General features: G+C 34.1%; 3 protein-coding genes, 1 long non-coding RNA gene and 1 pseudogene across 4 annotated transcripts; 3 read left to right on the top strand and 2 right to left on the bottom strand.

Annotated features, from left to right (window-relative positions):
- Positions 1–5,239: 5,239 nt before the first annotated feature.
- LOC132266581 (uncharacterized) lies at positions 5,240–13,375 on the top strand. The gene is made up of 25 exons (XM_059767492.1): positions 5,240–5,488; positions 5,625–5,704; positions 5,815–5,885; positions 6,012–6,065; positions 6,192–6,265; positions 8,114–8,194; positions 8,326–8,405; positions 8,532–8,602; positions 8,722–8,775; positions 9,253–9,326; positions 9,714–9,794; positions 9,906–9,985; positions 10,153–10,223; positions 10,338–10,391; positions 10,749–10,822; positions 11,047–11,127; positions 11,243–11,322; positions 11,457–11,527; positions 11,661–11,714; positions 11,851–11,924; positions 12,262–12,342; positions 12,473–12,552; positions 12,678–12,748; positions 12,856–12,909; positions 13,129–13,375. The coding sequence occupies exons 1-25, from the start codon at positions 5,337–5,339 to the stop codon at positions 13,204–13,206; spliced, it is 1,875 nt and encodes a 624-aa protein (XP_059623475.1). The 5' UTR covers positions 5,240–5,336; the 3' UTR covers positions 13,207–13,375.
- A 2,835-nt stretch (positions 13,376–16,210) lies between these two features.
- LOC132266580 (uncharacterized) lies at positions 16,211–20,348 on the bottom strand. Its single transcript, XR_009468645.1, has 3 exons — positions 16,666–20,348; positions 16,484–16,515; positions 16,211–16,403 (listed from the first exon to the last, which is right to left on the bottom strand). It is a non-coding gene; the product is annotated as an uncharacterized LOC132266580 (long non-coding RNA).
- Positions 20,349–32,803: 12,455 nt separating this feature from the next.
- Positions 32,804–41,220, top strand: LOC132266582 (uncharacterized). Its single transcript, XM_059767494.1, has 25 exons — positions 32,804–33,108; positions 33,225–33,304; positions 33,428–33,498; positions 33,618–33,671; positions 33,955–34,028; positions 35,864–35,944; positions 36,072–36,151; positions 36,277–36,347; positions 36,466–36,519; positions 36,773–36,846; positions 37,190–37,270; positions 37,382–37,461; positions 37,585–37,655; positions 37,770–37,823; positions 38,193–38,266; positions 38,489–38,569; positions 38,685–38,764; positions 38,895–38,965; positions 39,080–39,133; positions 39,585–39,658; positions 39,994–40,074; positions 40,184–40,263; positions 40,389–40,459; positions 40,701–40,754; positions 40,980–41,220. Exons 1-25 carry the CDS (start codon positions 32,957–32,959, stop codon positions 41,055–41,057), a joined length of 1,875 nt encoding a protein of 624 aa, XP_059623477.1. The 5' UTR covers positions 32,804–32,956; the 3' UTR covers positions 41,058–41,220.
- A 541-nt stretch (positions 41,221–41,761) lies between these two features.
- LOC132316323 (uncharacterized mitochondrial protein AtMg00810-like) lies at positions 41,762–42,262 on the bottom strand. The gene has a single exon (XM_059814817.1). It carries the CDS (start codon positions 42,260–42,262, stop codon positions 41,762–41,764), a length of 501 nt encoding a protein of 166 aa, XP_059670800.1.
- A 15,897-nt stretch (positions 42,263–58,159) lies between these two features.
- Positions 58,160–58,258, top strand: LOC132267966 (small nucleolar RNA R71; annotated as a pseudogene).
- Positions 58,259–72,089: the final 13,831 nt, after the last annotated feature.

Below are 72,089 nucleotides of genomic sequence, written 5' to 3'. Positions count from 1 at the left end.
TATTTTTCTATCCCCAAAATTGGGGGAAGAGGAGAAAGAAAAAAAAGTAATAACTAACATAAATATGTATTTTTCATCTCTAACCTTCTTAAAAATTTTATAGAAATTTTTGAATTTTAAATAATAAGGGTATATTAGTAAAAATAATATAAAACCCATCTTTCCTTACCCATTCCATCCAATCAAACAAAAAGTGAGGAAAATAAGTTCCCTTCCCTAAGATGCCTCATCCATCCTTTCCCTCTCCCCTCTATCTATTTCAACCAAACATGACATTAGTATTCGTCTTGAGCTTGAGCAATCCTAAGAGGAATCCCAACCTAAGGATTGAGGTGATCCATGCACAACTAATGTAAAACACTAACTAGTTTGTACAAATGTGGAACCATGCAAAAGTGTTGGTTGTATTTCGCCTTTGGGCTTATGGCGTTTGGTGGTCCAATTATTGTTGGGCCTCTGCCTGTTTAGTGGGCTTAGCTTGCTATAGAAATCAATAAAATAAAAATAAAAAATAAAAAATAAAAATTAATTACTTGACTCCTCAATCATACTTGTTATTGTTGAGTGCCATCCATAAACCTTTTACTGTCTCCTTTTAATCGATATGGTTCTTGGGGACACAACGGCATTGGTAAAAATCTGCAAAAATAAATTTTGAGCTCTTACTTTTGAATCATATTCCTAATTCGATTAATGTGTATATTATAGGGTCGATACACGTGTCTAAGAAAAAATAAAAAAAATTGTTATGTATCTTAAAAACACTTAGGACAATGTATTCAAAATATGTTAATATATATATATATATATATATATATATATATATATATATAATAATCATTCTCCTCACATTTCTCAATATAAATTCATCAGAATCGTGCAAGTGTGGATTTTGGAATAATTTTAATAATTTTCAAATCATCAAGAATTTTGGAAAAAGAATTTAAGTACTCAAAAATAAAAATATACGTGTACCACATTTAGTGTATTCCGATGCTGCTCAAGTCCATAGATGTACCCTTTTTAGTGCACATCAAAATATAAATATATATATATATATATATATATATATTGCCACATATTCATATTGCAATGCTGCAAATATGAGGTTAGAGACGGTTTGGTTTTGTGAAAACTATGACCGACAAGCATGGTTCGTCGAACTAACCAATCAAATCTATGTTTTTTTGTTCTGTCAATTTAACCAAAAAAAAAAAAGTCTTTTAGTTAGGAGCCTGAAAGATTCTAACAGTTGACCAACCTTTTTTTAAAAATAAAATAAAATAAATTCTTCAACAATAATATATAATATATTACATATTGGATTATTTAGAATTTCAACTAAATTTATATTTGTTTGTGTCAATATAAAACTTTTCATTTCAACATTACAGAAATATACAATATATTAATTAAAATAAAACAAAAAGGTGGAATATAAATAATTAATATATACGGTCATAGTATATTCATGTTATATAATATATATGTTGATTCAGAAATTTCTTTTACTTTTGATTTGTATATTTTTTCTAATTTTATTTTCTATTTTCATATGTTAAATATCGTATGAATTTTCATTTATTTTAATCTTAAATCTATTATTTTTCATTAATATACAAATAATAATAATAATAATGTAGTTACTAAACCCTCTTTTTTCATGACGACTTAGAATTTACAAATAAGTTATTTGTGTTAAATAGTCTTTAAAAATTTACTAAAAACTTATTGTATTAAATTATATTATAAAAAGTAACGTATTAGTCATGCTTGTAAAATTGATTTCATTACATTGCACTACATTTGCGACTGTGAAAAGTCAAATCACCATTCTTGAAAGAAAACTTAGCCGGGTTAATTTGACAGTTTGTGTGTCCTTGACGAGTCTGCATAACCATTTTTTTTTTTTTTTTTATTTCTTTTTTTTGACTGACTTGTGAAGTCTGTGATAAAAAAGAATTAATGTGCCTAAAAAAAATTTTGTGTGAATGCATAGGTTTTTTTTTTTTTTTTTTTATTTTTAATTTTTAGAGTACGTGTATGGCTCCATATAGATCCATAGTATACGTAACATTTAAGTCAGAAGTACGATTTGAAAGCGAGATTTTAAAGACTTATTTTCCAAATCTCTATCAATGCCGCTATGCCCTTACGGGCATAAATCATTTGCTTAAATATGTAAAAATATGCATTATATATATACACACATATATATATATTTGCCGTGTGTGTATATATATATACACACACAAGGGCGAATCCAAAAATTATTAATGGGGGGTTATTATTAAACCAAGGAGAATCGGAGATCGACATATTAAAGAGTTAGAAAATTTTAGAGGAAATAGGATTAGACTTTAGAGGAAGAGAATGAGTGAACTCCTTGATTTGTACAAGAATATGAATTTAGGAATTCTCTGTGCTTGGAATTAGTGATTAGAGGAAGAGAATGAGTGAACTCCTTGATTTGTACAAAAATATGAATTTAGGAATTCTCTGTGCTTGGACTTAGTGATTGTTTAAGGCTTATTTGGCTTGGGCTATTTGGTTAGGTCTTTGTTTTAAAATTGTGGCTTAGATATTGGATTTGTTTGGATGGGTTAAAATTGGAAGGTAGGCTAATATTGTTACTAATTTATTCTTTTTTAAAACATTAGGATAAATATACCAATATTAAAAATAAAAAAATAAAAAAAAATAAAACTAAATTTGGTAGGGGAAGTCAAGCCCACCCAAGCCCCCCCTCTTGGACCCGCCACTGTATATATATATATATATATATATATATATATGTTATATGCTAATGTTTCTTCTTGGATTCGCCACTGTATATATATATATATTATATGCTAATGTTTTTCAAAATAAAACATGTGAACTAGACTAAGCCTTCATTAAGAATACATCTCCCGGCATAAATGGTAAATTCCATTTGTTGACCTAGACTCATTAAGAAAAGGTCATTCTACACATATCCGTGTACATTGGTTGATTTATTTTAATTATACCTCATGACTAGATATATACATACACACATATATATATATTCAGTAATTATCTAATGACTAGGCTTGATCTACCAAGGTAGAGGTGTTGATTATGATGCACAATCTTCAACATACGTTTCTATTTTTTTAATAGTGAAACACGAGAAGATGTGACGGTTGAATTTTTTAGTCAATTAAAAATTTAAAATTTTATAGATTTAAAAGAATTATTTTGTATCCATTCACTAAATTTCCACATATAAGACACAAATAACAATTTCCGGCTCCTTCCTTATTCTAGAGTCAATAGCACACTATATCTTTTAGCACGCGGTACATATATATTGTGATTTTATTTTTTTTTTCTTTTTTTGAATTAATTACAACGACAATTTTTGAAATTTGTCCATCAATAGGCATATTCAATTTAGTTCTTTTTTAGACAATGACACCTCATTTTAAAAAAATAGAGCCAAAAGCACAACTTTAAGTTACATAAAATGTCTAATATGCCCTAAGAATATTTTAATCCTCACCTAAAATGACCAAACTATCCTCTCATCTCATCTCTCTCTCTCTCTCTCTCACACACACACACACACCCACCTCAATCGCCCTCATCTCCTTCCACACCCTTAAACCCCCAATCCATATCAAAACCAACTTTTCTCTATATCTCACACACACAGGCTTGTGATTTGTTGATCCTTTTTGTTGATGATGGTGTTTCCGTTGGAGTTATCAAATCAAGAACTACAGACGAACTGAGATGGGTCACCAGAAAACTTTGTTTAATTGTCGGTGGCAGATTAAAATTGCAGTGAGAGAGAAATCGGCGACGACAGAGAGGGACTTACAATTGGCAAAGAAGTTATCTATGTTGTTTAATCAACTCGGTAGAGAATATCAACGGCTGCAAGGAGTGAGATCGGCGGCGGCAGCGATGGGCGGCAGAAATCGGAGAAGGTTGAAGAGGATCTTGGATTTGTGAGCAGGGTTGGTGTGTTGGGTATCGGTCGAGGGTGAGGTGGCAGACGCCGGTGGTGTTGTCGATGCAGAGAGCAGTGGCTAAGAGGCGGAGGTAGGTGAGGCGAGTTAGGAGTTGGATTGACTGTGGATGGCTCAGCCGTGGAGGACTCGCGGCGGCCAGTGAGGGCTTATCCTTGCTCGACGCGAGATCCCCTTTTGAGGCGATATCTGTGTTTTTTTTTTTTTTTTGGATGGTGTGATCTGTGTGTGTTGGGTTTGTGTGATTTATATGTGTTGGGTTTGTGTGATTTATATGGGTTTGGGTGGCTCGACCATAGATATATGTGTATAATTTTGAGATGTTTGGTTTGTGTGAAGGTGGTGGAACGGGAAAGAAGATGGTGGTTGTGGAGGTTGCGGTGGTGGTGAGTACTGGTAGTGCGGGGTGAGTACTGGTTATGTACATTGGCCAAAATGAATGGAAATATCCAAAAATTGGAAGAAGAAAGAATTTTTTGGAAGAGGGTAATTTGGTTATTTTATGTGATTAAAGGGTAAATATATATTTTCATCATATTTGAAGTGTCATTGTTCAAATTTACAACTTTAAAGAGTTTTTTCGTCCAAAAAAAAAAAGCTAAATTATATATTAATGTTAATATAACAAATCTCAAAAAAATGTCGTTGTAATTATTAGTATTATTTTTTTCGGTGTGAAATATCTATTTGTTAAACAATAATTGTATTACCATTTCATAAAGGGTATGTTTGGAATTTTAAATTTTTTATTAAATCAACCATTTGTCTTTTCCTGTTCTTTTAAGAAGGGTTTTTTTTGGAGACGCTAGGGGTATCTTACACAGTAATATGTTAGAGTCAATTTTCGACAATTTCTTTGAACAGTATCTTACACAGTAACCAATAAGATTATCACACAAGTCTTTGACTCGATACAAAACGAATAAAGACTTTTATTATTTTTATACTAAAATTAAAGTACATAAAAATTATTTTCTTATTCTACCAGATAAGTAAATAATATAGAACTGTGTCATTGTCTAATGTCCAACCATAATGCACTTACGTTTAAATAACATGGTACATAGAACCTAACAAATCTACATCCTGCATGCCCACTGTAGCAGCAGCAATAGCGGTCAGAACACACTGCATACTTTTCCACGTTCATGCCGTGTTTTTTTTTTGTTTTTCCTGCAAGCCAAACGCGATTACGGACAAAGTCACCAATATGTGGCCTCTGAAAATTCAAATCCTCCACCTATATATATACACCCGCCATTTCATCTAAATGAAGCACTGCCAACAAAGAGATTCATACACATACACACACAGTTACACAGACAACATTATCGAAATATGGGTGCTTTTGTGATTCCTCGTGGCCTACTCATTGTTCCTGTTCTTGTTCTTCTGTTTGCGTCTTATAGCTCGGCAACAGAAGTGGTCACTATTGATGTTTACAAAGCTAAAGCTCTTCTCCAGTTAGGATACACTTATATTGATGTCAGGTGAGAAAATTGGTTTTTCTTACATTTCATGTACTTTATATATATATATATATATATATATATATATATATTTATAATATGTGGTGTTTTTAAATTCAAGGTTTTTCTGATTTTTGGAAAATGATTGAATTTATAGGACTGAAGGAGAGTACAATAATGGTCATGTAGATGCAAAGAAAATTCTGAACATTCCTTACATGTTCAATACCTCTGAAGGTGATTTTAGAATCAACTTTTATAATATAGACATTTTTTTTTTAATGCATATTTTTAAGATTTTGATTAAATAATGATTGATAAAATTCTTTTGGAATTTTGAGTTTCAGGTAGGGTGAAAAATCCTGATTTTGTGAAGGAGGTTTTATCAGCTTGCGGCAAATATGCTCGTCTTGTTGTGGTAATATATTTATACATATATTTATGTATGTATACTCACAATAAAGAAAAAAATAGAAAAAAAAGGTATAGACATTTACCTTGTATTTAATTAGTGATTTTTTCCTTTTCTTTTTTATGCGTGAAGGGTTGTCAAACTGGAGCGAGGTCCATTAATGCAACTAAGGATCTTGTTAATGCTGTAAGTTTCTCCATCCTTCTTTCTATTATTATGAAATTGTAAAATCATAATCCTTTTTGGAGCTTCATTTATGTGTTTATATGTGTGTGTGTGGGTAAATGAGTCATTCTTTTTATGAAACTGCAGGGTTTCAAGCATGTATTCAATATGGATGGGGGATACGCTGCATGGGTGGAGAAAGGGTTCCCTGTAAAAAAACCGTAAGTAGAAAAATACTTTAATATTTTTAAAATATCGATAATATAATAATATATATATAGACTTATTAAAAACTGACCCAACCCATAGTTAAAAAAATAAATAAATAAATAAAAATAAAAAATCAATCCTATTGTGAAAGTGTCTAAATCTTATCTTTATCATGTCCATATCGTGTCCAAATATAAAATACGGAGTAACATATTTAAATTTAAAGATACTTCAGTCGGTATCGGACACCCCAGTGGAGTATTCTGTTCCTAGGGGCAAAGACCCCTAGAGCAAAATTACAGCAATTTAAGCCAGCTGGAAAACCAGCTTTATACCCAAACCAAAAAGCCCATACCAGAAGCCCAAAGGAGCCTGACCAAGTCCCAAAAGAACGATCCTGATCCATAAAACGAAATAACCAAGGCGGGAAAACATCAACAGAGCAGTTCAACCTTCCCAAATTTGCAGAGCTAGGTCAAGAAGAGGTTTTTGGAACTGGGATCAAAGCAGTTTGGGAGATTCTAGGTTTCTGAAATTTCTCTTGCACGTTTGCGAGTAGGCTCACAGATTAGGGTTTTTGATTGATGGCTACAAGAATTGTAGAAAACCCTAGCATTTCTTTCCTTACAGATGTGATACACCAAACTGGCCAAGGTAAGTTTCCAAACCATAATTTCACTGGATTTTTTCTTTTGTTTACAATTGGATGAAACCCAGATTAGGAATCCATGCCAATTTCTAGGGTTTGTATGGAAAACACATTTATATTGAAGCACAGACCAAATTTCATGAGAATAGTCACATTGATGGAACAAATGATTGTGAGATTCAGGGGGTGAAAGACATAGGACACAAACATTTGGTTGCATGAGGTAATTTAGGCTAGGTCTATTAGCTCGCCATAGGCAAAAGGAGTGTTTTGGGATGTTTTTGTTGAACCAAACCATAGTATGCCTATGAATGCAAGGGATATTGTTTTGATGTTGAGGTGTTTACATGAGATGACATCCTCTAGGTTAGTATTCGAGTTAAGCGGGTTGGCAATGTGGACTAGGTTGGAGACAAGATTAGCTAAGCTTCTCGGCTGAGCCCATTGCTCCTTTGAGACGATGGTTGAAACCTTGTAATACCTGTTGATACCCCATCCTTGTCCACCACATGGTAGCCAGTGGTCGAAGAGAATATGAGTGTCGTTCCCATTGTTGACTTGGTGATGGAAAAATATTCTAGCAATATCTCTAGATTGGAGCTACACTGTGCACATTGATGTCCCAAAAGCTTCTACCTTTGATAAGATGTTTGTTTGTCCATTTTACCCAAATATTTGTAGGATCAGAAAATAGAAACCAGATGTGTCTAACCACTGCATCTCTGTTCCAGATGTTCATTTTAGCAAATTTACTAGAAGTATAAACAAATTAACCAGATTCTACCAATTAAGAAAATAAAAAAGAACTGTGAAAATTTCTACCATATTCTTAAGTGTTATCCCTTTGTAACTCTAAAGTCTTAACTTGTACAATCTTCAACCCATGGGTCTATTGATGAATTGAAAATCATATGTTGATCAAACAGTTGAAAATTTAATTCAATTAAAATAAATCAAATGTTCTAGGTCAAAAATATTTTTTCTTTGTCCTTTAACCAAATTCCACCGTTGAAATTTTCATTCAATGAAAGTTCAGATCCTCCACTTGTATATATACCCACCAATTCATCCTAATGTAGCACTGCCAACAAAGATACATATAAGATTTACACATACATTTATGTATACAATAATATTGGAATATGGGTGCTTTTCTGATTGCTCACAGGCTTCTTATTATACCTGTACTTCTTCTGTTTGTGTCTTATAGTTCTGGAACAGAAGTGGTCAGTATTGATATTTACAAAGCTAAAGCCCTTCTCCATTCAGGATATGGTTATCTTGATACCAGGTGAAAGATTGGCCTCTCTAACAATTCATGACTTTTTGAACCTTTTTATTTTTTATTTTTTTTATATATATAATTTTTGGGTCTTTTTAATTTAAGGTTTTTCTGATTTTGGAAAATGTTTGAATTGATAGGACTGACGACGAGTTCAAAAACGGCATTGTAGACGTAAAGAACATTCTAAATATCCCTTACTTGTTGAATACCCCTGAAGGTGATTTTAGAATCAACTTATATAATATATAGCCATTTTCTTTTCTGTTTTGTTTTATATATATATTTCTCAGTTTTTGATTAAATAATGATTGATCAAAATTTTTTTTGGAATTTCGACTTTCAGGTTTGGTGAAAAATCCTGACTTTGTGAAGCAAGTTTTATCAACTTACGGCAAATATGCTCACTTTGTTGTGGTAATATATTTATACATATATATACTCACGAATAAATAAAGAAAAAATAGAAAAAAAACGTATACACATTTATCTTGTATTTGATTGGTGATTTTTTCCCATTCTTTTTATACGTGAAGGGTTGTGAAATTGGATTGAGGTCTATTAATGCAACTACCGATCTTGTTAATGCTGTAAGTTTATCCTTCTTTTCTCTTTACCTCTTACATTCAAATAGAATTAGAAATTTATTTCTGCTTCTACATTTCCATTTATATATATATATATATATATATTTTTTTTTTTCATCAAAATTTTTATTTTAATACCATCTTGTAAGTCTATCAGTAATATGAAAATTTTGCTTGCCCAAATTAAAAGAAATTTACAGTTCGTAAAGTTACTTTTAAAACAATATTATATATATATATATATATATAAAATATAGGTTGGTTTTGTTTTTTTCTTTTTTTAGCTCTGATCAATGTAAAGAAAACTTTACTTTCTAAGATTTTTTGGAAGGTTTGTGTTTGGTTCTAGAACAAATTGATCTATTTCTAATTATGTTACAATGGTAGACTAATTTATTAGTATGAAATTGTAAAACCATATTCCTTTTGAGCTTCATTTATGTGTGGAGTAAATGAGTTGTTGCTTTTTTGAAACTGCAGGGTTTCAAGCATGTGTTCGATATGACTGGAGGTTATTCTGCATGGGTGGAGAATGGATTCCCTATGAAGAGGCCGTAAGTGGAAAAAACACTTTAATACTCTTGGAATATCAATGACATGGTGTCACCGATTGATTAAAAGCTAAGATGTAGTTATAGGACACCCTAAAGTAAATGCATTTTTATTTTAATTGAATTTTTCCATTCAATTAAAATAGATAAAAAAGAATTATTTTCTATGACCTTTCACCAAATTCCACTGTTGAATTTTTCATTCAATGAAAGCTCAGATTCTCCACTTGTATATATACACACCAATTCATCTAAATTGAGCACTACCAACAAAGATTCATATAAGATATACATACATTTAAATATACAACAATATTGGACTATGGGTGCTTTTGCGATTCCTTGTGGGCTTCTTATTGTTCTTGTTCATCTTTTGTTCGTGTCTTACAGCTCAGGAAAAGAAGTGGTCACTATTGAAACTTACAAAGCTAAAAATTTTCTCAATGGATTCTATGGTTATGTTGATGTTAGGTGAAGGATTGTTCTCTCTTACAATTCATGTATTTTTTAATTTTATTTTTATAATTTTTGGGATTTTTATTTTAAGTTTTTTCTTATTTTGGGAAATGTTTGAATTGATAGGACCGAAGAAGAGTTCAAGAAGGGCCATGTAGATGTCGAGAGCATTATAAATATCCCTTACATGTTCAATACCTCTGAAGGTGATTTTAGAATCAACTCATTTATGTAGCCATTTTCTATTCTGTATTTGGTTTATATATATATATATATATATATATATATATATATATATATATATATATATATATTCTCAGATTTGGATTAAATAATGATTGATCAAATTTTCTATTGGAATTTTGAATTTCAGGTATGGTGAAAAACCGTAACTTTGTGAAGCAGGTTTTATCAGCTAGAGGCAAATATGCTCTTCTTGTTGTGGTAATATATTTATACATATATATTTCTCAGAAATAAATAAAGAAAAATAGAAAGGCATACACATTTATCTTGTATTTAATTGGTGGTTGTTTCCTTTTCTTTTTATGTGCGAAGGGTTGTCAAACTGGATCCAGGTCTATTAATGCAAGTACTGATCTTGTAAAAGCTGTAAGTTTATCCTTCTTTTCTCTTTACCTCTTGCATTCAAATATTATAAGAAATCTAATTGTGCTTTTACATTTCTGTTTAGATTCTTTTTTTTTTTAATACTATTTGTAAGTCCATTGGTAATATGAAAATTTGCTTGACCAAAATTAAAAGAAAATTGCAGTTCACTGCAAAGTAACTGTTTTTTAAATTTTTATATATTTTTTATAAAGTGTAAAGTAAAATTTACTTGCTAAGATTTGTCGGAAAATTTGTCTTTGGATAAAGCACTAATTAATCCATTTCTAATTATTTTCCTTTGGAGCTTCATTTATGTGTTGGGTGACTAAATGAGTCATTGTTCTTGTGAAATTGCAGGGTTTCAAGCATGTGCTTAATATGGATGGAGGCTATGCTGCATGGGTGAAGAATGGGTTCCCTGTGAAGAAGACGTAAGTGGGAAAAATAATTCAACGTTTCTTGAATATTTCTCTCGAATATCAATCACGTGATATCATTGACCGATTAAAAGTAGACATGGATTAATAGGACCTACTGAAGTAAATGCATTTTTACTTATATGACAATATATAATTGATTGATAAAATGCATTTATAATTCAACACGTAATGTTTAATAATATTCTTGTTCTTCTTCTTCTGTTTGTGTCTTATAGCTCAGGAACACCGGTGGTCACTATTGATATTTATAGAGCTAAAGCTCTTCTCCATTCTGGATATGGTTATCTTGATATCAGGTGAAAGATTGGCCTCTCTTACAATTCATGTTATTTTTTTTTCAAAAAATTATTACAATTTTTGGGTTTCTTACTTGAAGGTTTTTCTAATTTTGGAAAATGATTGAATTGATAGGACTGAAGACGAGTTGAAGAACGGCCATGTAGATGTGAAGAACATTCTAAATATCCCTTACTTGTTAAATACCCCTGAAGGTGATTTTAGAATCAACTCATATAATATAGCCATTTTCTATTCTATTTTTGTATGTATATATATATATATATATTTATCATATATTGATTAAATAATGATTGATCAAATTTTCTATTTGAATTTTGAGTTGCAGGTTTTGTGAAAAATCCAGACTTTGTGAAGCAGGTTTTATCAGCTTACGACAAATATGCTCATTTCGTCGTGGTAAAATATTTATATTTATATATATATATATATACACACACACTCAACAATAAATAAAGAAAAATATAAAAAAGGTATACACATTTATCTTGTATTTAGTTGGTGATTTTTCCTATTCTTTTTATGCGTGAAGGGTTGTGAAATTGGAGTGAGGTCTCTTAATGCAACTACCGATCTCGTTAATGCTGTAAGTTTATCCTTCTTTTCTCTGTACCTCTTACTTTCAAATAGAATAAGAATTTTTTTTGTGCTTTTACATTTCCTTTGGAGCTTCATTTATGCGCTGAGTGATTAAATGATTCACTGTTCTTATGAAACTGCAGGGTTTCAAGCATGTGTTCGATATGGCTGGGGGTTATGCTGCATGGGTGGAGAATGGGTTCCCTGCAAAAAGGCCGTAAGTGGGAAAACTATTTTAGTGCTCTTGGAATAGTAACGACATGATATCAGTGCCTAATTAAAAACTGACATGTAGTAATGCACTTTTACTGTTGTGACAACATATAATGAGTTGATAAAATGCATTTAAAAGCTGACACGTAGATCAAAAGATGGCATGTTATCGGAAAAAAGTATTTATAAAACTTGCACGATCATTTTGTAGATTAGCACAAGCTCTGTTACCATGTTAAAAACCATTTATTTATATATACAACAATATCGGAATATGGGTGCTTTTGGGATTCAACATGGGCTTCTTATTGTTCCTGTTCTTCTTTTGTTGTGTCTTACAGCTCAGGAAAAGAAGTGGTCACTATTGAAACTTACAAAGCTAAAAATTTTCTCCATGCAATATATGGTTATCTTGATGTCAGGTGAAAGATTGGTCTCTCTTACAATTCATGTATTTTTGTTTATTTTTATAATTTTTGGGATTTAAAATTTAAGTTTTTTTTTTTTTTTTTTTTTTTTTTTTCTGATTTTGCGAAATGATTGAATTGATAGGACTGAAGAAGAGTTCAAGAAGGGCCATGTGGATGTAAAGAACATTACAAATATCCCTTACAGGTTCAATACCACCGCAGGTGATTTTATAATCAATTTGTATAATACAGCCATTTTCTTTTCTGTTTTTGGTTTTTATACACATTTCTCAGATTTTGATTAAATAATGACTCATCAATTCTTCTGTTGGAATTTTGAGTTACAGGTATGGTGAAAAATCCTGAATTTGTGAAGCAGGTTCTATCAGCTTGGGGCAAATTTGCTCATATCGTTGTGGTAATATATTTATACATGCATGTAAATAAAGAAAAATATAAAAAGGACATACACATTTATGTTGTATCTAATTGGTGGTTTTTTTCCTTTTCTTTCTACGTGTGAAGGGTTGTCAAACTGGATCGAGGTCCATTAATGCATCTTCTGAACTTGTTCATGCTGTAAGTTTAGCTTTCCTTTCCCTTGCCTTCTTACATTCAAAATAATACAAGAAACCTATTTGTACTTTTACATTTCTATTTCGATATTTCCCCATCAATATTTTTTATATTTAATACCATCTCGTAAATTCATCGTATGAAATTGTAAAACCATATTCCTTTGGAGCTTCTTATGTGTGTTGAGTGAGTAAATGACTCATTGTTCTTATGAAAATGCAGGGTTTCAAGCATGTGTTCAATATGGATGGGGGTTATGCTGCATGGGTGGAGGATGGTTTTCCTGTGAAGAAGCCATAAGTGGAGCTTTAGTCATTTGATTTTTGTTACCTCAATAAGAGGCATGAAAAAATAAATTTGGGTATTTCTATTTCAGAATAATTTTGCTTCACAATTCATGTGTATTTTGTATTGTATTATTGATTTTTTCAAGGATTATACAATAAATTCATACCAAATTTATCTCTAAGATGTGTGTTTGATTTTTTACATTTTCTTTCCTCCTTTTTTTTTACTAATCTTTCTTCAACTAATTATGTGGCAAATGACAATGCTATATAACAAGGTTGAGACTCGAGAAACAAGTTAGACATGCCAAAAGGTTAACCCGAACCCGACTCGACTGATCCCAAAGAAAACCATACATTTTTTTGGATTGTTCATATTTTCCCAAATTTGAAAGGCAGATAAGTTGAAAATTTTATTTGGGTAAAGATAACATTTACTAATAAACATGGTTGACAAAAATATATATTTAAATTACAATTAATAAACACCGTTGAAATGTGATGAAGCCTGTCATACTTTTATTTCTAAAACTGAACAGTTATGTTCATAAATTTTTTTTTTCATTACTTTGTCATAATAAAAAATTATTTTTCTTTATGGCACAAAAGAATTATGTGGAAACAAACCACTTTTGGCAGCTTCCCTTCAACAACAATAGTTTATTGCAACTAACAAGACTTCTCTCATTAGAATAATGTTTGAGTGAGTGCTAGTTTCATAAAATTACTTTACTTGGACTATCTATAATTTTACAATTTTTTCGAACCAAGTCAACCCAATCACTAAATTAAAAATTATAAACTAAAAATTCAACCTATTAAGAATTAAGACAAGGATGATGAAGCAAAAAAATTCTTATGAATAATATACTTTTATTTTACTCCTAATTGTATATATATTGTCTAAAAATGAATAGCCCAACAGGATGTTAGCACAATGGAAAAACCCTCGGCCCATGATATATTTACAAACAAACCCATGGGCAAAGCCCAGCACAAAAGTGATGCATTAGGAGCCCACCAAAACAAAAGATCTGTAATGGTATGGAGTATGGACTTGGATATGTCAAATGGGACCGGTTTGGAACGGAAACCTTTCCCAAATCTGTCCCATTAATGAAAATCTTTTTTCAAATTTGATTCGGGTCGCCCCGAGTTGAGGCCAGGGCGGGTTTAGAGTGCCACGAGGCCCACGATACATTTAAAAAAAAAAGCAATTCAATCTTCTTGCGTACAGTTAAAATAAATTTGGTAAATTTGTTTGTAGCATACTCAAATACAATCACAATAACAAAAATATTGCTAAAATTTAAAATTACCATAAGAAATATAGTAAAAATAAAAATTATAGACTCTAAAATATTATTTATTTATGTATTAATTGGTGCGATGCTTTGAGGGGTTTAAACTCTCCTCCCAAACTCTCCCTTAACCCAATTTGTTTGATCCCAATCTCGTCCCAACAGGGATAGGATGAGACGTCCTAGTGACATGGATTAAATCGACATTCCTAATATGAGAGTAGATATGGGTGCACTAAGCGCGTTATTAGTATACACATCCAATGACAATGTACTATTTCAAAAAAGTTAGCTCACCTATTTAGAGTATCTCCAACAGTTGTGTATATTTTTTTGATTAAATCTTATTTGTCATAATAGATTTACACAAAAATTTACACATCATACATGGCAGTGTATATTTTACACAAAAGAGATGCTCTTATAAAATCACTTATAACAACATAATATGTTATATTTCATTGGATGGATACACTAATGACATGGCATCCCTAGCGCACCCAATATCTACTCCTAATATAACCCCTCATGAGTCATGTCTCCAAACCCGTTACTACATACTATATATATACTATCTTAGTTCTATATTAGTTGTCAATTTTTTATTTTCTAACCTTTTTAGAAAAATATGCAATTATCGTATTGTTCCCTTTTTAAATTATTAAGTTGTCATTTAAATTTTAAATATATAAAACACAAAGTTAAAAGAATATAGCCTCCATGAAGGCATGTGTGTGTGAGTACCAAATAGGAAAGAAAAAAAAAAAGTTGAAAGGATCATGAAAAATTGGAATAGTAATTATGAAAATATTACATTTAATTTTAACTTTTTAAATTTGACAACTAATTTAGAATTTCTAAAATAAAAAAATAAAAAAAATTTGACAACTATATATTTTAAAATTATTTTCCAACCCAAAAACTCATGAGTTGCTTAAACTTTAAATAATATTATTTATTTATTTATTTATTTTTTTCAAATTTCGGATGGAGAATTTTTATTGGTATGCATCTTCAAGTTGGGTTAACTTCACGAATTCTTCTAGGATCAAAATCGAAACACTGCTAGTTAATAAAATATAACGACTTCAATTAAAATAGGAATGGTCCTTCTAATTAAAGGATGTGTTTGTTAATTTTATATTGGGCTAAGCGCACAAAACACCCCCACTATATACAAACGGTGCAAAAAACACCCTATTAAAAAACAAGTGCATATAACACCCTCTATAATTTATCTTTTGAGCAAAAAACTCCCTGTTGACTAGATCCGTTGAAAAAGAGATACCGGTGACATCATATTAAAAAAAAAAAAAAACCCAAAATTGCCCTTTTTGTGTGACAATAATGCCCCTATCAATTTTGTATTCTTTGTGCTGCCAAAATTATATCCTCTCCCTGGTGTTGCCTTTTCTCAAGCCATATTTTACCTTTATCTTTATTTTAGATGTCTCACATTCTAGATATTTTTCATTTGTTTTCTCCTTTTTCACCTCATTGTATTTTGTCTTTGCTTTGTTCTTATAATTTGTGTTAATAACTATAGAATAAGTTGGAAATTCCATCATTTATAATTTGTGTTAATAACTATAGAATAAGTTGGAAATTCCATCATTCAAAAATAGTATGAAAAAAAAAAAAGTGACACCACCACCATTCATCAAAATTAGGTTGTTTTTTCATCACCTTTCACTAAAGAGAGTTATAACATCATCATTTACCAAAAAATTTATAATTCAGTAAAATTGGGGCAAGTACACTGCATCCCATCATCATTTAACCAAAAATAAAAATAAAAATGAACAATACATGTGATAAATCATCACTAGGACAACATCCTAATTGCCAAAAAAAAATGCCAACAAAGTTTTATGGTCCATTTGCATTGCCATACTCCATATTCTATGAACTGTCAATTAAAACAACAAATCAATATCCCAAAAAAACAAATCAATATCCTAAAAAAATATGGAACTATAGAAGACTTACCACATGTCAGGAACTTGAGATACACTTGCAACCTGTAAGAGATTAACAAAATATCCAACAATATTAATTTCGATATCACTCAAAAACATATACAACCTGTTAAAATAAACCATGAATTAAATATGCGTGAAATTAAAATCATATATCTATAGATTCTAGAAAATTGAAATGATATAAGTTACCTCCATTGCAGCTCCAATATTAGGGACATTTGCACCCCTTCCACCTCTGGGGAAAGTTGTAACGCCTTTACGGATATTTTAAGCACTTCTTCCACTAAAAGGAACTGTTGCAACTCCAATAGAAGGGACACTTATAGCACCTCTTTGAACTCCACCTCTTTGACTTCCGACTCCTCCAGCACCATGGCTGCTTCCAACACCTCCATTATTATGGATGCTTCTAACACCTCCATCATTGTGGCTGCTTCTAACACCTTCATCATCACCAACATCACCTATACAAACATGTAGTCCTACTCTTGGAAGACGTGGTCTACCTCCCTTACTAATAGGTTGTGGTATAGGTTGTAGTCCTGCTTCATTATTTTTGCAAGTCTTTGTGTTATGGCCTTTTTCGCCACTTTTTCCACATTTTATATGGGCCCTTTATCTAAAAACAAATTTGGGTTTTTGTTTTTCATCTGCACCTCTCTTTCTTGCTTTTTTTGGTCTTTCTAGGGGTATCCTAACATGTGGAGGAATCAATGGTACCAGTCCAGTTATCCTCTTTAGATTCCTCAATGAAAGAGGTCTTATGATAGGATATGCTTTCAAGAACGTTTCCCTATAGTAGTAGGGATGCACATAATCCTCTGGATTGAACTTTCTCTTCACAATGGAAGCCATTGCATGCACACATGGCACTTCTGTAATCTGCCACTCCTTGCATGTGTATCTCTTACTTACCAAATCAACAGTATCATTCATTCCTTCAAGTTGAACCTCACACAAATGTAGCCCAGAACCCTGCACTATACAACTCTTTGCTTTTTTCTTAAGTACGTTCCTTGAACTGCTTGTACACTTTTGGAACTAACAACCCTGTTTAAGCTTCCATATACTCTCTCCTCTCTTTATACCTTTTCATCAACATCATTCTAATCATTTCAAACATGTGAATTATTGGCTTCTCCCTTGCAGTTTTGATATGTCCATTCCATGACTCACACATGTTATCGCTGTTTAAATCACACTTTAATGTTTGTGTGAACTTATGCTTGGACCATAGTTTAGTATCAATTTTTTTCAACCATGCATGTGCTTCTTGGTTTATACTATTGATGATGGTCATTTCTTTCTCAAAATCACTAATATGGAATACGCTTGCTGCTTTCCACACTTTTGTCCTTAAAATTGCACCAGGGTATTTTTTTTTTTTTTTTTTTTGAAGTTATCATAAATATGTCTTACACAATATCCGTGATCTACTCAGGAAACATCCTTTCAAGCACCTCAATAAGACCTTTTTGCCTATCTGAAATCCATGTTATCTCATTATAATCACCAATAACATCTAATAGCTCCTCCATAAACCACTCCCAACTATCATTATTTTCAGCTTCAACAACTACAAGTGCTATTGGGTAAAACTATTATCTCCATCTTTACTAACAGCACTGAGTAATTGCCTTTTGTATGGAGTTTTCAAGAAGGCTCCATTAAGTCCAATGAAAGGCCTGCATCTTTCTTTAAATCCATTCACCATTGCATCCAAACAAAAACAACCATCTCTAAAATCTTGTAGAGTTGTGGTCAGGTTCCAAATTTGCATTTACTTTAAACACACTACCAGGATTTGAAGACTTAATCAATTCTCTATACTCCCTCAAATTTTTAAACTGGTCCTCCATATGCCCTTCAATGATCTCTATAGCTTTTTTTTAGCCCTTCCAACTTTGTGTCTAGATACCACTATATCCAAGTTCTCATTAATATGTCCTATAAATCCAGCATTTTTCCAATCTCGTTCTATCCTAAACTTATGAACATATTTCTTTGCAAGATACCTGGATATTGCTTGCCTATTGGTACCTGTTTCAAAGCAAGTGTCACTGTGAGTAGATTGGTACTTTTTTAGTACAAAATTGCCTTCCTTACCCCTTTTGGAGGCTTGCATCCTCCAACCACACTTGTTAACACACACAACAGTAACCCTCTTGCGTTCATTCTTTTTGAATTCAAAATCATATTTATTTTTTATAGCGTGATGCCTTAATGCATCCTTGAAATCTTTAGCACATGCAAACTTCATTCCTATAAAGAAAGAGAAATCCTCCTTTTCAAAATCCCTCTGCTCAACATAATGTGTTCTAGTTTGTGTCACAACCTCTTCACTTGACGAGCTATATACACTGCATAGCTCATCACTAGGAGCATACACTGAGACCTCATCAATGTTATCAACAATCCCCCACTGACAAGCATCTATACCATGAGTTTCAGCATCTATACCATCTGTTTTAGCATTAATCCTTGTGGTTTCAACCTCATTAGCAGTTTCAATCTCACCCACAACTTCAATCTTATTCAGAGCTTCAATCTCATTCACAACTTTAGGAGTCTTAACATAAACTGGAATTAAAGTAAACATTTTGTATGTCTCAAACATATCCAAGACATCCACGTCACTTTTAAGTTATAAGAGTTGTCCATCAATTGGGTCCTTATAGAACATTCTACTGTTATTAGTGTCAATGCCAACCATCTCTACCATGTCTTTAAGTTTTAAAAAGGAAAATTTATCGGGATCCAAACCATCCCAGATGCCAATACTTCCTCCAACATATTGGTTTGCCTCTTCAATTGTACCAGAGTAATGCAACTGTATGGTGTAATACTTCTCCATCAACTAGAGCAACAGACAATTGCAAGTCAAAAACAATTTACCTAGAACTCAAAAACTCCAAACAACCAAACAATTGCAACTAAAAAAAATGGTGTTTGAAGAAATGCCCATGAAAAAATGGACAGAAATAGAATGGTTCATCTACTTGATCTCAATTATTTGGTAACTGATTTGTGGAAACTTAAGGTACACAATTGTGAAATTTGGTTTACAGGACATGAAATTTTGGCTAGCAAATGCTTGTTGGTACCATAATTGGATTCTGTGGAGCGGTTTTCAAAAGTGTAGGTGGCATTGAGGCATTTTTGTTCCTATGCTTAGCCTTATTATCAGGTTTGATCCAAAATCAACGACTGCTATATCAAAATAATCAACGACTGTAAGAGACAGAAAAGAAAGAAAAAAAAAAAATTTGCAATAGTGGTTACCGTAAATAATTTTTAGTTTAAACAATCAACTTGAATTGACATAGAATGGGGGAAGGTAAAAAGGAAGAATAGTTATTTTTCTTTAAATTAGAAACGAGAATATTTTTAATATCTCAGTCGAATGAGTTGACTAAGAACCTGGTTTTGGATTCATCCATAACAGTAGAAGTGGGGATTGTTTATCACTAAATAACTAAATAATTTTTGGTTGTAGACATTTGTATTAGTTGTTATAGTAATCCAAAATCAAGAAATAACATAGAAAACCATAATCAAAAGTAGAAAAACAAATATTCAAGAACCCTATATAACTTATCCAAAAAAAAAAAACCTATTTATAAATATATATTTACAGAAATAGTACCTCTTAGATCTTTCAAATCACGGTCTTTACAGTGTTCAAAAGCCCTAATTGAACCTCAACGACGATTCCTTCAACAATCAACCAAACCTTTCACCCCTTCAACAACGAACATCGCGAGGGACTCCAAGATGTTTACAGAGAAAGATGGGAGTTGGTTTAGTGGAAGAAAAATTGTGAAGATCAGAGCATTATTTGTTTATAGAGAGCGACTGGGTGGGTATTTTTGGCAGGTGTCTGATTTTTAGTGTTGGGCATTAGGTGGAGCGTAAGGAATGTAGATTAAAGGATAATTTTGACATTTTGTATTTTGCATTTTTAGAAAGAAATTAATTAATGATAAGGTAAGGTTAATTGAGTAATTTTAACATTAAAAGTAAAATTGGTCCTTATTTGCCCATTGTGTTCCACTAGGGGTTTTTTTAGCAAGTAGCCCCACATTTCCCCCTCCAATTTTCCCCCAACACGTGGCCGTACTTTCCCTCATATTTGATTTTTTCTCTGACACGTTCGATTTTTCTACCCTAATCACTTTGATTTCTCGGTTAAAATTATTGTCCCACTCTCACTAACATTCAATAATACCTTACAACCCTTACGTCTTTTCCCCTCTTACCCTTTCTACACAAACTCACCTCTATTTATAGAGTTTTCAACTGTGAATAAGAATCCCATCACTTGTCTTCAAGGAGTTTCCTAAACAATCACAACTCTTTAAGGAGTTTCTTAAACAATCACAACTCTAAAATAATATTCACTCTTCACATATATTTACATCTTCCCCCCCTCTCCCTCCCCCTCTCTAAAATAATCTTCACTCTTCACCTAGATTTAAGAGTGAATATTACAAGTATATTTAGGAACCTTAAATAACAAATTAGTTTATTATTAAAGTTAATTTTTCAATTTGGTCGAGTTAGGCATATGCATTAAAAACTATTATTTAAGTCCAAAATATCCTCCAAACTCTTATTTTAAAATATCAAAATATCCATACTAAATCAAATCATTCTTTCATTAATAAAAGTTATAAAAACAAGATTTCTAAGTTGACTTTCAACTTGGCATTGATATATATATTACCAAAATAAAAAAATAAAAAAAAACATATATATATATATATATATATATATATATATATATATTTAGATTTTCTTAATCCATATCAGTTCAAACCTGCAAATATTAATTTAGAAATATACAAATAAATATATATTTTTTCAATAAGTGAAAATTCATCCTATATATATATAATTTTATTTGCACATAACTTTAACCATATCTCCTAATTCATTTAAATATAAACCTGCAAATGTGAAAACTTTCCTATAAATATATATATACATACAGGAAGGCTCTCATGCTGTCCAAAAGAAAGAATTTTCTAGCAGACCATTAGTCAAATAGTCAATTACACGTTATTATAAATATATATATACATACAGGAAGGCTCTCATGCTGTCCAAAAGAAAGAATTTTCTAGCAGACCATTAGTCAAATAGTCAATTACACGTTATTACTTTATCAGACCTAACCATAGTTCATATTTATTACCTTAATAGTCAATTTACCATAGCTTTCACGCATTACAATTTCTTTTAAATTTTATGCACAAATACAATTAAATATCCAATCTCATCATCCCAATTTTGGAAATATTTTATGGTATTAGAAAATCTACGTTCAAAATTTTAAAATATCTCAAAAACTATTTCTATTACTCAACTTCTTTTTTACTTTTTTTAGTCTTTAAAAATAATCATGCAAAAACATTTTTTTCCAATTTAGATCAAGAACTTTAATGCTACATATCTAGCAATTCAGGGTACTACTTGCACAGGTATATCAAACTAGACCTTATTTATCAATTTGTAAAGTAAATTGAAAACTCCTTCTCATGCCATTAATCTATCATATGCTTCCAATATGCCAATTGGTTCCCTATACTCTAGATACACGTGGGACAATTTTTAAATTAGTTTTCAAATGATGCTCAATTTCTAATCGAAAATAACTAAGATCGCATTGCTGGGTTAAAAGAACAAATTGATAATGAAGTGTGGAATAATTACTAAATAAGCCTTTTTTATGGGTTCAAAGGATATCAATTTTTTACGGTTCGTGAATAAGTTTTTTTAATTTTTTTGCTCTTTTAATTTTTTTTCTTTTCAATTTAGGGGGATTTTTTCATAAGTAATGATTACAAATTTATAAACAAATTGACTGTTGGAGATTGTAAGTAAAATGGAAGAGATTAAGGAGGAGAGAGATTGAATAAAGGTATTGACTAAATATGGTAAATTGACTATTAAGGTAACAAATATTAACTATGGTTAGGAAAGTATTATATGTAATTGACTATTTGATTATAGATCTGCTAAAAAATTCATTCTTTTGGACCGCATGAGAGCCTGCCTGTATATATATATATATACACACACATACACACATATAGTAAATTGACTATTAAGGTAACAAATATTAACTATGGTTAGGAAAGTATTATATGTAATTGACTATTTGATTATAGATCTGCTAAAAAATTCATTCTTTTGGACCGCATGAGAGCCTGCCTGTATATATATATATATACACACACATACACACATATAGTACATAGGCACGAGAGAGGGAGATCATGAAAAAAACTGAATGGTTACTTCAGTAAATGGTACACCAGCAATCATTTTTTATTATATTTTATAAAACCTGTGCAATTAATTGAGCCAAAAAATTGATGATCATCTCAAGGCATACACTATTGTGGTTTTGTGGAGTCTAATTAGGTGAAAGATTTTTAGGAAGATTTAATTATATGGAAACTTCAAAGTACTGAATTTTAGGGAAAATTCAGTTTCCTAATCTGATTTGACTTCCTTATTGGTTTAAGAAAAATTCAGTTTCCTGATTTGTTTTAATTTCCTTATTGGTTTTGGGTTCTACAAAAAGCCAGTTCTTGTAGGACAAGTTTGGAACTCTATAAATAGGGGTGAAAGTTAGAGATAAAGGTGTGCCAATACAAGAGAGAGCAATTGAGAGAGATTGAGAGAGAATTCTCCTTGTAATTCTTTATCTTTTTCATAGTGATTTTGTTCGGTGTGCTCCATAGACGTAGCCCTAAGATTTAGGTAAACCATGTATATCTTGTGTTCTTGTGTGCGATTTTTTTTTATTCTTCATGATTGATTGTTTATTATTTGAACAGTGTTGTTTATTTTGTGTTTCTGCCACAACAACTGGTATCAAATCCGGTTGATTGTGTAGTGCAACTCTAACAACTGATATCAGAGCCTTTGGTTGAGAACCTAGGGTACAGAAGGTGTTTGACGAAATTCTGAAAGTCTTTCGATCAGATCTGTCCGTTCGAGTGGGAGTAATGGCATCAGAAGATAAGACATCCACATCCATGATCGAGAAGTTCGATGGCACAAACTTCGGTTTCTGGAAGATGCAAATAGAAGACCTCTTGTTTCAGAAAAATCTGTATCAACCTTTGGGAGAGAAGCCAGAGGCTACAAAGGATGCATAATGGGAATTACTTGATAAGAAGGCTCTTGGCACCGTCAGATTGACGTTGTCAAAGTCAGTTGCCTTCAATATTAAGAATGAGAAGACGACGGAGTCTCTCATGGTAGCCCTTTCTAGTATATATGAACAACCTTCTGCAGCGAACAAGGTACACTTGATCAAGAAATTGTTCAATATGAAAATGGTTGAAGGTGGTAAGTTCAACGAATATCTAAATGCGTTCAACGAGATAGTTGGGCAATTAGAGTCTGTTGATATCGACTTCAAAGACGAGGTCCGGGCAATTAGAGTCTGTTGATATCAACTTTAAAGACGAGGTCCGAGCACTGCTAATTCTAGAGCAGTTACCCGAGAGTTGGAATGGCACAGTTACAGCGATCAGTAGCTTTGCAGGGAGGACCAAGTTGATGTTTGATGAAGTTATGAGCATGATTCTGATTGAAGAAATTAGAAAGCAAACAATAGGGGTTTCCATCAGTGGTTCGGCGTTAAATGTTGAAAGCAGAGGTAAGGGTTCAAACAAGAAGAAGGGCAACAATAATAGAAACAGAGGCAGAGCTAAGTCAAGGAATAGAAGGACACAGTCTCAAAATTTCAGGAATTCCACAGATCTCAATGATGTTGAGTGTTGGAATTGTGGAAAGAAGGGACATTACCATGTTGATTGCAGACTTCCAAAGAAGGGAATCGAAAGAAAAACTGAAGCAAATTTTGTCTCAGAAGAATTAGATGATGCATTGATATGCTCTTTGGAGAGCAAGGCGGAGTCATGGGTTTTAGATTCTGGCGCATCGTTTTATGGCATCTTAAACAAAGAGCTATTTAATAGCTATGAACCGAGGAACCTTGGAAGGTATATCTTGGTGATGATCAACCTTGCAGCGTCGTTGACAAGGGTGAAGTGCAAATTAAGTTGAATGGGTCAGCTTGGAAGTTAAAGGATGTGAGACACATTCCTGACTTGAGGAAGAATTTGATTTCGGTGGGACAATTGTCAGATGAAGGTTTTGTTACAACCTTCAATGGAGACTCGTGAAAAGTTTCCAGAGGCGCTATGACCATTGCACGTGGTAAGAAATCTGGCACTCTTTTCACAATTACCAGTGCTTGTGGGTCTATAGCAATTGCAGAAAATAGAGAAGATCACAACCTTTGGCACCAAAGACTAGGTCACATGAGTGAAAGAGGGCTCAAAATTATGCACTCAAAGGGAAAACTACCAGGCATACGGGCAATTGATATTGAATTCTGTGAGAGTTACGTGATGGGCAAGCAGAAGAGGGTCAGTTTCAAGAAGAGTGGCAGAGATCTCAGAAAGGAGAAACTTGAGCTAGTTCACACAGACGTTTGGGGGCCAACCACTGTTTCATCCATTAGTGGAAAATCATACTTCGTGACTTTCATTGATGATCACACGAGGAAGGTAGGGGTTCATATTTTGAAGCATAAATATGAGGTATTTGTGTGTTTAAGAAGTGGAAGGCTATGGTGGAGAATGAGACAGGTTTGAAGATCAAGAGGTTGAGATCAGACAATGGTGGTGAGTATGCAAACACTGGGTTCAAGAAGTTTTGTTTTGATAATGGGATCAGATTAGAGAAGACTGTGCAAGGAACCCCATAGCAGAATGGGGTGGCAGAACGAATGAACCGAACATTGACAGAAAGAGCCAGAAGCATACGCATACATTCGAGTCTACCCAAACAGTTTTGGGCAGAAGCGATCAATACAACATCCTACCTAATAAATCGTGGACCATTGGTGCCTTTAGAGCATCGAATACCAGAAGAGGCATGGAGTGGCAAAGTGGTAAATCTTTCATGGTTGAAAGTTTTTGGTTGTATTGCATATGCGCATATTAGTGACCATGCTAGGGGAAAGCTCGACCCCAAGTCACTAAAATGCATCTTCGTTGGGTATGGCGGAGATGAGTTTGGTTATCGACTCTGGGATAATCAGAACAAGAAAATCATCAGAAGTAGAGATGTGATTTTCAACAAGAAGGTGATGTACAAGGATAGAGATACAACACAGTTAACTAGTCCTGTACAGAGTAAGCCTGAGTTTGTTGAGTTGGATGATGATCCAGAGAGCATTGATGCGGAGCAGACAGATGAGGGTTCTTGGCCAGAACTCACAGAGCATAGTTCACCGCAGATTCCAACTCCTATGCCTGCACCCAAAAGGTCTACGCGACCTCATGTACCGAATAGAAAATATTTGGATTACATGTTGTTCACAGATGATGGTGAGCCTGAATGCTATGATGAAGCATGTCAAGTTGAAAATGCTAGCAAGTGGGAGCTTGCAATGGGAGATGAGATGAAGTCCCTTATCTCTAACAAAACATGGGAACTATCCAAGTTGCCCATGGAGAAGAAAGCTCTTCACAACAAATGGGTGTACAGGGTGAAAGAGGAATATGATGGTTCCAAGAGATACAAGGCGAGAATGGTGGTCAAAGGCTTTCATCAAAAGCAAGGCATTGACTACACAGACATTTTTTCCCCGGTTGTGAAACTGAGTACCATTTGCTCAGTTCTTAACATTGTTGCAGCAGAAGGGTTGCGCCTTAAGCAGTTAGATGTCAAAACTGCTTTCCCCTATGGTGACCTAGAGGAGGAGATTTACATGCAACAACGGGAGGGTTTCTCAGTCAAAGGGAAAGAGAAACTAGTGTACAAGTTGAAGAAAAACTTATATGGTTTCAAGCAAGCCTCGAAGCAGTGGTACAAGAAGTTTAATGGTTTTATAAAGCAACATGGCTACAACAAGTGCAACGCTGACCATTGCTGCTACTTCAAGAGGCTTAAGTCAAGTTTCATTATCCTTCTACTTTATGTTGACAACATGTTAGTGGTAGGTTCTGATTTTGAAGAAATCAGCAAATTGAAGAAGTAACTGTCTAGTGAATTCGAGATGAAGGATCTTGGTGTAGCGAAGCAGATTCTTGGGATGAGGATTAATTAGCAGAGACAAACATAAAGGTATTTTGCAGTTGTCTCAGGCTGAGTACGTTGAACGGGTTCTGAAGAGGTTCAACATGAATAATGCTAAGGCGGTGAGTACTCCCTTAACTAATCACTTCCGTTTATCTCAAGATCAGTGTCCGAAGACAGAAGATGAGAAAAACTTCATGGCTAAAATTCCATATGCCTCAGCCATTGGAAGTTTAATGTATGCCATGGTGTGCACAAGACCAGACATTGCATATGCAGTGGGAGTAGTAAGCAGGTTCATGAAGGATCCGGGCAAGCTACATTGGGAAGCAGTAAAGTGGATATTGAGATATCTATGGGGTACCACAGACAGATGTTTATGTTTCAGAAGGGCTGAAGTGAAGCTACATGGTTATGTAGATTCAGACTTTGCTGGTGAGGTGGACCATAGAAGAAGTACTACCGAGTATGTGTTCATGGTGGGTACAACTGCAGTTAGTTGGATTTCGCAAATACAGAGGATTGTAGCGTTATCTACTACAGAGGTAGAGTATGTGGTGATGACAGAGGCCAGCAAGGAGATGATTTGGTTACAAGGTTTGTTAACAGAGTTGGGATTCGAACAGGTGAAAAATGTTTTGCACAGTGATAGTTAGAGTGCGATACATCTGACAAAGAATTCAGCATTTCATTCAAGGACTAAGCATATGGGACTTCGGTATCACTTTATCAGATCTTTGTTAGAAGATGGGGTGTTGACACTTGAGAAAATACTTGGCACCAAGAATCCAGCTGACATGTTGACCAAGACAGTGACCATGGAGAAACTGAAGTTGTGCGCAACTTCAGTTGGTCTTCTAGCTTGAAGGCAGAAAGAAGCGCACCAACATGTATGGGACATGCACGAGAAGAAGATGGAATGGGTTTACAAGTGCTCTAGACTCCAAGTGGGAGATTGTTGTGGTTTTGTGGAGTCTAATTAGGTGGAAGATTTTTAGGAAGATTTAATTATATGGAAACTTCAAGAGTACTGAATTTTAGGGAAAATTCAGTTTCCTAATCTGTTAGGGAAAATTCAGTTTCCTAATTTGATATGACTTCTTTATTGTTATAAGAAAAATTCAGTTTCCTGATTTGTTTTAATTTCCTTATTGATTTTGGATTCTACAAAAGGCCAGTTCTTGTAGGACATGTTTGAGACTCTATAAATAGGGGTGAAAGTTAGAGATAAAGGTGTGCCAATACAAGAGAGAGCAATTGAGAGAGATTGAGAGAGAATTCTCCTTGTAATTCTTCATCTTTTTCATAGTGATTTTGGGGGCCAAATACCTCCGATCTCTACCGTAGGTGCCAAAGAAGAATGAGAAGAAGCCCGAAAAAGAGCAAAAAGGAACATAACCTCCGATACGATAAACAGAAGAAAACCATATCGAAGTCCTAATTGTACGTAAATTATGTTCTCGTACCCAAGCCCTGAAAAAAAAAGATCAAGAGTCTTGTGGAGGAGAATTTCACACTTATCAGAGTCTCGCGAAATCTTCCCTCTTTGCCTTCAATTACATCTGAAAATGACTTGTAAACTTTATTATGACCGTCCCTTATTGGTTGTCCGCGAATTCCGTTATCAAGAAGTGTATCCACGGACCCGATTCAATATGATCGAGAGGTAATTCATCCATTGAATTTACAGGCGAAAGATTTTTCATCTCTATGGGATTAAATCCCGAGTTATTGCGAAGTAAAAAAACGATGAGATTATGGAAGTAAATATTCTCGCATTTATTGATACTGCACTGTTCATTCTAGTTCCAACTATATTGAGTATCATACATGTAACGATCATAGTAGGGATCGTTACTCTTAGATCCCTTATTCCGATAACTATAAAAAGAACTTTCTAGTGGTGTGCTTCATGGACATAACCCTAAGATTTGGGTGAACCATGTATATCTTGTGTTCTTGTGTGTGATTTTTTTTATTCTTCGTGATTGCTTGTTTATTCCTTGAACAATATTATTTATTTTGCGTTTCCTCCACAACAACTGGTGTCAAATCCAGTTGATTGTGTAGTGCAACTCTAACATGCACCACAACAAAGACGATTTATATATTCTTGAGTTTAATTATATTTTTCTTTTTGGACTAACTTTTGATTGTCTTATTTTTTACTATATTGAATCTTTTTTATTATTTGTATAAGGTATTGTGTGTATATATGAAAGTTGCAACAATATGGTTCAAAGTTAAAGGAAAGAAATTATTTAAATAAAGTACTTGTTTTTAGGGAAATAATTTTTAGTATTTTGGAATAAGTGTTTGGAGGGCATTTTCGACCTAAACAATAGTTATTGATGCATATGTAATTATTTTACTTAATTCAACCAAAGTGAAAAATAAACTATTAAAATAGATCAGTTTGTTATTTAAGGGTCTTAAAGTTTCATCCATTGATGTATACTAAATTAGGCTATTCAAAGTATCTAGAAAGAGATAAGAGTTAGCAGTGAAATAAAGAGCCGCCGCCTTGACGACTTGGAAGGTCCATCTTATCTATGCAAGCGGTGGGAATCACGTAGAACATTGCGCCACCATATGAACATGGTATATAGGAGAAATATGAGGCCCAAACTGAGAAGTGTTGCACCCCCTTGAAATGGGTTCTTTTCTCTTCTCTATTTCTCATTCTATTGAAGAATCAATATTATAAGTAGGTTTGTAAAAAAATTATGTAGGATCCAGGCATGATATTAGAGAAATTCTTCAAAGCTCCTTTTTTGTGTGTTGAGTGAGTAAAAAAAGTAAAGAGCCATTGGTTTAATTGGTAAAACATTTAATTATTTAAATTTGTGTGCTAGTGTTCAAGTTCCTCTTTCATTAATTTGCAATAAATAAATAAAATAATTCATAAACCCTAACCAAAATCAAAGTCAATTGTTTCGACAATAAATGACGTGTCAAGCAATAGGATGGCTTGGTTTGGGACGTTTAATACTTCTATTCTTGTAACTTAGCTGTGATTGTTAGGAGGATATTAAACTTCTTTATGTATTGGTTTGTTTCATTTGAAAACAACGGAATTTTCGCATGTAGAAGTAAGGCCATGTATATCAAGTCTGTCTTTCTACATGTAAAGATAAGGTTACGAATATCAAATTTTTTCGAGACTTCACAATAGTAGAAGTTTCGTACGCTGAATTTGCTCTTTTAATACATATATATTTCATGTTTAGTACATTTATATAAAACTTTGAGTGCACCAATTAATGTGTATTTTATGATCACACAACTCTCTGGAGTGTATTTTTCAAAAGCTTAAGAAGTATATGATAATACACTCTCAATAGATTTTCATCATAAAGAGAGTCATGAACCCTCCATATTTACTTCTGCCAAAAAAAAAAAAAAAAAAAAAAAACTCTTCATATTTAATAATTGAATTGCAACAATTCTTTTTTGAGATTTGTAAAAATTTAAATACATTTTGTAATTTATTGATTAAAATGAAGGGTTGGTGAAAGAACTTTCTTAAGAGCCACTTTTGGTGCCGGAATGTACTGTGTTTAATATACTTATATACGAGTGCATAACTGTACCCAGCAATTATATAGATAAAGGAGTGGGACTCGGACCAATCTAAGTCATAAACGTTTATTTAAATAAGGTTTGATTCAACCTAAAGGTATACAGAGTTTGACCATACTTCAAGTTAAAAGATTAATGGAACATTTAAGTGGCTTAATTGATAAAACGTCCAATTATCTGAGTAGGTGTGTCAATGTTCAAGTCTCATTCCCCTAATTTACAAGAAAAAAAAAATTAGAGTAGACAGTTTCATTGATTCAACTTGTTTTTAGTTTATGATTGGTTTAGTTCTTATTTACCCTCTAAACAAAATTAAACTCAATTGTTCTATAAATAACGTTTCAAGTAACAGGATGGCTTGGTTTGGGGAGGAAAACTGTTGTAATGTTTCTAAAACCTTCTATTCTTGTAACTTGGTCGTGAATGGAATAGTCTCTACATATGGAAGTAAAAATGTGTACATCAATTCTATCTCTCCGCGTGTAAAGATAATCTGCATATAAAGATAAGATTCCGTATATTAAATATTCCCGAAACTCCGCAATAATAGAAGTGTTTGCTATTTTAATACATATATATATATACCATGTTTAGTGCATTCATATAAAACTTTGAGTACTCAAAAATCAAAATGTACACGTACCACATTTAGTGTATTCCTATGCTGCTCAAGTGCATAGATGTACCATTTTTAGAGCACATCAATATATATAATGTTGCGACATATTCATATTGTAATGCTGCAAATTTGAGGTTAGAGACGTTTGGTTTTGTGAAAACTATGAACGACAAGCATGGTTTGTCGAACCAACCAATCAAATCTATGCTCTTTTTTGTTCTGTCTATTTAAAATAAAAATAAGTGTATTTAGTTAGGAGCGAAAGCAGGACTCTTGAAAGATTCTAACAGTTGACCAACTTTTATTAAAAAATTAAAAAAAAAAATCTTTCAACAATAATATATAATATATTACATATTGGATTATTTAGAATTTCGACTAAATTTATATTTGTTTGTGTCAATATAAAACCTTTCATTTCAACATTAAAGAAATATACAATATATTAATTAAAATAAAACAAAAAGGTGGCATATAAATAATTAATATCTATGATCATATTATATTCATGTTATATATTATTTATGTTGATTCACAATTTTCTTTTACTTTTGATTTGTATTATTTTTTCTAAATTTATTTTCTATTTTCATATGTTAAATTTCGTATGAATTTTTATTTATTTTAAGCTTAAATCTATTATTTTTCATTAATATACAAAAAAAAAAAAAAAAAATGTAGTTACCAAGCCCTCTTTTTTCATGACGACTTAGAATTTACAAATAAGTTATTTGTGTTAAATATTCTTTAAAAATTTAATAAAATTCAGTAAAAATTTATTTTATTAAATTATATTATAAAAAGTAACGTATTAGTCATGCTTGTAAAATTGACTTCATTACATTGCACTACATTTGCAACTGTGAAAAGTCAAGTCACCAGTCTTGAAAGAAAAAAACCTAGTCCAGTTAATTTGACAGTTTGTATGTCCTTGACGGGTCTGCATAACTTTTATTTATTTATTATTGATTGACTTGTAAAGTCTGTAATACTAAAAGTAAAAGAATTAATGTGCCTAATAAAAAAGTGTGAATGCATATATATATATATATATATATCAACTGCATAAGACACGCACCATTTACGTCAGGAATGTGACTCGAAAGCGCGACCTTAAAAATATACCTCCTAAATCTCTATCAATGTCCCTGAAGGCATAAATGCATTACTTAAGTTTGCAAAAATGTGTTATATATATATATATATATATATATATATATATGCTAATGTTTTTCAAAGTAAAACGTGTGAACTAGACTAAGCCTTCATTAAGAATACATCTCACGGCTGATCTAGACTCATTAAGAATACATCTCACACGGCTGACGTAGACTCATTAAGAAAAGGCCATTCTACACATATCCGTGTACATTGGTTGATTTATTTGAATTAGACCTCATGACTAGATATATACATACATAAATGCATGTGTGTGTACATATATATTCTTTTTGTTTTAATTTAGAAGTCACTTTTAAAGACTAGAAATTTTTAATGAAATTTGTGAGACATGCTTGTTTTGCAGGAAAGTTATTAATTTTTCCTTTTAAGTTTTAAATATTGTTGTTTAAAATTTTAAAGTGGAAAGATGTAAAATATATTGTTTGAAAAAATAAAATAAAATAATTATTTTGGGACAAATCAAAATAAAAAACATGACATTTTTATTTTATTTATTTATTATTATTATTTTTTTTTGAGACAAAGGAGTATATTCTTTGATCTATCAATGTAGAAGTGTTGATTGTGATGCACAATCTTCAACACATGTTTTTATTCTTTTAATGGGGAAACATGAGAAGACGTGACGGTTGAATTTTTCAGTCAATTTTTCAGTCAATTAGAAATTTAAAATGTTCTAGATTCAAAGAATTATTTTCTTCCCTTTAACTAAATTTCCACATATAAGACACATAAAACCATTTCCGCGTCCCCTTCCTTCTTCTAGAGTCAAATTGACAAATATCACAATATATTGACCCTTTTTTAATTTTTTTTCTGCAAGCCAAACACTAAGTCACCAATATTTGGCCTCTGAAAATTCACATCCTCCACCTATATAAATACACCCGCCATTTCATCTAAATGAAACATTGCCAACAAAGAGATTCATACACATACACATATACACATACACACACACAATTACACACACAACATTATTGAAATATGGGTGCTTTTGTGATTCCTCGTGGCCTCCTCATTGTTCCTATTCTTGTTCTTCTGTTTGTGTCTTATAGCTCAGCAACAGAAGTGGTCACTATTGATGTTTACAAAGCTAAAGCTCTTCTCCATTTAGGATACACTTATATTGATATCAGGTGAGAAAATTGTTTTTCTTACATTTCATGTACTTTATATATATATATATTTGTAATATTTGGTGTTTTTTTAATTTAAGGTTTTTCTGATTTTTGGAAAATGATTGAATTTATAGGACTGAAGGACAGTATAAGAATGGTCACGTAGATGCAAAGAAAATTCTGAACATTCCTTACATGTTCAATACCTCCGAAGGTGATTTTAGAATCAACTTTTATAATATAGACATTTTCTTTTTTGTTTATTTTTTTAATACATATTTTTAAGATTTTGATTAAATAATGATTGATAAAATTCTTTTGGAATTTTGAATTTCAGGTAGGGTGAAAAATCCTGATTTTGTGAAGCAGGTTTTATCAGCTTGTGGCAAATATGCTCGTCTCGTCGTGGTAATATATTTATACATATATATATACACTCACAAATAAATAAAGAAAATAGAAAAAATGGTATACACATTTATCTTACATTTAATTGGTGGTTTTTCTTTTTCTTTTTATGCTTGAAGGGTTGTCAAACTAGATCGTGGTCCATTAATGCAACTACCGATCTTGTTAATACTGTAAGTTTATCTTCCTTTTTCTTCACCTCTTATATTCAAATAGAATAAAAATTAATTTGTGATTTTACATTTTTATTTTTATATACTTTTTCATCAAAATTTTAATTGGAATACCATTTTGTAAGTCTATCATTATATGAAAATTTTGCTTAACCAAAATTAAAAGAAAATTGCAATTCATTGTAAAGTAACATTTAAAAAATAAAAAAAAACATTCTTGGTTGGTATGTTTTATTTACGTGTTTATATGTGTAAATGAGTCATCATTTTTATGAAACTGCAGGGTTTCAAGCATGTATTCAACATGGATGGGGGATATGCAGCATGGGTGGAGAAAGGGTTCCCTGTGAAAAAACTGTAAGTAGAAAAATACTTTAATATTTTTAAAATATCAATAATATAATATTATATACGGACTGATTAAAAACTGACACATAATAAATTAAAAAAAAATTCAAAATCTCTCCGATTGTGAAAGTGTCTAAATCGCATTTTTATCACATCCATGTCATGACTAAAATAATATATTTATATTTGAATATACTTTTAATCGTATCCGACACCCCCCAGTGAAGTTTCCTTTTCCGGGGTCGCATACACCTGAGAACAAAATTATAGCAATTTGGGCCAGCTAGAAAATCAGCTTTATACCCAAACCAAAAAGCCCATACCAGAAGCCCAAAGGAGCCTGACAAAGTCCCAAAAAAGATCCTGATCCATAATTTGAATGCACCTTCATAAAACGAAACAACCAAGGCGGGAAACATCAACAGAGCAGTTCAACCTTCCCAAATTTGCAGAGCTAGGTCAAGAAGAGGTTTTTGGAACTGGGATCAAAGCAGTTTGGGAGATTCTAAGTTTCTGAAATTCCTCTTGCACGATTGCGATTAGACTCACAGATTAGGGTTTTTGATTGATGGCTACAAGAATTAGAGAAAACCTTAGCATTTCTTTCATTCCATATGTGATACACCAAACTGGCCAAGGTAAGTTACCAAACCATGATTTTACTGGATTTTTTCTTTTGTTTCCAATTGGATGAAGCCCATATTAGGAATTCATGCCAATTTCTAGGGTTTGTATGGAAACCACATTTTTATTGAATCGCAGACCAAAATTTCATGAGAAAAATCACATTAATGGAACAAATGATTGTGAGATTCAGGGGCTTTAAGACATAACACACAGACATTTGGTTGCATGAGGTAATTTAGGCTAAGTCTATTAGCTCGCCATAGGCAAAAGGAGTGTTTTGGGATTTTTTTTTGTTGAACCAAACCAGAGTATGCCTATGAACACTGAATTATGTGTAAAGGATATGGTTTTGATGGTGGGGTGTTTCCATGAGATGACATCATCTAGGTTAGTATTCGAGTGAGGCGGGTTGACAAAGTTGACTAGGTTGGAGACAAGATTAGCTAACCTTCTCGGCCGAGCCCATTGCTCATTTGAGATGATGGTTGAAACCTTGTAATACCTGTTGATACCCCAGCCACAACCACATGGTAGCCAGTGGTTGAAGAGAATATGAGTGTCGTTCCCATTGTTGACTTGGTGATGGATAAATATTCTAGCAATATCTCTAGATTGGAGCAACACTAGGAACATTGATGTTCCAAAAGCTTCTACCTTTGATAAGATGTTTGTTTGTCCATTTTACCCAGAAAATAGAAACCAGATATGTCTAACCACTGCATCTCTGTTCCAGATGTTCATTTTAGCAAATTTACTAGAAGGTATATACAAATTTACCAGATTCTACCAATTAAGTAAATAAAAAAGAACTGTGATATTTTCTACCATATTCTTAAGTTTTATCCCTTTGTAACTCTAAAGTCTTAACTTGTACAATCTTCAACCCATGGGTCTATTGATGAATTGAAAATCATATGTTGATCAAACAACTGAAATTTTAATTCAATTAAAATAAATCAAATGTTCTAGGTAAAAAATATTTTTTCTTTGTCCTTTAACCAAATTCCACAGTAGAATTTTTCATTCAATGAAAGATCAGATCCTCCACTTGTATATATACCCACCAATTCATCTTAATATAGCACTGCCAACAAAGATACATATAAGCTATACACATACATTTATATATACAATAATATTGGAATATATATGTGTGTTTTTCTGATTCCTCGCGGGCTTCTTATTATACCTGTTCTTCTTCTGTTTGTTTCTTATAGCTCTGGAACAGAAGTGGTCACTATTGATATTTACAAAGCTAAAGCTCTTCTCCATTCCGGATATGGTTATCTTGATATCAGGTGAAAGATTGGCCTCTCTTACAATTCAAGAATTTTTGAACTTTTTATTTTTATTTTTATATATATATAATTTTTGGGTTTTTAAAGTTAAGGTTTTTCTGATTTTGGAAAATGATTGAATTGATAGGACTGACGACGAGTTCAAAAATGGCGTTGTAGATGTAAAGAACATTCTAAATATCCCTTACTTGTTGAATACCCCTGAAGGTGATTTTAGAATCAACTTATATAATATAGCCATTTTCTTTTCTGTTTTTGGTTTTTATTTATATTTCTCAGATTTTGATTAAATAATGATTGATCAAATTTTTTGTTGGAATTTCGAGTTTCAGGTTTTGTGAAAAATCCTGACTTTGTGAAGCAAGTTTTATCAACTTACGGCAAATATGCTCACTTTGTTGTGGTAATATATTTATACATATATATACTCACGAATAAATAAAGAAAAAATAGAAAAAAATGTATACACATTTATCTTGTTTTTGATTAGTGATTTTTTCCCATTCTTTTTATGCGTGAAGGGTTGTGAAGTTGGATTGAGGTCTCTTAATGCAACTACCGATCTTGTTAATGCTGTAAGTTTATCCTTCTTTTCTCTTTACCTCTTACATTCAAATAGAATAAGAAATTTATTTGTGCTTTTACATTTCCATTTTTATATATATATATATATATTTTTCCATCAATTTTTTTTTATTTTAATACCATCAATTTCTAATTATGTTACAACGGTAGACTGTTTTATTAGTATGAAATTGTAAAACCATAGTCCTTTTGAGCTTCATTTATGCGTGGAGCAAATGAGTCATTGTTTTTATGAAACTGCAGGGTTTCAAGCATGTGTTTGATATGGCTGGGGGTTATGCTGCATGGGTGGAGAGTGGATTCCCTATGAAGAGGCCGTAAGTGGAAAAAACACTTTAATACTCTTGGAATATCAATGACATGGTGTCGCTAACTGATTAAAAGCTAACATGCAGTGATAGGACACCTAAAGTAAATGCATTTTTATTTTAATTGAATTTTTCCATTCAATTAAAATAGGTCAAATTTTATAGATAAAAAGAATTATTTTCTATGTCCTTTCAGCAAATTCCACAGTTGAATTTTTCATTCAATGGAAGCTCAAATTCTGCACTTGTATATATATACACCAATTCATCTAAATTGAGCGAATATGGGTGCTGTTGCGATTCCTCGTGGGTTTCTTATTCTTCCCGTTCTTCTTTTGTTTGTGTCTTACAGCTCAGGAAAAGAAGTGGTCACTATTGAAACTTACAAAGCTAAAAATTTTCTCCATGCAATATATGGTTATATTGATGTCAGGTGAAGGATTGTTCTCTCTTACAATTCATGTATTTTTTAATTTTATTTTTATAATTTTTGGGGTTTTTAGTGTAAGTTTTTTCTTATTTTGGGAAATGATTGAATTGATAGTACTGAAGAGGAGTTCAAGAAGGGCCATGTAGATGTCAAGAGCATTATAAATATCCCTTACATGTTCAATACCTCTGAAGGTGATTTTAGAATCAACTCATTTATGTAGCCATTTTCTTTTCTGTATTTGGTTTATATATATATTTCTCAGATTTGGATTAAATAACGATTGATCAAATTTTCTGTTGGAATTTGAATTTCAGGTATGGTGAAAAACCGTAACTTTGTGAAGCAGGTTTTATCAGCTAGAGGCAAATATGCTCATCTCGTCGTGGTAATATATTTATACATATATATTACTCAGAAATAAATAATGAAAAATAGAAAGGCATACACATTTATCTTGTATTTAATTGGTGGTTGTTTCCTTTCCTTTTTATGTGCGAAGGGTTGTCAAACTGGATCCAGGTCTATTAATGCCAGTACTGATCTGGTAAAAGCTGTAAGTTTATCCTTCTTTTCTCTTTACCTCTTACATTCAAACATTATAAGAAATCTAATTGTGCTTTTACATTTCTATTTAGATTTGTGTTTTTTGAATACCATTTTGTAAGTCTATCAGTAATATGAAAATTTGCTTGCCAAAAATTAAAAGAAAATTGCAGTTCACTGTAAAGTAACTCGTTTTTAATTTTTTAAAAAAAGAAGTATAAAGTAAAATTTACTTTCTAAGATTTGTTGGAAGGTTTGTCGTTGGATATAGGACTAATTAATCCATTTCTAATTATGTTCCAATGTAGAACCATATTCCTTTGGAGCTTCATTTATGTGTTGGGTGACTAAATGAGTCATTGTTCTTGTGAAATTGCAGGGTTTCAAGCATGTGTTCTATATGGATGGAGGCTACGCTGCATGGGCGAAGAATGGGTTCCCTGTGAAGAAGATGTAAGTGGGAAAAATAATTCAACGTTTCTTGAATATCTCTCTCGAATATCATTCACATGATATCATTGACCGATTAAAAGTAGACATGGAGTAATAGGACCTACTGAAGTAAATGTATTTTTACTTATGTGACAATATATAATTGATTGATAAAATGCGTTTATAATTCAACACGTAATGTTTAATAATATTCTTGTTCTTCTTCTTCTATTTGTCTTATAGCTCGGGAACACAGGTGGCCGCTATTGATATTTACAGAGCTAAAGCTCTTCTCCATTCTGGATATGGTTATCTTGATATCAGGTGAAAGATTGCTCTCTCTTACAGTTCATGTTATTTTTTTAAAAAAAATTTGTTATAATTTTTGGGTTTCTTAATTAAAAGTTTTTCTAATGTTGGAAAATGATTGAATTGATAGGACTGAAGACGAGTTGAAGAATGGCCATGTAGATGTGAAGAACATTCTAAATATCCCTTACTTGTTAAATACCCCTGAAGGTGATTTTAGAATCAACTCATATAATATAGCCATTTTCTATTCTATTTTTGTTTATATATATATTTATATTTATCATATATTGATTAAATAATGATTGATCAAATTTTCTGTTTGAATTTTGAGTTGCAGGTTTTGTGAAAAATCCAGACTTTGTGAAGCAGGTTTTATCAGCTTACGACAAATATGCTCATTTCGTCGTGGTAAAATATTTATATATATACACTCTCACCAATAAATAAAGAAAAATATAAAAAGGTATACACATTTATCCTGTATTTATTTGGTGATTTTTCCTATTCTTTTTATGCGTGAAGGGTTGTGAAATTGGAGTGAGATCTCTTAATGCAACTACCGATCTCGTTAATGCTGTAAGTTAATCCTTCTTTTCTCTTTACCTCTTATATTCAAATAGAATAGGAAATCTATTTGTGCTTTTACATTTCTATTTAGATTTTTTTTTTGTTCATCAAATTATTTATTTGAATACCATCTTATAAGTCTATCAGTAATATGAAAATTTTGCTTGACCAAAATTAAAAGAAAATTGCAGTTCGCTGTAGAGTAACTTTTAAAACCAATATATATATATATTGGTTGATTTTGTTCTATTCTTTTTAAACTCTGATTAAGGTAAAGTAAATTTTACATGCTAAGATTTTTTGGAAGGTTTGTTTTTGGATATAGCACAAATTGATCCATTTCTAATTTTTTTGCAATGTTAGACTATTTTATTAGTATGAAATTGGAAAAATATATTCCTTTGGAGCTTCATTTATGCGCTGAGTGATTAAATGAGTCATTGTTCTTATGAAACTGCAGGGTTTCAAGCATGTGTTCAATATGGCTGGGGGTTATGCAGCATGGGTGGAGAATGGGTTCCCTGCAAAGAGGCCGTAAGTGGGAAAAATATTTTAGTGCTCTTGGAATAGTAACGACATGATATCACTGACTGATTAAAAACTGACACATAGTAATAAGACCCATTGAAAGAAATGCACTTTTACTTTTGTGACAAGATATAATGAGTTGATAAAATGTATTTAAAAGATGACACATTATCAGAAAAAAGTATTTCTAAAACTTGCATGATCATTTTGTAGATTAGTACAAGCTCAGTTACCATGTTAAAAACCATTTATTTATGTATACAAAAATATCAGAATATGGGTGCTTTTGCGATTCCTCATGAGCTTCTTATTGTTCCTGTTCTTTTGTTTGTGTCTTATAGTGCAGGAAAAGAAGTGGTCACTATTGAAACTTACAAAGCTAAAAATTTTCTCCATGCAATATATGGTTATCTTGATGTCAGGTGAAAGATTGGTCTCTCTTACGATTCATGCATTTTAAATTTTTTTTAATTATGTTTGGGATTTTTAATTTAAGGTTTTTCTGATTTTGAAAAATGATTGAATTGATAGGACTAACGAAGAGTTCAAGAATGGCCATGTAGATGTAAAGAACATTACAAATATCCCTTATAGGTTCAATACCACCGAAGGTGATTTTAGAATCAATTTGTATAATACAGCCATTTTCTTTTATGTTTTTGGTTTTTATACACATTTCTCAGATGTTGATTAAATAATGACTCATCAAATTTTCTGTTGGAATTTTGAGTTTCAGGTATGGTGAAAAATCCTGAATTTGTGAAGCAGGTTCTATCAACTTGGGGCAAATTTGCTCATATCGTTGTGGTAATATATTTATACATGCATGTAAATAAAGAAAAATATAAAAAAGACATACACATTTATGATTTTTTTTTTTTTTTTTTCCCTAGTTGGTACTCACACAAGTGTCTCTTCTGAGACTTGAATCTCTGACCTCCCTTTGGGAGGTAAGAGGCCGATACCGCTAGGCCACTGGCTCCTTGGTATACACATTTATGTTGTATCTAATTGGTGGTTTTTTTTACTTTTCTTTCTACGCGTGAAGGGTTGCCAAACTGGATTGACGTCCAGTAATGCATCTTCTGAACTTGTTCATGCTGTAAGTTTATCTTTCTTTTCCCTTGCCTTCTTACATTCAAAATAATACAAGAAACCTATTTGTACTTTTACATTTCTATTTAGATATTTTCCCCATCAATATATATATATATTTTTTAAAATACCATCTTGTAAATTTATCGTATGAAATTGTAAAACATATTCTTTTAGAGCTTCTTATATGTGTTGAGTGAGTAAATGACTGATTGTTCTTATGAAATTGCAGGGTTTCAAGCATGTGTTCAATATGGATGGGGGCTATGCTGCATGGGTGGAGGATGGTTTTCCTGTGAAGAAGCCATAAGTGGAGCTTTAGTCATATGATTTTTGTTACCTAAGAGGCATGAAATAAGAAATATGTATATTTCTATTTCTAAATAATTTTGCTTCACAATTCTTGTATTTTGTATTGTATTATTGATTTTTTCACCCGAAGGATTATACAATAAATTCTTACCAAATTTTATCTCAACATGTATGTTTTACTTTTTTACATTTCCTTTTCTTACTAATCTTTCTTCATCTAGTTACGTGGCGAATGACAATGATATATATATATATAAAAGTAACTTGGTAAAATTGGCGTATTTAATTTGAGAGTCTGACTATCATTATATACAAGAGGAAAATTATCAATATGGAAAGAGAATAAAAATCAAATCCGAATAAAAATCAAATTCCTAAACAAAAGCCTAAACATTAGCCTGTAATAAAGACCCAATAAATCTGTCACAATCATTGAGTCAACTTATAAATATGATTTACAACACTCCCCCTCAAGCTGGAGCAAAAATATTGACCAAGCCCAGCTTGATTATGGAAGATTGGAGAAGAGAAGGTCCAATAGACTTTGTGAACACATCTGCAGTCTATTCTGAAGAGGGAACAAAAATAGGATTATTGATACCTGATCGAACCTTCTCTCGAATGAAGTAAATGTCTATCTCAATATGTTTCGACCTTTCATGTAAGACAGAATCGGAAACAAGCTTAATGGCTGATTTATTGTCACAAAACAGCCTTGAAGAACCCCTTCTCTACAAGACCCAACTTTCCCAAAATTGATTGAAGCCAAAGGAGCTCATAAGTACATTGAGCCATAGCCCGGTATTCAGCTTCAGCAGAGGATCTGGAGACAACAACCTGCTTCTTACTCTTCCATGATGTGAGATGATTACCATAGAAAGTACAGCAGCCAGAGGTAGAACGTCTATCTGTCTTACATCCAACATAGTCTGCATTAGTAAAACATGAGAGTCTAGACTGATTTCCCGAGGCATAGAACAAACCAACGCCAGGGCATGACTTAAGATACCTCAAAATATGGTAGACTGCATCTATATGAGCTGAGCGAAGGACATGCATGAATTGACTAACCACACTAACAGCAAATGTCAAATCGAGCCTTGTATTAGTAAAGTAGATAAGACAACCTACCAAATGTTGATACACAGACAGATCTGGAAGTAATTCCCTTGACTTAATAGAGAGTTTGAGATTGGGGTCCATCAGAGTGGAAGCGGGTCGACACCTAAGCATGCCAGTATCTTGAAGAAGATCCAAAACATATTTCCTTTGAGATAAGAAAATTCCACGACGGGATCTAGTAACCTCAATTCCAAGAAAATATCAAAGGGGACCTAAGTCCTTCACATCAAAGGACTTTTGAAGATGAAGTTTCGCCTGAGCAATCCCTAAAGCATCATCACATGTGATAATGATATCATCCACATATACTAATAAAATAACGCAGTGACCATCATAGCGACGTCGAATAAAGCAAGTATAGACAACATTGCTGAAACGACTAAACCAAGCTCTAGGAGATTGTTTCAGACTATAAAGAGACTTCTGCAGCCGACAGACTTTCCCATCATACTCCCCCTCAGCCCGAAATCCAGGGGGTGGATTTATATATATAGTCTTAAGTAAGTCTCCATTAAGAAATGCATTCTTGACATCTAACTGATGCAGAGGCTAAGAATGGGCAGTAGATAAGGAGATAAACAGTTGCACAAACGTCAACTTTGCCACAAGAGCAAAGGTAGCATCAAAGACTTTGCCCGGAATATGAGTAAAGCCTTTTGCCACTAACCGAGCCTTATACCGATAAATAGAACCGTCAGCTAAGTACTTCACAATAAAGACCCATTTGCAGCCAGCCGTTTTCTCCCCAGCAGGTAAAGTAACAAGTTCCCATGTATTATTATACTGTAAAACATCCATTCCTATTGTTATGGCAGACACCCAATTGGGATTCTGGAGGGCCTCTGACACTGATCAAGGGATAGAAACGGTCCCAATCTTGTCCAGGAATGATTTATATGCACCTGAAAGACCATCATAGGAGACATACTGGGAAATAAGGTGGTTAGTGCTACTAGAGAAACCATACCAATTAGGAGGGTGACGATCACGGGTAGGATAACGGAATGTATGCTTAGGAATGGTAGGAGCCACAAGAGAATGAGAATTACCTGGACCTGGTTCTGAAGATAATTTTGGCAAGGGAGGTTGAGTGCGATGGTGACGAGAGTAAACCTGCAAAGGTGGAGGGGAACCCTACATGGATGGAAAAGGAGATTCCAGGACAGTGTGATTTTCAAAGAGAAGAATAGGACGGGCAATATGAGAGATCTCCTTCTCCAGACCAAAAGAGAGAGAATCATGTATCATAGAATTAGTACTATAAAAAGGAATAGTTTTATGAAATGTCACATGAAGAGAATAATACATATGTTTGGCCACAAGATCATAACAACGATAGCCGTTTGACATAGCAAAATACACCAAGAAAATACCCTAATGGATTTATCATCAAGTTTATGATGAGAAAGACTACGGTTATGAACAAAACAAGTACAGCCGAAAATACGAGGTAAAAGCTGAAACAATATATAATCAGGCTAGAAAATCTGAAGTGGGGCCTTTCCACCCAAAACTTGACTAAGAGTACGATTAATCAGAAAAACAGCTGTAAGAACATCCATATGCCAATAGAATTTATGCACATGCATACCACTCAAAAGACATCGGACCACAGACATGAGATGACAGATTTTGCGTTTAGCCACACTATTTTGCTCAGGAGTATAGGGGCAAGTGAGTTGATGTAAAATTCCCTTTTTATTAAGTTCAGTCCGGAACTCATTCAAAACATATTCACGTCCATTATCAGAACAAATATTACGGACAATAGTGTTATACTGGGTTTTGATCATTTGAAGAAACTGGGTAAATAAAAGAAGCATATCACATTTTTTTTTCAATCAATAAACTCAAGTACAACGAGAACAATCATTAATAAAGGTCACATAATATCGATGCCCAAAGAAAATAGTAACTGGGGAAGGGCCTCAAACATCAGAATGAATAAGATCAAACATATTAGGAGCACGACTCATATGAGAAATATAGCTAGTTCTAGTATGTTTAGAAAGCTCAAAAACTTCACATTGAAACTTATAGTCCTTACATGCTTTATTTAACGAAGGAAACAATAAACATAGATACTGAAAGTTTACATGCCCTAAACGTGCATGCCACAGACCAAAAGTGCGAAAAGAAACATCATAAGTACTAGAAGCAGGTAGGATAGAAGCTTGAAGACCCGTTTCTGGTAGTTCCCCAAAGTAATGAAGCCCATCACGTTCATAACCCCTGCCAAAAACCCTCTTCGAAAAAAAGTCTTGCAATGACAGTGATCTAGTAAGAATATAACTGCACATTGGAGATTTTTTGCAAGCTAGCTAACAAATAAAAGGTTAAAGGCAAATTTAGGTACATGAAGGACAGATGAAAGAGTACTATCAGGAGATAGACAAACAACACCCTTACTGTGAATGTAAGATGTAGAGCTATTCGTAAGATACACAGATTGGGTAACAGGTATGATATTGGAAGAAAAAATTGATAACTCGTTAGTCATGTGATCATTGGTCCCAGAATCTAGAACGCAAGTAGGCTACTTGGCCTTAACATGAAATGCAGTAGGACTACCTGTAGCAATAATGGCAGTGGGAGCAATTGAATGAGCACCAACTCTAGAAGCACGAAAGCCAAGCTGGTACTAGATCCGCCTAATTTGAGACTGAAGATGGCTTAGTCAAGGAAATACAGTAGATCCACCAGTAGTAGCAGAAGTGTCTACAATAGCAGCAATACTAGAAGAACCATTTTCAGATAAACGGTTCCTACAAAATTTCTGCTTCAGTTCAGGATGAAGTTTGAAGCAGCAAGCCTTAACATATCCAACCCCTTCACAATGGTGATAAATAATTTTCCCTCTAAAAATACGTGATCCAAAGTTAGCTGCAAAAGCCATACTATCCCCAGCAAGGTCAGACACTGGTAGACGAATAAGTGAGAGCTGAATTAAACGGTGTCTGCGTTCTTTACCATCAACAGTAGCAAAGGCTTCTAATAGGGATGGCATTGGTGATGCATTTAAGATCTGAGACTTAAGTGGTTCAAATTTTAGGCGTAATCCCATAAAAAACTGATAAATATGCTGATGATCAAGACGTTTGACAAGAAGAGAGGCTGCCTCGGGAGGAAATTCAATAAGAGGATCATATTGAGCCAGTTCCATCCAACAAGTTCTCAAATACCCAAAGTAAATCAGCTACAGACAAATTCAGGCCTTCTTGCGATGACTAAGCAATATCTTGGTATAACTCAAAAATACGAGCATCATTCCTAGAATGAGTATACGTTTGATTCAAAGCAGTCCACAAGTCATGAATAGAGTCATAAACCATGAATATATTATAAATTTGTTCCTCCATAAAATTAAATATCCATCCTAAAATGGTGCAATTGTCCATATCCCATTGAACATATTTAGGATCTTTAATATCTGACATCTTTTCAGTACCCAAAAACTACCTTGATTTGTCTCCTCCACCAACATAAAGGCGGAGGGAACGAGCCCAGGATGCAAAATTACGACAATTCACCAGCACACTAGTAACTCGTTGAGTCGGTTTGTGTTGCGCCGAAGAGAAAGTTTCTTTATTATTACTTGAATCAGCCATAATATTAATAGAACAATTCAACAGATCACCAATAATTCAAATAAAGGAGGAATAAACCTGATTTTGATCAAACCAAGAAGTTGCAGACACAGCAGTCCGATCCGAAAATGCTGCCGCAACCCCAAAAAATTACAAACATGTCTTATGATCCTTAATGCATAAAAAAGACTAAGGGAATACCCCTACAGGGGTTGAACCAAGAGGAGATTGGCTCCCCCTAGGATTGTCGCAACAGTGGTCTGAAGAAGAGAGAGGGTCAGTGCAGAAAAGAAATAAGGGAAAGAGGGTCAGTGCAGAAAAGAAATAAGGGAAAGAGGGAAAGGGCTGTAACGAAATAAAGAGAGAGAGAGAGAGAGAGAGAGAGAGAGATCAAAAAAGGCGGTGAAAGAGAGAGGGAGAGGGAAGACATAGGTTTGGGGCTCTGATACCAAAAAATAATTTGGTAAAATTGGCATACTCAATTTGATAGCTTATTTATCATTATATACAAGAGAAAAATTACAAATATGGAAAGAGAATAAAAATCAAATCCTTAAACAAAAGCCTAAACATTAGCTATAATGAAGACCCAATAAATCTGTCACAATCTTTGAGTCAACTTATAGATATGATTTTCAACACACACACACACACACACACACACACACATATATAACATGGTTAAGACTCGAGAAACAAGTTAGACTCGCAAAAACGTCAACCTGAGGCTTGACTGATCCCTAAGAAAAACCATCCATGGATTGTTCATATTGTCCAAATTTTTGGACTTGAACAATTTAGTTGGCTACAGAGAAAATTTATTAATAAACATGGTTGACAAAAATATATATTTAAATTACAATTAATAAACACTTTTGAAATGTGATGAAAAATGTCATACTTTTATTTCTAAAACTGAACAATTTGGTTCATATATATATATATATATATATATATATTTTTTACATTTTTTTCATTACTTGGTCATAATAAAAAATTATTTTTCTTTATGGCACAAAAGAATTGTGTGGAAACAAACCACTTTTGGCAGTTTACCTTCAACAACAATAGTTTATTGCAACTACATCTTGAAACCAAAGTCAACTTGATCTATTTGAGTGAATGCTACATTTAGCTCAAGAGGAAGAATCATCAATCAATTCTTTGTTTTCTCTCTCAGTATAAAAATGATATATATAATCTATTAATGTGAAAGTTTGACATTCATATGCGTTTGACTCACATAAAAATACTCAGACAAATTTGACTTTTGATCACTATAACACCACTTTTCTCATTAGAATAGTGTTTCACTAATACTTCTTTTGGTCGGTAAGAAAAAAATTAAATGAAAAGAAAAGAAGAAAGGATGATTAAGACATTTTTACATAAGAGATTGTGTTTCCTCTTTTTTGTTCGGTGGGATGAAAAAGAATAAAAAAAAAATTGATAATTTAATTTGATCAGATAAAATGAAAGATAAATTTTTAAGTTGTTTTTACCATTAAACTCACCCCTTACTTTATTTAAGAAGAGTAATGTAGTAATTTAAAACTTTTATAATAGGCTCACTTGTCTTTCCTCCTATCTTTCGCCTATATTTGGGTGAATAAAAATTTGTAAATGACTCACCCTTTCTATTATCCTTTCTTTTCTTATATCTTCTTTAGGGAAGAAGGAAATTTGTAACTTCCTTGAACATAGCATAAGTGTTAGTTTCATAAAATTACTTTACTGGAACTAATTTACAATTTTTTCGAACCAAGTCAACCCAATCACTAAATTAAAAATTATAAACAAAAAATCCAACCTATTAAGAATTAAGGCAATGATGATGAAATAAGGAAATTCTTATGAATAATATATTATAGGGTAAAGTACAAAAAAAAAACCTCTAAACTACGTTTGAATTTGCAAATAGTCCACCTGAATTATATTTTGTGCATAAACTCTCCTAAACTATCACATTTTGTTGCAACATATCCCAATGTCTATACTATATTTCATAAATGACCATAATGCCCACTTTTATCAATTACATTTAATATATTTTCCTTATATAAATAAATTATGAAAAAAATTCATACTAATTTGATGATAGATTCTCCATTAAATTTGCTTAAATTTACCTTTAAAATTTTAAATTAATTATTTAAATAAAAAATTAATTAATTTTTAAATTTTTAATGAATATATTACATGAAAAGAAGATATTTTTTTAAAGTATTTTATTAAATTTTCATCAATATATTGTATGAAAAAAAAAATTTACGATAAAAATGTTTAAATTGGTTATAATAAAGTTTTAATAATAAGTTAATCAATTTAGAAAATAGTAATTACAATTTAGGAAAAAAAAATGGTAATTACAAATATATTTATCTTTTTGTTTTTTCGTTTTTATGATAAATTGATACTATAATAAAAATTTTACATAAGAGAAAAGATAATAAATATAATTCAATAAGAAATGAAAATTTAAATGAGAAAGGGTAAAATAATCTTTTATGATGGGTTTGACTTTAATTGCAACAAATTAATAGTTGAGGGGATAGTTTTTAGTTCAAGATGGTTATTTGCAAAAGGACAATAGTTTAGGGAATATTTTTGCACTTTACCCTATATTATATTTGATTTAATCAAATGTTTATCAAAGTTTTTTTTGGTGACTTTTAATAAATCTTAATCAAGAACAAAATCAGAAAACTACGTGAGAGGAGCCTTTAACAATAAGAAGATAAAAAAAAAATAATGTTGTGGGAGCAATAGTGAGATTTTTGTGTAATTTTAGTGAAATCAATTTTAAAATTTTATATTGTAAATAAATTTTTTTTTTTAAAAAATCAATGTTATATGATACCAAACAAATTTTGCATGATATTAGTAACTGTATAAGGTATTATACCGTATCATGTTATTGATGAAGATTTATACCACCAATGCCCTAAGTATCAAGAACGAGACCAATATTGTCTTTGGCATTTGCTAGTAATTTTTTAGCACCTCTAAATATAACATTTTGGGACCATTTTTTTTAAGAGCATATTTATAAATAATTTAAATAAAGTGATACGGAGTAATAAGTTTTAGCAATGACTAAGATAATAATTTCTCTTGCAAACTTCTTTTAATAACCTTAAATATGTAAGGTATAAATAAAAACGTTTTAAAAATTTTTGGGGGCTACCTATAATTATCATAAATGGGAACATTAATTCAAAATAATTCAAATTTTGTCTGATTTTTATTGTGTAAATTCAGAGTTATATATATCCAAGCAAATATTTTTTAATTGTATCTCATCTCCAAGACAAGAGAGGATTTAACTGTTCCAAGGGTAAAAAGAAAAAGAAAGGGAGAATTAGATTTTGGTGACCAAAATTGAAAATGAATTGCTTAATAGTGACCATAAATTCAAAAAATGGTAAATAGTGACAAGTTTGAAAACTAATTACTACTAGGTGACCTTTTAAGTTTAAATATCCTAAATAACCTTCTAAATTCACAACAAAGTACGAAACAATGGTAAGAAATTCAACATCCTTTACCAATGCGCCGCTATATGAATGCTTTTGGCTCCTCCGGATCAAAGACTTCCCATAGGGGGTCACCTATCCTGATACTACACCAGAGTAAGCAGGCTTAACTTTGGAGTTCTAATGGGTCACGACCATCATGATTTTAATACGCATTGTATTATAGAAAAGTGATGAACTTTACATATAATACTTACCCTTTCCAAGATGGTGTGGAACCATAATACCCAGTGTAGGTGCAAAAATTCGTTTAACTAAAAAGCCAAAAGAATAAATACAACTCACTCAAGTAAAAGAACAATTAACAAGAACAATTCAGAGAAAAGCTTCTAATGCTCGATGATCTTTATTGAAGGTCTATGCCTTATTTATATACAAAAAGAAGGTGGAATTATGGTAGGATTCACTATGCCTGTCCACTAATTCATTCTATATATAATTCTTTACATACAAGGTTCTTTCCTTCTTCAATTATTTCCATGTAGAACTTCTTTCCATATAGGATTCTTTACTATATAGGACTTCTTCCTATGCAGAGTTTCCTTATACGAGGGATCCTTTGTTAAACAGGACTTGATTAATCTGAACCAGACTTGGATTATAACGTGAATGGGCCTGATGAGTTTTTTAGCAGGCCGAGAAGTTAACATTAATAACCTTGGGTCGATAGTTGATGGTTTGTCGCCGCACCACAAGCTTAAGAGTGTGTATTAAGGCGAGGGTCAAGTTTACATTTATAAAAGCCACTACTACCTTCACTAAAAATATAGTTAGGGTGAGTAGGGATCGTCCCAAGGGATTAGAGTTGAATTTGGTTGTGGAATCACTATTAGGGTTAGTAGGTTGAGTGATCAAACAAATAGTTGGTTGGTTAATTAAACTAGAGAGCAAATTAAACTAAATAATTAAATGCAATAAAGAGTATGTAAGAGAGAGAGAGATCTTGGGGTTTAGAGGTCACCACCAAACAATACTTTTCTACACCTTTAACAAGTGACTAATGAGGGAAATGTGTGTTGCAATATTGATGTGTGTGTGTGTTGGTTGATTCAATTAGCAAGGGTGACCAATGAAGTATATATTGTCTAAGCAACATGTGAAAAGCACAATATATCTAACAATTAAGTATATATTGTCTAAATAGCATATGAAAAGCATAATATATCTAGCAAGTCATTAATCCTTTCATTAAGCTCACATGCCAAATACACCACAAGGTTAGAGACATATGCTACTTGCATTCAAAAGTATGGAACATCAAACAACAAGCATGAATTATCCTCCCATCTAACAACTATGCTACCACTACATTACAATTAAGCTAATGACATAAAATTAAACTAATTAAGCGAAGGGAGAGGCACAATCCATCAAGAAATGAGCATGAACCATCTAGAAAATTACAAGAGCATTTCATTAAGCACTATGTTTTGATAATCTCTAGATCTATGGTATTAATATACATAGACATGCATCAATAACACAAGAAATAGAGACAAACACATGAACATCTATTCTAGCATACATAGACATATGGATAGAATGAAATGATCAATTGGAAGCATTAAACTACATAAACCATTGAATAAACAAGATATATATATATATATAAAAGTGCCAAAAAATGTATTACAACACTAATCCCTCAATAATACACAAAATCAAGATGTAGAAAGCATGCTTGGGGCTAACTTTAGCCTCAAGAGGATGTTTAGCCACTCATGGTAGTGCTTCTCCAACCCTCAAGGGCTAACTCTATGGTAGAGATTTGCTCCTGGGTTGATGAAGAGTCTCCAATGGTGTCTCTAGCCTCCTCCTCATTTGGATAAGGACAAGGTAGATAAGATCAATCATTTGGATAAGGACAAGGTAGTTCGATCGATCGAAGAATGATGTTGGATCGATCGAACTTTTGAGATCTCTGAAAATGTCATCATGGCTCTGATCCATCTTGAAGTGCTGAGATCAATCATGTTGGATCAATCGAACTTTGATCTGAGATCGATCGAAGATGTTGATTTTCACCTTTTTATTCCTTTTGCTTCCACTTGGCTCATTTCTTTGATTCATTCCAGAATTGTTTCATTTCTGCTCTTATTTGGCTGAGTTAGCTTATTTTCGGGATAAGTGCCTGAAAATGGAAATAATACGAAATCAATCTAAAACGGTAAAGTAAGATAGATAAATGTACTAGAATGACTAAGCTTAAGGGGTTTAAATACGCACTTTTCAGCGCTCATCACACCCCCAAGCTTAAGGGGTTTAAATAAGGTACCAGACGGCTTTAGGGCATTAGGCGTTCAAACACCCCTACGAACTTACAAGCTCAAATCAACTAGGTTACAAATCAAGATAACCTCCATATAATCATTTCCCACTTCTCACCTTTTGGGAGAAGTCCTCACTTTTTTATTGCTTTTGTAACTTTTTTTTTTTTTTTTTGTATTCAATTATTAACCTAGAGTTTGGGCCCTCCACCTTTCGGCGCGAGAAGTTCAATGCTTGATGAGGCTAGAATCCCGACTACTTAGTGAAAAGGGGTTGTTATCTACCTTTATCAAGAATGAAAGCTTTCAATGCACTACTAGCCCAATTCGGATATAACCAATTCAATAATCAACAAAGCATGTACCCCGCAAATGAATGCTAGTGTGCGCCTGTGCTAGTGTAGAATTCTAAAGTGAATCTTAAAACAATCACAAAATCAAGATAATGTGGACCACAAGTGCAAGCAAGATATCAATCTTTCAAAAAATTTACTCCTAAATGGCATCCATAAGGCATACAAGGAGTATTGGACTCTCAAGTCAAGCAATTTTTAAATTTTAAGCAATATAGTCCTCAAAAGATCAAAATCATAGCTAGATATGGACCAATCATAGAAAATCTCTCAAATACACAAGTCATGCTGAAAATTTTGAAGTTTAAAGCTAACACTGTAAAGTACAACATTACGCTCAAACTTAAACGGCACAATGTCCTTAATGTGCAAAGAGAACAAAGGAAAGAGTATACCATTGTAATTAATACAAAGAATGGCTGGGACTGAAGTATCCAAAGTGGGTGGCATGGCCCCCCAAAACTTGGGATTAACTGTGGTTCTGAAATTTGGCACTCGGATAAACTCATCAGATAACAAAAAAAGGATAATCAGTGCATAGTGGATATGCAAGTGTAAATGGGATAAATCTGATAAAGTAGGGAGAGAGATATAAGTGTGGTCCTGAAAATTGTGTAGCATTCTTTCTCACTGTAGTCACTGTGATGTACCTGATGGAGTCAAACATACAGATATAAGAATATAATAGATGACATCCATAGCAAAAACATATATAAAGAAAATAAAGTATAGAGTACATCAAAAGAGGAAAACTGACATATCCGGCTGCAAATAATATACAGTGATAAAAATGAAGTATAGATCACAGAGGTGTAGTATAATAAGATAGAAGAAACTGGGAATCTCATGTGGATGAGGCAGGACGGGCAGGGTAAGCTCTGCGGATATCGCGAGATAAGTCTCGGAGTGCAGTCATGACATCAGTGCGGAATGTAGCAAAATCAGCTCGGTGGGCTACAACATCGGCTGAAATGGCAGCAGCATTAGCTCTGATAGCAACCACTGCATCCTCAAGAGCCTGAAGACGCTCTCTAAAGCTGGGGGTCTGACTGGGAGCCTCAGGTATGGATGAATCAGAAGAAAGATCCTGAGTCTGCTCCTCCTCGTGTACTGGCGACCCAGTTGGAGAGTGCTGCTTTGCGTCATCTGTAAGTCACTCTAAATCAATGTCTATGTGCTCGGTAGCTGGACCTACTGGTACATCGTTCGTTGCGGGGTCTGCTGCTGCTGCTTCTGCCTCCTCAGCCTCGAGCTCCTCTGCAGCCATTATTGCGTGGTCCTGCAGTCTGGTGATAATAGCATTATAGCTTTTGTCCCAGTCCTTCTTCAAGAAGTAACAGGAACCTCTCTCAGGGTGCTCTTAAGGATGGAAATGATATCATTGATCGATCAGTATCTGGGTGATGAGGTGGCCGAATGGGAGAGACTTAGCCCTTCTGGGCTTCTCCTTGCTGATATACTCATCGAAAAACTTCCTCATCACGCTCCAGATGAGCGCGAGGATAGATACCTAGTGGCCTGTATAAAATGCGTAGAGGGCTGTCAGATAGTCTCCTCGCCGCTGAATCTTGTGCCCGGCCATATATATGTTCCGAAAGAGAATGGAATCAAAGAACCATAAGTCATCTGGAAGAAAAGTGCGGGTGGCGAAAGTCTCACCATCGGCATGGTGACCTGTCAAGAAAACTGCCATGTCGGCATAAGAAGGCCTGTATAGCCTCTGATATAGCTCCTGTAGCTCCGGAGGGCATCGGTGTAGATAATGGCATGATCTGGCTAGCGTGTCCACAGTAATTGTAATCTGATGGCCATCTATAGTAGTGATCAGCTTTGCCGTGGTACGCGGTGACGGTCGGAGGTTCTAGAAGAACATCCGTACTAGCCGCGGGTAGACTGGCTCAGTAACTGGGGCAAGAATAGCTGCAAGGCCCCTCTGGATAATATCATCGTAAGCTGATCGGGTCAGCACCGATCTGGAGAAGAAATCTGTGTCGAACACTGACTCGTGGTCCATTGTCATATGCGCATATCTAGGCGCGGGCCTGTCACGCTCTCGAGTTGGCTGGTGTGGTGGAGATGGCAGCCTCAGCCTGTGATGGAGATAGAGATGTGTAAACGTAGGCTAAGCCTTAGAAGTAGATGGAATATGATCATCCTCAGCCTCATGAGCAGGTGACTGAGGTGGAGTAGGCTCTAATGGCTCTTCCTGTGCATGAGAGGGCTTTGCTGGCTCCTCTATCCTAGGTCTGATATGTCTCTGAGGCCCGTGTTGCCTCTTGGCAACAGTCTTGCGCTTAGTCATGGCCTGAAAAATAATTTAAAAACTTACAAGGGGAGTCAGTGCTAGAATAAAGAATTGAAAGCACAAAATAGAAACATGCATGCCAAATAAGATAGACAAAACATATATGACATGAATCTATACAAGTGACAGGAGGTGAACATGCTAACCAATATAAGTATGAAATGCATCCAATGTGGAATATCACAGACATTGGGCATATATAAGATAACATAAACATAATACATGATGAATGAAGTGTGTGTATGAGATCTGTGAAGTTCGATCGATCATAAAAAGGTTTGAGATCTATCTCAAAAGTTCGATCGATCTGAGAAACTGAAAAAGATGAGTTCGATCGATCTCTCAAGATCGATCTAAGATAGAAGTTCGATTGATCGAACTGTGTGAAGATCGATCTGAGATAGAAGTTCGATCAATCGAACTGTGCGATGATGAAAACTGAAAGGTCACAGATCTGTGACTTTGGAAGCACGGGGGCCACACGAACAATGTCGTGGCCCATCAACACAACAATTCCTCAATCCTAGTCATATAGCATAGCCCATACTCCCACAAAACAAATCAAAACTCAAAAATATATAACCATATATACATATTTATACACATATATACAAAAAGCTTCAAGCCAGCAACAATGGAGGTAAATCATCATCATACATCCTAGATCTAACAGTAAGCAACATGTATTGAACAAGTTGAAGCTTGAAATCACAAGATGTGGCTCGGATCTTACCTCAAGTCGTGAGAGAAGATGGAGATGAAAATTCGAGAGGAGAGAGAGAGAATCGACGTTTAGATCTCGCTGGAGGTTTGCCGGAAAAGATGATGAAGACGGGTGCACAGTGGCGACGGGAATGAGGGACAAGGGTTTGGAGGGTTGGATCGATCTAATGAATCGATCTTGAGACCCTCAGGTTTTATTTTTAAAAACTTTTCCCATCCAGTTCGATCGATCGAACTGTGATGATCTCTTTTCAAAGTGTTTTTGGAAATTTTGAAATTTTTGAAAAATTAAAAAAAACTAAAATTAAAAATTAAAAATTAAAATTGAAAAATAGAAAATATTTTTGGATTTTTGGAAAAGAAAAGAAATTAAAATAAAAATATTTTTGGATTTTTTTATAAAAATAAATAAAGTAAAATCTTTTTTTTTTTTTTTTAAAAAAAAAAAATTAAAAAGTCAAATAAAGTCAAACAAAAGTCAAAATAGAGAATTGAAGAACAGAGATCGATCTGAACAAAATATTCGATCGATCAGACAGAGAGCAAAAATATGCAGGTTTTTGGTTCAAAAATTTGGCTAAGTGTTGGAACTTGCAGATCGATTGAACTTTGAAGTTGGATCGATCTAAGGTCTTCTGATCGATCTGAGAATAAGTTCGAACGATGGGACAGAGAGGTGATTTGGATGCAGGTGGATGCAGGTCAAAATTTTTTCTAAGTGTTGGATGCAGATGGAAGTTCGATCGATCGAACTCTCATTTGAGATCGATCGAACTTATGTAGAATGCTCAATCACAACATAAAAGTTCATGTAGTCCTAATCACAGTCCCTAGCAATGCATATGAACCAAAAACAAGTATCTAAACTTCGCAAGAAATGAAATTTAAGATAGAAATGAAGGAGGAATAGGGTTTTGACACCCTACGAAATGTCGTGCTAGTCTTTAATGTCTCTAGCAAGACATTGGGCTCTTTTAGCTCGGATCAAAGATCTTATAATGCATCCCTTCCTTGTTGGGGTGATAGATGCTTTGAACTCCACCTAACAAATGGTTCTTTGAAGAACTTGTTGGATTAAGTTCAAAAGAAACTTTTGATCCCTTGTCAATGCAATCACAATCTTTGGGCTTCCATGCCCTTTCAAAGTAAGAATTTAAAACAACACTTTGAGAATGCAAGGTTGAAGATGATCTCTTTGAAGTTTTGGTCTTACACAAAAGTTCACTTCCTTGACATTATAGATCATGACATTTATCTACAACATTAACCTCTCCTTCATATTTATCAAATGAATTGGGTGTAGGGTTGAAAATATTTAACTTCACCTTCATGTGTCCAAATGAGATCTTCATTATCCCCGTCCTACAATTGATGTTGGCATTAGCGGTTGCCAAGAAGGGACGGCCAAGGATAACGGGAATTTGGCTTTTAGGATTGGGGACCGGTTCCGTGTCAATGACAACGAAATCAACGGGGAAGAAAAAGTTATCAATTTTAATCAATACATCCTCGATTATACCCCTAGGCTTCTTAATGGATCAGTCGGCAAGTTGAAAAACTACCGACGTCGGTTTCAATTTACCTAGGCCCAATTTGACATAAACCGAGTATGGAAGAAGGTTAACACTTGCTCCTAAGTCAAGAAGCGCCCGATTAATGATATGATCACCAATGTTGCATGAAGTAGTAGGTGAACCGGGGTCCTTAAACTTTGGTAAAGTGTTATGTTGCAAAATTGAGCTTACTTGCTCGGTTAAAACCACTTTTCATGGTGCTTGGCTCTTGTTCTTCCGCTTTTGGGTGCACAAGTCTTTCAAGAATTTGGCAGAAGCCGGAATTTGCTTGATTGCATCCAAAAGTGGAAGATTGACTTTCACTTGCCTAAACATTTCCATGATTTCATTGGTTTTTCCCTTTTGCTTGTCTTTTGAAATGGATCCTTTTAAGGCATTTAGAAATGGAACTTTTGGCTCAAACACTTTTTCAGCATTTTCTTTTGAAAACTCTTCAACACAAGAATTTTTCAAATCACTTTGTTTCAAATCATTTTTCAACAAAATCTATTCAAACTCATTTTTCGGCAAATCTTTCTTCAAATCATTTTCAAAATCATTCTTCAAATCACATTTTGAAGCTTTCTCATTCACAAGATCATGTATATGCAATGAAGGAGGAATGGGATGTGAAACGGGATGGGTGACAACTTGAGGTTACACCAGTTCACTCTCTTCATTGGACATTTTAACTTGATTATCCACAATCCTACCACTCCGCAAGGTAGTCACTGCATTAACATGCTCAATGGTGTGGCCTTCCGATGAGGAATGGGTTTCCACAACACATTGTTGCTTAGGTGGGGCATTCATAGGCATCTTTCCCTTCTCTCTTGCATTAAGAGTGCTTGGTATTTGCCCTACTTGGGTTTTTAGCTTCGCAATAGATTGAGAGTGGGAATGAAGCAATTGTGTGTTTGCCTCAAGAGTGCCCAAAGTATTCAAAACTTTTTCTTCAAAGGCGGGACTTCTAGCATTTCCTTGAGAATAAGATTGGTTGGGAAAATGAGAGTTAGCAAATTGATTCCCTTATGATTGATAAGATCTATAACCTTGAGATCATTGGTTTTGAAGTGGAGGTGGAATGTACTTCCCTTGAAAACTGCCTTGGGAAAGGTTTGAGCCCTCTCCTTGGTTTTTCCAAGAGAAATTCGGATGATTTCTCCAACTTGGATTATAATGAGTACCATAAGGATTGTTCCCTTAGTTCACAAAAGCTACATTGACTTGTTCATTAGGTTCATTTTGTACTTATCAGTGAGGACAATGAGAAGTAGAATGAAGAACACTAGAACAAGTCATACATGTTTCATTTGATGCACGATGAGAATGGTTAGGGAAGGAAGATACTTGGTTCGCCGAGTTTTGGTTAATAAAAAATTGATCAAACCTTTGAGATAAAGACTTCATTTCGGCGGCTATTTCGTTTGAGTGGTCGACTTGATGTAAGCCAACACTCTTCCTACCTTGTGAATTTCCACCATTCTTAGATGATAATGTTCTATGCAAAGAATTTTCACTCATGCTCTCATAAAGACGCCACACGTCATCCTCATGCCTATCAATGTATGAGCCACCCATGGAAGCATCAACCATGCCTTTGTAATTGTCCGATAAGCTCTCAAAGAAATATTGAACTAATTGCCATTTGGGCATGTCATGATGTGGACACTTCCTAAGCAATTCATTAAAGCGTTCCTATGCCTCATGAAATGTTTCTCCATCCCCATGTGAAAATTCTCGAATTGAGGTTCTCATGGCATTGGTCTTAGAAACTGGATAGTACTTCTTCAAGAACTCTTGTTGCATTTCTGCCCAAGAAGTGATTGAAAAAGGCCTAAGATTGTTAAACCAATACTTTGCCTTGTCTTTTAAGGCGAATGGAAAAAGTTTGAGTCTTAAGACCTCTTCCGGCATGTCCGTATATTTTACGGTGGAACATATTTCTAGAAACTCATCCAAATACTTATAAGGTTCTTCACTTGGAAGTCCATGAAGCATTTGAATGGTTTGTGGCTTAATTTCATAGTGATGTGCTCTAAATGGTGGCAATTGAATGCATGTGGGTGCATTGTATTCATCAGGTACATAGTGATCTCTTAAAACAAGTGGAGGATTAGCAATTGAGGTGCAACATGGGCACCTTGATTTTGATTTCCTTAAATGATGGGAGGTTGTGGAACATACATTGGCCTTGGCATTCCAAATGGAACTTGGCCTTGTTGTTGTTGCGGTTGGTGAATGAATGGCCTTGGCATGTCTAATGGTGCTTGCATGTTCTCATAATGCACATTTGGATGGAGGAGACCTTGTTGGTCTATGTGACTAAGGTCCTCTACATGCTCTTCATTATGGCCTTCCATTGATGTAATGGATTGGGTAGAATTAGAACTTCCTCTTTCCCTAGGATTTCTAACTACGGATTCAAGATGCAAATCAAGAGGGACAAGAGTTGGTCTTAGTGATCTACGACCATGCATGCATAATGTAAAACACACAAATACAATGAATGAGCAAACACTTCGACTTCACAACAAATCAACAAAACTTCCTCCACAAACAATTAACCCATACTCCTATGCTTTAACAACAATGATGTAAAGAACAATTAAGAATGCCTCCACGCGGGCTCACGATTTTTTTAAGAAATTAAAAACAAGCTTCCACGTGGGCTGACGACTTAACTAAGGGATTGAGTAAAGAAAGTGTCACAAAGGTCCTTTAGCACTTCAACTCCAAATTTATAGCTTAGCTTAGCAATTTTTTTTTTTAAATTTTTAGCATTTTTCCTTTCTTGCTTAGCTTCTTTGCTTGAATGCTCCTTTGCTTGCTTCCTAGCTCAATGCTCATTTGCTTGCTTCCTAGCTGAATGCTCCTTGTCAAAGATGAACAAACATAATAAGTAATCAAAAGAAAAATAAAAAAAACAAAGTAAAGACACGATCAAAAGAGTACTAATTCCTAATTGATTCCACAAATACGACGTTGCCTAATCCACGGTAACGGCGCCAAAAACTGATAGTGTCTTCGCCGTCCTACACCACAAACTTAATAGTGTGTATTAAGGCAAGGGCCAAGTTTTACATGTATAAAAGCCACTATTACCTTCACTAAAAATATACTTAAGGTGAGTAGGGATCGTCTCAAGGGATTGGAGTCGAATTTGGCTGTGGAATCACTATTAGGGTTAGTAGGTCGAGTGATCAAACAAATAGTTGGTTGGTTGATTAAACAAGAGAGCAAATTAAATTAAATAATTAAATGCAATAAAGAGTATGTAAGAGAGAGAGAGATCTTGGGGTTTAGAGGTTACCACCAAACAATACTTTTCTACACCTTTAACAAGTGACTAATGAGAGAAATGTGTGTTACAATATTGATGTGTGTGTGTGTGTTGGTTGATTCAATTAGCAAGGGTGACCAATTAAGTATATATTGTCTAAGCAACATGTGAAAAACACAATATATCTAACAATTAAGTATAGATTATCTAAATAGCATTGGAAAAGCACAATATATCTAGCAAGTCATAAATCCTTTCATTAAGCTCACAAGCTAAATACACCACATGGTTAGAGACATATGCTACTTGCATTCAAAAGTATGGAACATCAAACAACAAGCATAGATTATCCTCTCATTTAACAACTATGCTACCACTTTACTAGAATTAAGCTAATGACATGAAATTAAACTAATTAAGCTAAGGGAGAGGCACAATCCATCAAGAAATGAGCATGAACCATCTAGAAAATTACAAGAGCATTCCATTAAGCACTATGTTTTGATAATCTCTAGATCTATGGCATTAATACACATAGACATGCATTAATAGCACAAGAAATAGAGACAAACACATAAACATCTATTATAGCATACATAAACATATGGATAGAATGAAATGATCAATTGGAAGCATTAAACTACATAAATCATTGAATAAACAAGATCTATATATATAAAAGTGCCAAAAAATGTATTATAACACTAATCTATCAATAATACACAAAATCAAGATGTAGAAAGCATGCTTGGGGCTAACTCTAGCCCCAAGAGGATGTCTAGCCACTCATGGTAGTGCTTTTCCAACCCTTAAGGGCTAACTCTATGGTAGAGATTTGCTCCTTGGTTGATGAAGAGTCTCCAATGGTGTCTTTAGCCTCCTCCTCCTCTAAGCTTCATCTCCAAGAGTTTTACAGGGTATGATATGATATGATGTGACATGATGTAAAAAGTAATCCGTATCCTTATATAGGTAGGTCAAATGACACACAAAATGAGCTGGGATCGTACAACAAATATTTTCCAATGATTAACTTTTTGTGAGCTGGAAATGTAACTTTTTCGCACTGGAGGAAGTTCGATCGATCGAACCTTGGACTTAGATTAATCGAACATGGCTGAGATCTATCGAACTGAAGTTGGATCGATCTTTAATGGCGGCGCTTTTTAGATAAAAACAAATCTGAGATATTTTGAAGATATTTTGGGGAAAAGGACAAAAGTGGTTGGTAGGGTGGTACAACTAGATAAGATCAATTATTTGGATAAGGACAAGGTAGTTCGATCGATCGAAGAATGATGTTGGATTGATCGAACTTTTGAGATCTCTGAAAATGTCATCATGGCTCTGATCCATCTTGAAGTGCTAAGATCGATCATGTTGGATTGATTGAACTTTGATCTGAGATCGATCGAAGATGTTGATTTCCACTTTTTTCTTCCTTTTGCTTCCACTTGGCTCCTTTCTTTGATTCATCCCAGAATTGCTTCATTTCTGCTCTTATTTGGCTGAGTTAGCTTATTTTCAGGATAAGTGCCTGAAAATGGAAATAATACGAAATCAATCTAAAACGGTAAAGTAAGATAGATAAAGGTACTAGAATGCCTAAGCTTAAGGGGTTTAAATACGCACTTTTCAGCGCTCATCAATGGTGACTTTATTTGGGCTTGATCAAGATTGGGCTTTGATGGCTTAGTGAAGAACCATTGGGGTAATACCTTATTTTAATGACGTGGCTGATTCTTATTCGAGGGGAATTTTTCCCTCCACACTGTACCCCCGATTCCCTCCTAATTGAACTACGGCTCCTAATTAGAAGGGAATTAAATTTACACGGTTGCCAATTTTTGCAAGAGGCGGTTTGAGAAGTGACCATTAACATTCTGACCAAAGAACTTCTTTAAAGTTTGCTCTTGCCTTCACTGCGCCCACTGATTCGTCATGATATCAGGTTAGTTTTTTATCTATTTTACTGATTTCATATCATAAGCACTTCATCCACCCACTACCACATAGAGATTATGGATTCCGAAACCACACCTTCATCATCTCCCATTTTTCTTAGAGTTCCTCCTTCTAGGGTTTCTAATCCTCTTAAGACTACAAGCGATTTTGTTGTGCGAATAGATGATTCTTTGCCTCAAGCAAAGGTATCCATTTCTGGATCAGACGGTATGTTTACAAAAAAGGAAAAAGAAATGATTTTGTCAGTCCAGCACATCAAGTTTACCATTGATTCCGTAATAGAAGAGTTTGAAATCCCCGAGGGGGTGGAGATTGTTGAATACCCAAATGATGCCGATTTCAGTTTTGGTGAAGGAGTGGGTGAAAATGAATTGCTTTTATCTGTTGGCCGTCTTAATGCCCTTCATTTTCCCCTTCATCCATTTTACCACTTAGTCTTTAATAAGTTAGGTATTGCCCCCCTTCAAGTAAACCCTAACTTTCTTAGAATAGTATTGGCTCTCTTGTACGTTGAAAGTTAGAAGGATTTGACCTGAATCTTGCTGATTTGCTGACCACCTAGACTATTTCCTGACATTAGACTGAACTTGGCCATTTTTATTTCACTTCTTTTCTTCAACAGAGGATATGCATAGACCTTCCTACTTCCGAAAAGAGAGAATGATTATTGTTAGGGGAAAATAATCTGTGCCTCAATCAAACAAACTTCCTATTCCTTGAAAATTTGGGATATTAGGTATAGAAGATCTGTTTTCCTTTAATCCAGAATGCTCTGGTTGCTTCCCATGTCGGGTTTTACTTTTTTGTCATATTTACAAATTTCTTGGTATTTTTTCAGCAACGTTCCTATCTTTTGCGGCAAGAAAAATGCTTGCTTTCCTCGAGGAACGAGTTTGGAATGTCCCTCATTCTACAGAGGACCTTCTTTCTTCGTCCTCCCTTAAAGAGATTACATTTAATGCTTCTGCAGCTGATCTTATGGATTTGTCACTCCCTTCTTTTGACAGCTTTGCTCTTACTGATAAAGAGAAGAAGAGGGCTGAAGCTTTCAAGAAGAAAGCTGCAAAAAATGAACCTCTTGTTGTTGTGTGTTCTACTGAGCAAGAGAAGGAAGTTGAGGAACTTCCTTTAAAGAAAAAAGCTAAGAAGAATCCTCCTTCTTCTACCAAAAGTAAATGTAATGATCTTGGTAAAAACAAAAGAAAGAAAGATGAGGAAGTGGAACCTGAAGAAGAAGTTCGGGCTTTTGTCTTGGCAGACAAAGGGGAAGCTTAGAAACTAACTTTTTTCAGGGCTGACAAATCAGTTCTTCATTCTGGAGATTTTGTAGTCACCGATCCTTCTATTGCACTGGTAGTTGCCCGTGGGATATGGCTAACCAAGGATGAAGAATTGATGAGCAATATGGGCTTGGATCAGCTTCTTTTGTCTACCCCTATTCGTGCTATAGAGGTTCGTCTTACCTCTTTGCTCCATTCTTTCATGTTTTTGTAATTATGTTCTACTTATGTCCTGATTATCCTGTAGAGTTTATACCACATTATGGCTTTATATGCGACTGCTGAGACTCAATCTTTATCTATTTGAAAAATGGAGAAGGATCTTGCTGCTACTAAAAAGAAACTTTCTAACGCGCTTATGGATGTTAAGATAGCCTATGATGCGAGAAATGTATACAAGGGTTATCTTGCAGCTTCTGAAGCTAAGATGAAGGAATTAGAGGCTAAAAATCTGCGTTGGAGGGATTCAGTTAACACTTGCATAACCGCTGGGAAGCAGATGCAGAAGTGTTACTCCTCTTTGGTGCGCTTGTCTAGTGCAAGGGCTTTTCGGTTCGGCTTTGCTCAAGGCTCAGGTGACAAACTAAAGGATCCAGATACTTTTGATAGAGACATGGAAATGACTTTCTTGTACACTAAGGGTCCCAAGGCCTAAGAAGCTGGGGTTCTGTTTGCTGAGATGGTGAAGAGTCATTAAGGGGATCATCTACTTCAAGTTCTTCGGCTGCAACAGCTAAAGCTTCGAGCCAGAATGTGGTAGATGCCTTTGCTCCAGCTCCTTTTGATCCCAAAAGGAAATAAATTTATTTTTTGTAACTTTGTCTGAACAAGTGGGTCTCTGTTTTTGAACAGTTTTTATTCTTAACTGATGTAATATGATCTCTTTAATTTGCATATTCTCTATGTTTATATTTTCTTAGAGAATTTCTATGCATTTGAAACCTTCAGAATCTCTTTAGGGCTCGAGGTTATTTGCTTTTTCCTTGGTACTTTCTTGTGCCTTAAAGAAACTTTGGTCTCCCTGGGGACTTCGGACCTCTTATGGTCTGAAGATAAAAAGGAAAGGCAGCAAGAAGGGAGTTCCCATGATAGTTTGGTCACTAACCGGAGATTGTTATACCACTTGGTAATCTAACTGTTAGGGAAACCCTTCTTGTCATTGACTTATACGGTGCAGGTATATCAATACTCATTTTTTTCTTGTGTTTTTTTGATGTGGGATAGGTTACTTGATGGACTTAGTACTTGTGATACCCCCCAGATTTCCGGATACGGGTTAGCCAAGCCCACGCCCGAATACCCGAGGATACCAAAAGCAAATTGATAATAATTGAACACATAGTACAAAATAGATAAATAAGAATAAATAAATTTGTGAAAAAAAACTAAAATGATAATCCATTAATTGAAATCTCAGAATAAAATTTCATTAAATAATAAATTATTCTGATACAATTAATCCTCCAACAGTATAACTTGGAAATCCATACTATGTGGACCCTTAGAAAAACTCAAACTAATAATCAAAAGTAAACAATTGTTTACAACTAGATACTGAATCATAAAGGAAACTCCTATGTAGATAATCCGGAAGAATGAAGTAGATGATCCCTACTCAGTAAGAATAATCCCAACTCCTGACGAACACCTGAAACATATTGGTGGGTCAGGCCCACAAACAAGTTTTATTCTACTACAGTCCAAGCAGAAACCCGATACACGTATACATCCTAGTCAACTCAACAATAACTAGTAGTCCATATATACATATATAGATACACACTAAATGACTCTCATTGGACTACAAGGCGGTCTCAACCTGACTAGTAGGCAACATGCAAAACACACTTGAAGTGGGCATGAGTACTTAGACCTAACAGGGAACACCACTAACCATCATAGCCAGCTATGCATCCCACTGCATATACACTCCCTAACTATCGATCCTGAGACACATGCTTAAATCAAGGCATCATAATCATATATATAAATAAAATCCTCCTATCTAAAAATAAATTAAAATACCCAGCCATAGTCTTTTAATGGCGTGTCATCTTACTAGTTCCGTTGACCCGACACGAATATATGTAGGATTAAACAATTGTTTGTTAATCCATTCTGTTACATGAATATGTAGGTGAATATACCAAAAATGACCTGGGCCGGGTATGATCCGGGTTGCTAAGAACGGGTCGGGCAAGAGCAGCTGTTTTGTAATATCCCTAATTTTAAAAGGATAGGCTCGGCATTTTAATTATTGTCTTATTGCATTTTAATTGCTTATTTGTTTATTTGCCTATTTGTTTAATTGTTATTTTGTTTTATTTACTTGAATTGTTTGTTTAACTTTTTATTTAATTGAATTATTTGTTTCATTATTCGTATTTAATTGGGTTTTGTTTTAATTATTTATTTTTCTGTAATATACGCATATGTGGTAGTTAATTAGTTATTTTAATTATTAATGTAAAAATTAGGGTTTTAGCCTCTTCTGAAATCTTGTTTTGGCCGACTAGGATTTAATTAGGTTTTTCGTCTCTAATTGCAACTGGACCTAAGTTTTATATTTGCCTATAAATATATGTCATAAGTCTGCCTAGGGTTTTAGAACCCTATTCAAGGCACAGTGAAGGCAGAGAGACGTAACAGAGACTTGTGAGAAAACAAGAGTTTACAGTTGGGGTTTTTACTGTAGATTAAAGGACGGACTTACGAGGAGGGAAGATTTTGCTTGTGGCATTAAACCAGAGCAGTAGGAGGTTGACAGTGAACGGACGTCGTCAGAAAACTTAGGAAGACGGCGAAGAGGTTTTGATTCAAAATCTCACAGGCAAGTTTTATTCTTACTCTCTCCCCTTGATCTATGTTCTGTGCATACCTAGATGATCTCTAGGATTTTAATCAGACGTTAATAAATCTTGTATGCTTATTAAATAAATAAAAAAATTAAACTGTATATGTTTGAATGTGTACTGTAAGTTTAATCTGTTCTTCGCATGAATTGTTTTCTCATATGTGTTCTAAGTTTCTGTTAATGATGCATACTGGAGTTTAGATGCTTTATGAGGAATTTTGGGACATGAATTGAACCCTAGCAGTATTAGACATCACAGTAGGTTCGGTAAAGTCATCAAAGGCGAAGAAGAGGAACCAGAACGGGTAACGGCTCTCTGTGAGAGAGAGAGCCGGCTCCATGGATTGAGGGAGCCGGCTCCCTAGGCCACAGAGTCGTCTCCTAAGGTGTGGGATCCGGCTCCTAATGGTTAAGAGCAGGCTCTCAACTTGGGAGAGCATGCTTTTATGCCAAACTTTGTACTGGACGTGGTTTAAGGGACTGTTTTGGTATTTTTGAAGTTCCTGGACTGTTTTGGGTGATTAGTAAGGACTCTAAACATTATATTATGTTGTATTAGAACCCACATTACATAATTAATGCCTTTATACTAGTGGATTTAGTAGTAGGGAAATTTAAACAATCTTGCATGCTATTAACGGATAGAAGGGATTAAATTGTTTAATTTTGTTTTAACAATTTAACGGACTGTAGCATGATTATAAACCTTGTTTTGGATGTACAATAGGGTCATTTATTTATCAGACTTGATCTATGCTTATTTTGGATTCTAATTGCTGAACTATTAAACTCTGTTCTGTAATTACATGGATTAATGTTTTGGATTTTAATTGCTGAACTATTAAACTTTGTTATGTCAATTACGTGGATTACTGTTTTGGATTTTAATTAATGAACTATTATATTATGTTCCGTAATTACCTAGATGTGATGAATTATGTGATACCCCTCGAATCCGAGACACGGGTTGATCAAGCCCAAGCCTGAACCCAAGGGAATATCAAACAATTAATATTTTAAAATGAACATAGAATATAAAAAGAATTTAGAATTAAATAATAAAGCTGAAAGAATTTATTAAATAGAAAATCCTCTAAAGTTAACGATTTATAAAAGTCAACTCTCTAAAACCTCCAAGAGTACAACTCGGGAATCCACCTAGTGGACCCCTAAATCAAATCCCAACTGAACATAAAGTAACTGGAAATAAAACCAAAACTAAAACATGGAATGAAATCATACGTCGTCGGTAGAGTGAATGATAGTCTCTGCTTAGCACGATCAAGCCTAAGACTGGAACTGTCTGATACCTGAAAAATATAAGAGTGGGTCAGGCCCACGAACAAGTTCTAATCTAATTGCAATCTATACAATGACCCGATACGCAGATACACACTAGATAACTCACAATATCTACCTAGTCCGTAAATATGTATATATATATCCACACTAAGGGACATTCACTGGACTACATAGGGGTCTCAACCTGAATAGAAGGCAACATGCGAAATCGCACCCAAAGGTGGACATGAGTACCTAGACCTAACAAGGTACACCTCAACTTATCACAGCTAGCTACGCATCCACTGCATATACGCACCCTAACCAATGAGCCTGAGACTCAAGCTCATCTCGTAGTACCATAAACATATATTTAAAGTTCGTCCAAAACCAGAGTATGTCATTCAATTGTTCATTGATCTGACATACAATTTATAATCCAGCTAGTCACTCAACTTATTAAGTTAATATGACTTAACTACAAACAACTAATCCATGAAGTCATGCAACTTAGTCAGTTAATCTGACTTAAACATAATTAGGATTTAATATTTTACAATCCATTCCTTTATTTTTATAGGTTAAGTCTTAGCGTTTTGAGCTAAACTATCCCTAGTATGCCACCGTCCCATACCGGTGCATACAATCCTCAACATCCATGTAAATTACAAAACATAAATAATATTTCAGCAGTTTACAGTCCAAAACCATAATCCAGATAATTGCAGAATAGTGTTTTATTTTTCAGCAATTAAAATCCAAGCGTTAATCCATGTAATTGCATAAAAGAGTTTAATATTTCAACAATTAGCATCCAAAGCATGCATAGATCAAATATAATAAATAAATGACCCTATCATGCATTCAAAGTAAGATTCATAATCATACTATATCCCATTAAATTGCTAAAATTAAACCAAGCAATTAATTTTCTTCCATCCGTTAACAGCATAAAAAGTGCTTTAATTTTATACTGTTCATCCCATTAACTTATAGGTAAAGGTTATTCAATTAGAGGTCTCAATAACACCCAAACTAAATACTTAATCCCTCTGTGTAGTCCTAAAACCAATCGAAATAGTTCACACACTCAAACAGTGTCAAACAGTGAGTTAAAAAAATTTCAAAAAGTGCAAAATTGAGAGAGCCTGCTCCATAAACTAAGGAGCAGGCTCCCTAATGCATGGAGTCGGCTCCATGCCTCTTAGAGCCAGCTCTAAGGGTGTGGGAGCCGGCTCCCACTTCCATGGAGCCGGCTCTCTCCCTTTCTAAGAGCCTCCAGTCCAGTTTTGCTCCGTTTCAGCCCATCTGCTCCGTCTCCTGCCATTCCAACTCCTCTGTTCCTTTTTAATATTGAACCTAAGAGTCTTATTTATACCCAGTAGCACCCTAATGGTTTTTTTACAATAGATGGAATTAATTTCAGTGATTAAAATTGCTACCGATTTAACATGCTTAAAGAATAAACTGAAACCCAGACTTGCAAGAACTGTAACAGAATTGATTCAACACAAATAGATCATCAATCTAACATATAATAAACATGTAAGTTTCAGTTAATGATCAATTAAACCCTAAAGACTATCTAGGTACACAGAACACAGGCTAATGGGAGAGAGAAAGAAAATAACGTACTTGAATGGTTTTGGAATCAAGACCTTGTCGTCATCTTCCTAAGCTTTCCGACGACGTTTGTTTACCGTCAACTCAACCTCCCACTGCTCAGCCTTCCCTTCTCCTAGGTTCAACCCTTAATCCACAGCCGAAACCTTCACCAAAGTTACCCTGTTTTCCTCACAACCTCTCTCTGTTTCTCTTTATTTCTCTAATACGTGAATAGGGTTTTTTTTTTTTTTTTTTCCAACCCTAGCAGACGTATTGTTCTATATATAAAGGCTAAAACAAAACCCTAGTCCATGTATAATTAGAGATAAAACCCTAATTAAATCCTAGTCGGCCTATAGAATAGAATCTAAGTTATAATCTATGTCGGCTACACATACGTGATTTCTAAAAGAAAAACCCTAAGTAATTAACATATTTAAGTACTCATTTAACCTTATTTACATAATTAAGCAATTACATTAATTCAATTAACGACAAATAATAAATAAAAACATAATTAATTCAAATAATTCAAATAAGTCAAATAGTAACAATTAATTCAAATAACAAATGCAAATAAAAAATTAAACAAATAAAAATGCAATAAAATAAATATTAAAATGCCGAGACTATCCTTTTAAAATTAGGGGTATTGCATTCTTCCCCCCTAACAAAAGGAATTTCGTCCTCGGAATTCGCTCTTACCTTCTTCCAATATTTCAGGAAACTGCGAGCGAATGACATCCTCCCTTTCCTAAGTAGATTCAGCCTCATTGTGATGACTCCACTGAACACGCACCAAAAGAATAACCTTATTACGAAGGATTTGATCCCGACGGTCGACAATACGACACGGTGGCTCCAAATAAGTTACATCCGGTTGTAACTCAATCTCCCCAACATCGATATGCTGATACCGATCCTCATCTCGTAGAAATTTCTGCAACATGGAAACATGAAACACGTTGCGTACGTGATCCAAATTATCCGGAAGTGCCAACCGATAAGCGACAACTCCAACTCGATCCGTAATCATGAATGGCCCGACAAATCGCGGAGACAACTTCCCATTCTTCCCAAAGCGCATTACACCCTTCATAGGAGACACTTTGAGTAGAACCTGATCCCCAACCTGAAACTCCAAAGCACGTGTGCGACGATCGGCATAACTCTTTTGCCGACTCTGGGCAGTGCGCATGCGATCCCTAATAAGAGCAATCTTCTCAGAAGTATCCTTGATGAACTCAGGACCAAAGAATCTACTCTCGCCAACCTTCATCCAATAAATAGGCGATCGACACGGTCAACCGTACAATGCCTCAAATGGTTCCATACCAATAGTCTTTTGGAAACTATTGTTATATGCAAACTCCATAAGTGGTAAATAATCCTCCTAGTGGCCCTTAAAATCAATAACACATGACCGAAGCATATCCTCAATGATCTGATTAACTCTCTCAGTCTGTCCATCAGTCTGAGGATGATAAGTAGTGCTAAGATGCAACTCTGTACTTAAAGCCTGCTGAAAACTCTTCCAAAATCTTGACACAAAGCTCGAATCCCTGTCCAATATAATAGACAACAGAATGCCATGCAACTTCACAATCTTTAAAATGTAAAGTCTCGCCAACTTCTCCGAAGTGAAGTCAGTGTGAATAGGCAAGAAATGAGTTGATTTAGTCAATCTGTTCACGATAACCCAAATGGAAGTGTGATCCTTAAAAGAGTTAAGCAATCCCTCCACAAAATCCATAGAGATGCTCTCCCATTTCCACTCCGGTATAGGTAGTGGTTGTAGAGCTCCTGGCAGGCGCTGATGATCAATCTTGACCATCTGACAAGTACTACATCGAGAGACAAAAATAGCAATGTCCTTTTTTATACCTGCCCACCAAAACTGCCGCTTCATATCCTGATACATCTTGTTTCCTCCTGGATGAACAGAAAACTCAGAATGATGAGTCTCAGTCATCACATCCTTCCTCAAATCATCAGCAGAAGGTACCACCAAATGACCCTTGTACCTCAAACCTCCATCAGTCCCAACATAGTAAAATGGAACCTCTCCGGAAGCTATCTCTGCAATTTTGTCAATGCATTTCTGATCTATAAGTTGTGCTTCCGAAACCTTGTGACTAATAGAAGGTGTAACTACCATGCAAGCCATGAAAGCATCCAACAACTCATCCACCGTCTTCAAAGCATTCCACTCAGTGGTGAATAGAGCAGAAAGACTACCAACAGGTCGGCGACTGAGTGCATCCGCCACCACATTCACTTTTCCCGAATGATACTATATAGAAAATTGATTGTCTTTTACAAACTCTAACCATCTGTGCTGTCTCATATTCAACTCCCGCTAAGTAAACAAATACTGCAAACTCTTGTAATCACTAAATAATTTGAAGGATTCACCCAACAGATAATGCCTCCAAATACGTAAGGCAAAGACCACAACTGCCAACTCCAAATCATGTGTTGGATAATTAAGCTCATGAGGCTTAAGCTTCCGAGATCTATAAGAAATCGGTTGCTCCTCCAACATCAAAACACATCTAAGACCCTACAAAGAAGCATCTGTATAGACAAGATACTTTATCCCGCTCTGTGGAGTAGACAGAACTGGTGCGGAAGTCAATTTAGTCTTCAGCTCATCAAAAGCTTTCTGACAATGTTCACCCTACACGAACCGTACCCCCTTTTTAGTCAGATGAGTGAGTGGTCCCACTATCTTCGAGAACCCCTGGATAAACCTACGATAATATCCTGCCAAACCGAGGAAACTCTGTGATGAGCACTGAAAAATGCGCATTTAAACCCCTCAAGCTTAGGTATTCTAGAACATTTATCTATCTTATTTTCCCGCTTTAGATTGATTTTGTATTATTTCCATTTTCAGGTACTTATCCCCAAAATAAGCTAACTTAGCAAAATAAGAGCATAATTGAAGCAATCTTGAGATGAATCAAAGAAAGGAGTAAGTGGGAGCAAAAGGAAGCAAGTGGTGGAAATTCAGCAAGTTCAATCGATCTCAGAAAATATTCGATCAATCAAAAGTTCATCGATCTCAGCATTTTGAGATGGATCTAAGCTCTTTTGTCCTTATCCAAAGATCCCACAAAGTTTGATCAATCCAACTTTCTTCCAATCGATCGAAAAGATTCCATCTTATCAAGTTGTACCACCCTACCTACCTCACTTGTCTTTTTCCCAAAAATATCTTTAAAATATCTCAGATTTGTTTTTATCCAAAAAGGCGCCACCATAGAGGATCGATCCAGCTTAAATTCGATAGATCTCAGCCATGTTCGATCGA

This window comes from Cornus florida, unplaced genomic scaffold, assembly GCF_030987335.1.
Source record: "Cornus florida cultivar Cherokee Brave unplaced genomic scaffold, ASM3098733v1 CherokeeBrave_3.0.0_Hap2_Chr07, whole genome shotgun sequence".
Lineage (NCBI taxonomy): Eukaryota > Viridiplantae > Streptophyta > Magnoliopsida > Cornales > Cornaceae > Cornus > Cornus florida.
This window is presented reverse-complemented; position numbering and strand designations above follow the sequence as displayed.

What these genes read in the sequence shown, in the direction of transcription:
- LOC132316323 (XM_059814817.1), bottom strand. Translation starts at nt 42,262, where the DNA reads ATGGACCCCAATCTCAAACTCTCTATTAAGTCAAGGGAATTACTTCCA.
- LOC132266581 (XM_059767492.1), top strand. Translation starts at nt 5,337, where the DNA reads ATGGGTGCTTTTGTGATTCCTCGTGGCCTACTCATTGTTCCTGTTCTT. An exon ending in TACACTTATATTGATGTCAG is followed by an intron (nt 5,489 to 5,624) that starts GTGAGAAAATTG and finishes TTGAATTTATAG; the next exon opens with GACTGAAGGAGAGTACAATA. An exon ending in GGGTTCCCTGCAAAAAGGCC is followed by an intron (nt 11,925 to 12,261) that starts GTAAGTGGGAAA and finishes TGTGTCTTACAG; the next exon opens with CTCAGGAAAAGAAGTGGTCA.
- LOC132266582 (XM_059767494.1), top strand. Translation starts at nt 32,957, where the DNA reads ATGGGTGCTTTTGTGATTCCTCGTGGCCTCCTCATTGTTCCTATTCTT. An exon ending in CATGTTCAATACCTCTGAAG is followed by an intron (nt 37,462 to 37,584) that starts GTGATTTTAGAA and finishes TTTGAATTTCAG; the next exon opens with GTATGGTGAAAAACCGTAAC. An exon ending in CTACCGATCTCGTTAATGCT is followed by an intron (nt 39,134 to 39,584) that starts GTAAGTTAATCC and finishes ATGAAACTGCAG; the next exon opens with GGTTTCAAGCATGTGTTCAA.